At 33.4% G+C, this 61935-nt stretch overlaps 1 protein-coding gene across 1 annotated transcript; it reads left to right on the top strand.

Annotated features, from left to right (window-relative positions):
- The first annotated feature begins 8247 nt into the window (after window positions 1–8247).
- On the top strand, window positions 8248–21788 carry LOC115454406 (sex peptide receptor-like). Its single transcript, XM_030183145.2, has 3 exons — window positions 8248–9104; window positions 10622–10805; window positions 16813–21788. The coding sequence occupies exons 1-3, from the start codon at window positions 8319–8321 to the stop codon at window positions 16971–16973; spliced, it is 1131 nt and encodes a 376-aa protein (XP_030039005.1). The 5' UTR covers window positions 8248–8318; the 3' UTR covers window positions 16974–21788.
- The last annotated feature ends 40147 nt before the right edge of the window (window positions 21789–61935 follow it).

Raw genomic sequence — 61935 nt, 5'->3', positions numbered from 1 at the left:
TTATTGGATGGATGCGACGGTGCGATGGCCTTTTAGCTGACACTGGTGGTTACTGACCTCGAATTCTTTCACAGCGCCATGATTGATATCTCGAGTACCCTACGGGTGTGATGTGTTTCTTTAGCAAGCCAGTCATCTTGAAAGAAAGCGCTGAGATAATCGATAGTTTGTCTTCCACCGAGGTAAAGGTAACATAGAAATGCTGGGACGACGAGCAACCAGTGCTTTTAGCATTCATGGTTTGGAGAATTCCATTACAGTATCCTGTAGTCACTTTGTGAGACTGACAGAGCCAATAGGGATCACGGATGGGCAGCAGTGAATTATTGCGTCCTTCGTAGTTTATTGCACGTGTCTTTTTCCATCGCCTGACATTCAAGTGGACGGCAGTGTGATTAATTGTCTTACGTCCTAAAGACCAAAGGCATTATTGGTTGCGTGTGAGCTAATGAGATCATTTTATTCATCTTTTTTCATAGATAAAGTATTTCCCTAAACGGTGGTTTTCAGCACCGAGATAGATTGTTTTTCATTTAGGAGCTTTGGAGTTCTGAGTTATTTCTCATACGTCGAAGAGACCCACAAAGCGTTTTGCTATTGTATGCCGATGTCTTTAAGACCTTTGACGTAGTAGTCACTGAAACACAATTTTTCCTCTTCTTATAGTGTAATCTTATCCTAAGATCGTAAACTTGCGAGCCCGAAGTCATTGTCTCGTGGCTGTTCAGGGCGAGGCGATAGACATGATTAATTTTGACCGCAAAAATAATATTATGTTCCACCCGTGATCAGGATTTTTTGTTGTATATTTATTTGTATTTTCATTTATTTGATATTTTTGTATTACAGATTTTAAGGACTATAGAGTGCGTCCTCATTTCCCTGTTTACAATCGAAAGAGTAATAATTTTACTGATGGTAGATCTCTCAAATGTGAGAGTCCGCCTGGGTAGGTGCCACCGCAATGTCTTTTTTTGCCGCCAAGCAGCAGTGTGTAGTCACTGTTGTGTTCCGGTATGAAAACATTGTAGCCAGTGTAACTACTTGACATAATGAGACTTAACATCTCATGTCTCAGGATGACGAGCGCAGTGGAATACCAAACATTACTTTGCATTTCAAGGTGTTGGATGGTGTTTCTACTGTTAATGGATAGTCGTATCGCTTACCATTAGGTTAATGCAAGCTCGTTTCGTCATTCAAAGTAATAAAAAAAAAATAGTCAAAAAAATTGGGCAAGTGTGAGTTGCAACCCAAAGATTTCGTACAAACTTGTAGTTATGGTATATAAGTGTATATTAAGTTCAAACTTGACAAACTTGACTTTGCCGTTCGATTCCTAGACACAGTTATTTTATCAAACATACAGCTGAAAGAGACCGTAGACCTGAGTATCCGATATAAATTTCCACTTTATATTTCTACGCGTTCCTGTGGAAAAGTGTCTTGACAGATAGAGGAACAACAAACTGATCCTATAACTTATTTATTTATTTAAATATAAGACACACCAACGATTTATCACAGAAAAATACAAATGAATGATCCACAATATAAGGTACTTATTCTAGGTGACAAATCTTTACAGGTGTATACAACACTATTGGCTAAATATTTTTTGTATAACAGAAAATTGAAATCAAATATAAATTATCATTTATAAAATAAATGCAAACTTAAAATCTTTTAAAAATACAAAATTATAACTTAGTCTAATTAAATTAACATATTAAATTTAACACGGGTACAACATAAACTAGAATTACAATTGAAATAAATAATTATATCTTTAGAATGTAATATTAAAAAAAATAAGCTTTGGAATCTTAAATAATCATAGAAGAATTATAAAAGAATAAATTAATAGATATTATCACTATTACTGTTCAAGATTTCATAGCACCTCCTGCGAAATTAAATATAACGGTTCCTTTTGTGGTACAGAACCGTAAATATTACAACACATGTTTTATTTGTAACAAAATTACATCTGAAAATATACTCTTTCTTTAACGAGTACCAATCTACGTAGAGATTACGGAATAAGAATCCAATGTTTCCAAATGAGAGTGATACGAATTAATTAAACCTCAGCTTTTCCGTATTTTATTTAGGGTTTATCCGGTTACTACACTAATTACGTTAGGCGTGAGACATTAATTATTAAGATTGTTTTGTTTTTCTAATATCATTATTCTATTTATTTTATATGGACAATAGATTTTTAAAAATTCAATTGTGTTGTATATAGCTTCAATATTAAGTACTAGGTGCTACTCGGAACTTCGTCGGCTTGAAAGGATTTTCCCGCTACAAAAGGGCCTAAATCACTGTAGCGATACATTGTGAAACTATGAAAAATCGCGGAACATACATGGGGGTGATTCGGATACCCCAAGGGGTGCTCTAACTCTGGACCTCCACTTGACACTACTTTCTGGGACACCCTATATAAATACTATTTATTCGATTCGCTAGCCTCTAGGTGCCAAGCAAGCCGCCTGCCTGTGCGTTCGCGACCTTATATATATACAAAAATAATGCTTATAGCATGATTCAGTATTCACGCATGATGGCTTATTATTAGCGTATTTCATGTATAACTTTGGTGTTTCTATACCGATTTCTATGATTCTTTTTATGGAATATTTAATAATGTTAACTTTTTTAATTAGGGATGACTGAGAGTGTTATAAACGTAAGAGTAGACAAATATAATGAGAAAGCTTCGAACTGCTAAGCTATCGGGAGTTACACGTGTTATTGTGAGTCAACCATAAAAGATAGACATATGCTGTCGTGGGATATTTTTTACATAATTTTAAGGAGAACATTTCCGTCATACATGATTTCTGTGTAGCTTTAACCATTAAGGTTGCACACGCGACGGAAGCTTAAAAATGGAGTAACTTCTCCCGTTTTCCCAACATTTCCCTTCACTGCTCTGCTCCTATTAATTGTAGCGTGATGAAAAGTATACTATAACCAGCACAGGAGTATGACAAATAATTGTACCAAGTTTCGTTAAAATCCGTCGAGTAGTTTTTGTTTCTATAACGGTTATACAGACAGACAGACAGACAGACAGACAGACAAAAATTTTACTAATTGCGTTTTTGGGCATCAGTATCGATCCATAATCACCCCCTGATAGTTATTTTGGAAATATATTTCATGTACAGAATTGACCTCTCTACAGATTTATTATAAGTATAGAAGAAGAAGAAGATAAACATCCGTACAGCCAAATGTCCAAACATTTTCACAAACTGTCGCATTTATAATATTTTATTAGTAAGAGTAAGATTAGATTTGCTCGCGGCTCAGCTTGCGTAAAACTTATTATACGGACTAAACGTTTCTAAGGAAGCGTGCATTATAATTCTTCAGTATGATCCAAATATTATAAAGTTTTGTATTTTGATGATTTTCTATCGCGGGCTTATAAATATTTTTGTAGTGAAATGTAGCTTTGCTTATTCTTTATCAAGTAATCTAGTTGTCAGCATTGACGTATATTCTACCAAGTACATAATTATGAAGGCTGTCTGTTAAAGTCCTTCAAAATAAGAGTTCTACTATTTTAGAGATTGGTATGAACGAATAGGCAGAGATAATAATAAAAAAAAACCTTATTGTTCGTAGGTATCCTACATATAATTATATAAAATTAAGAAAAAAAAAATGATTTGAAATTAAAAACCGCCATTAAAGTTTTTTTTTAATATTCTTACATATTTTAATAAATAACGTTGATAGTAACCAATTTACAAAAATAATTTTGAGGTTTTTCATTAGGTATCTCATCAATTGTATGCATATTGTGTGCAAGTTCAAAATTTCAGATTACCTGTACAAACTTAGTAAATTTTTTTTTGTTTTCTTGTTGTGAAGTTAGGTATTATTATTTTATTTTTGTAAAGAAACATTTTTTCTTGGAAAAAACACATAAACAAGAAAAAACACACATGGTTAATAAAACACTTATAGGCTATTTGAAGTTTTCAATTTCTTTAGTTAATTATGTAGGTGACTAGGTGTGGGTATGTTACAAAAATATAATCCTTTTTACTTTTTTAAATGCGTGTTAGAATTTTTACAGTTTTCTATAATTACCTAATATAAACTATTCCCGGAAAATGTAATCGAGAATACAATTTGATCCCTCCGAAGAACGCACCGTCTATTATGCTTGAGACAATCTTTAAATGGTTTCGTTCTTTTATTTCGTACCATTCCGTCGTTGCCGGCTGAAAGCTTTTTACCCGGCATCATTCCTCCTAGAACTTTTCTGAGGAAATCATAATTTGTACGTGGACAAAAAGGCCTTTTTCCTCTTTACGATTTCAAGAAACAGTGAAAAATAAGGTTGTTTATTTTTACATTTTAAGGCGGATTTTTTTTAATATCAGACCTACCTAGGCAATCGAGTTTTTTTTTATTGAGACTCTTAATATAGATGACTGAGACCTTATACAATATAACGTACCTATTACTGTTGAAAAAATATTATTGAATATCCTATTGAAGGTGGGAAAAGTTTGCAAATGCATGAAACAATTTGAGAAATGACATTACTTAGTGTCAACTACGAGTAATTTACCATTATAATTTAGATATAGTTTCTTAAAATTATTGGGAATAACACGTGACACTATTTAACAATCCTCCCTCTATCCCTTGGTTATAAAACGGTCATAGACGGTGACCGAGACATCCTTAGAGACCTTTTGCTCAACTTCGATACGCTATTCAAAATTATTCAACCCGGGATTTAAACATTATTTTATAACAGATTACTCTTTTAATCGAAATAAACACACTTTCAAAATACCAATGCGTAATTTATACGTCGAAAGTGATTTCCAACATAACTATGCCAAATTGTTTGAGAGTAATTAATGGAAATAGTTTCGGAACACTTTGCCTACATAACGGCCTTCGAGCAAATTACATCTTTATAGACAACTGATACGATGATAACGATCTAGAGATTTTTTACTTTCTCTATTTTGTTACGATGTACCTATGATATGTTAAGTAAGGCTGGTAGGTTAGCTAGGCTAGGGCTCATGTTCGCACCGGTGAGGATCGCGACGCGTTTTTTTTTATTTTCCCCTACCTGTCATTCCAAGCCGGCTACTTTGTTTAATTTATGCCTTGTATTCCTTATGAATTTTATCCCTCATTAAAATTTCTGTTGTTATATAAGTGATCTTAAATGTTATAATAATATATAATAATAATATCAGCCCTGTATTATATACTTGCCCACTGCTGAGCACGGGCCTCCTCTACTATTATATATACTCTTAAATGTTATTTATTAATAATAAAAAAATCTTATAAATTGTTTTAACGTATTATTTGACGTTTAATTTTGTTCGCCTACGTGATAAATAAATTATTTTACTTTATTTTTTATTATAATAAAGTATTTTTATACTGCCTTTAATGCAGCGTATATTTTACTGCATAAGTTTCATGAAGAAATAGATAGATTTTTTGGTGTTTGTTACATTTATAATCGCGCGACATGATGCTGGATAATGGATTTTCTAATATGATATTTACTGATCCGTTATATAAATTTTGAATTTTCTACCTTGTACGCTTTACGCATATGATCTCATATCTCGTCGCTGATTGTACAAGTAAAAAGCGTCTTAGGGAATAATAACGTTTCACGGTAAAGTGTTTAACGAAAACCTTGATTATTCCACTGTATTTGAAATTCTTTTTGTTCTTAGTAGCGTTAAAACACTCGATAATTTTGAAAACTCATATCGTCCGCTGAATTCTACAAATTGTCTTGCGGTTGATGATATTATTATTACGTTCATTACGATATTTTTTACCTCACATTAAATTAACTATTGACGTAATTTGATCGAATAAGTCTTACTTAGTTTCCTCTTCAGGCATACCTACCTATATTGCTTTGCGGTCCGAAGTCTACATTGAAAGTTGTCATTACTTTAATAAAATATGAAATCATATATTTTTACTGTTGGAAATAACACTTGACCATAAGTTATGCTAACTAAAGAGGTAAAATAAACGACGGTGAGTTTCAGACAAAATAAATATTAATAATAAGTTATTTTAATTTCACATGCCCTAAAGCCTAAAAACTACACGAAGAGAATTTATCGGAGCGACAACATCAGGTTTAGGTTAACCAAGACGTGATCTAGAGATCGCAAACCACTCGTTCTGAGTGATACCACTACATGTAATGATATTGCAAGCTTTTGTTGTTGACTTGATCTAAAGAAAAACATACGTTCCTCCAAAGTAGTTAATTATACATATACTCCGCAGAATATTAGAAAGAGCTCGCCTAGCGGTTTTCGCAAAAGCGGCAGTTGAACTATAAAAGGTTGCGCAGAAGACAAACTATGTATCTAATCCTTCTAGTTAACTAATAATAATAATAATATGAGCCCTGTATTATATACTTGCCCACTGCTGAGCACGGGCCTCCTCTACTACTGAGAGGGAGAGTTAACTTAGTTACTTTTGATAATATAGTTGGGTGATTTCTTTGTCATCGTTTTGAAGGTTACTAGAGACTTGAGATTTACCTGTCGACACACCCACCACTATAACTCCTGTAAGCCAGGGTCAGCAGTGGCACGCACTTTATGACACCGAGCAGTGAAGCTCGGCGAGTCTCAGGGAAAACTAGTATGTCATTATCCCTACACGAAATTAATCAAATAGAAAGATAGGGAGGAGTTAGAAATATTAATTGTCCACTTTCCTCCATAGCAATGCGCGTGACGGAGCATTGCTGTGACAACAAGTCTATTTCTTAGTGCTGACGGCATGGCAGCCTTCGCAGTGCGTAGACATAGAGTCGTTGTGATTGGGTAATATTGAAATACAACTTGAATTTAGTTGGCTGTGAGATAAACAAAGTTGAACAAACAGCAAGCTGTCAGATAAACAATGCTGAGAAACAGATTTTCTTTCACGGCAATGCTCCGTTCAATGCAATGAATAAGGGGGTTAATTTTTATGTTTAGTCAACAAAATCGTCATTCTCAATAATATTTTATACTTACTGCACTTTGTAACCTGACTTAGAATATGATACATAATGTGTCCTATTTAGAATATTAAGTTAAAATAGATTATCACAAAATTTCAATAATTAATTTTGTGGCCTACTGGCATACCCACCCATGGTTTATTTCACCTACTATTTCTTACGTCACCCATAACACTGAATAGAAAATAACATTCGGGGCACTAAATTCACCAATGTACTACCTACAACAGTAAGGGTTCTATTTCGTAATAGGTATTTGTGTATTTTTATGGAATGATTGGAAAATCTAATTACTTTGAATGTCTCTAAGTCGTATATATAGTCTCGTACATATACTTTAAAAAACTGCCTTGTTTGCATAATGATTTTTTATGTTGAAATAAAACTTGTATTTGGATATTATCGCGGTTATATTTCTCCCGACGTTTCGAAAACTGCAGCCTCAATGCTGTCCTGTTGACTGAGAGCAGTGACATTTCGACGTAAAGGCATATTTAACTCGTTCGGGTGTGTCATGTTTTTTACATTTGCTACCCAATCTGCTGAGGATGTTCCAAATCATTATTATTATTACAACATAATATTATACGTATGATTCAGCGTTTTACAAATGGTGGCGTAGAGAACAAGCTAGACGTTTTAATGAAGTATTGTAATTTTTCCACCGACATGTATTTAATATGCAGGCTAAGATAATATTTTTTATATGCGAAACAATAGAAAAAAAACTATTGGGTATTTAAGCTTCTATTTTGTGGAATACAGGGCTATCGGAATACAAGACTACTTATATTGTTCGGTCTAAGGTCGTTTACTGTACTAAAGTAGATATTGGGCGAGTCAATTGCTTTTTACAAAGCTCGTCAGTCTTTATAGTTAAAATGAACATCTGTTTGGAAAAAATCTATGTCTAGAAACATAAATCGTCGTATAACATCGACGTATCGGAACTTCTTTTATTTATGAATATTCTATTTCTGGAATGTTATAGGTTAGGGGTTACATTTTTATAGACAAGACATGCACTTAAATATAGGCAAATGTGTGATCATGGTAAAACAAAAGTCACAAAAACATAAATTTATAATAAATATAAGTTTATATGCTGGTGATGAAGGACTTGATATTTTTAAGTACGCATTTTTTTCCTCAGAATAATAACGTCGTATTTTTCTTTTCAGAAACAAAACGATGTTCCTGTGCAATAAAATCAGCACTTCGCAATTGTGAGGGAGCGTGAATAAGTGGGATCAGCGAAAAGATGTCAAGTGGCGAGGGTGATGGGTATTGCTTGCAAGGCGGAAAGGCCTTTCAGCGGGTGTACGTTCAGGCACACGGTTACATCGCAGTCCTCCTTTGTCTGTTCGGGTCCGCCGCTAATTCCGTCAATATAGCTGTGCTCAGCCGCAAGGAGATGACCTCATCTACTAATTCTATTCTGACCGGCCTTGCCGTTGCCGATTTACTCGTCATGATTGATTATATACCGTTCGCTTTACATATGTACACGAAGATTGGCTCGGAGTTAAACAGGAACTCATACGGGTGGGCGGTGTTCATCTATTTCCACTCAATATTCAGCCAGACTTTCCACACAATATCGATATGGCTCACGATCATGCTTGCCGTGTGGAGATATATAGCAATCAAGTTTCCCCAGAGAAATCGGACATTGTGTAACAAGCAGAACACTAACGTAGCTATAATGCTAGCTTATGCCGTCTGTCCCATACTATGTCTCCCAATTTATTTTGCAATGAATATTCAAGAACGTCCGCCAGGTGTAGTGAATGATACTACAAATAATATGACAATGGAGCAGGGCAACACCACCAGTGCACCCGCGAACAGTGAACCGATGTATGTCATAGCGATGACTAATAACAATGATTTGTTAACGGCCATATTTTGGATTTACAGTGTATTTATCAAACTCATACCATGTGTAGTGCTATCTATTTTGAGTGTTTTATTAATTTTAAAAATGAAGTCAAGCGACCGACGGAGACAGAAATTGTTGAAGAAATCAACAATTACAACCAATGAAGTATGTATTTCTGTCTGTTGTAATTATTTCTAAACTTAATGTTTTCATTTCGCTTGTTCTTTCTATATGACCAATATACTTAATATAACAAAAGACAAATTCTGAAGTACCTATAGTTTAGGTAAATAAACAGCCATCAAACCATATAATGTTATGCTTAAATTAAATATTAAGTAAATTAACAATGTCATGGTGTGATAAATCACCTTGTCAGTTTTGACTTAGGGATTAACGAGCTGGCTTAACGAGGTGGTATCACTGTCTTAAACAATCTCTCTGTTGCATCGTGTTTAGTATGCGTTAATACTGAATGCTCAGATTTCCCTCTCCCCTAAACCTCCCTTTCGCATCAAAGGCAACTCACTAATGTTTCCTCTAATATATTATGTTTTCATGGCCTTTATTTAATTGAAATTTCAAGACAGGAAAAACAAATACCAATTTTCGCAGCATAAGCCGGAAAACAAGCAAGTGGGTCACTATGCTAAATAAAAGCAATGAAACAACCATGGGGATTAGGAAAAAGGAGGAGCGGGTGTATCGTATTTAGGCCACAGGAAATGTCACTCACGAAACGAAAAGTCAGCAACGTGTAACCTAACGACGCTTTTCTATGAGACTATGGTACTACTCCGGCTCCACACCCTGATATTGTGACAAATATGTCTTTAGCCTAGCTCTACTATGTTATAAATAAAATGGAATCCGACAAATTTTATTTTTGGTAATCTATTTTTATTTATTACTACCCGTAAACAAGTAGTAAGATGCTTGATGATAAATTATTACCACGCCCATTAACTCCAACGCTAGGGGAATTATCGATGAAAGAATATAAATGAAAAGATTGCGGTCTAGTTGCCGACTTTAATGATTTTTTTGTTTGTTATTTTGACAGGTCTTCATTTATAATTTTAATGCTTTTATTTAGCGGGATAGGCACTGTTTTATTTCTCAACTTGGCATTCGGGCAGTTACACTTTTAGCAGGCCTGTAATTTATGCAGTGGGCGTTATTATGGGATGTTAATAAAATGGTGAGCACTTATGAGTAATAACGATATTTATGTACTTCCGTCATAACATTTAACACGAATGTCTGAAAAATTCTCATGGGTAAAATGACAATGTCTTACTTATTTTAAACAGTTATAATTAATATGGTATATTTGAAAAATGTCATAAATAAACAGACCCAATAGTTAACTGAGCCACAAGACTGTGTCTGTCAGGTACTAAGAGAGTTTTCAAGTGCATGCTATGTTCCAAATCCCAATACAATTTGCGAATAAAACAGTGCTTTCCAATTCCAAGTATTATAAAATGATGATACAACTTATAATATGCATAAATACGGTCTGCAAATCGTTCTAATGATAATAAGATTTAACATAAATTACGAAAAGGAAACCGACAGGAATCGGGTTATATGGACTCTCCGCCACTGCTACAAGGCGAGCGGTTTGTTCAGCTCGGTATCTATTAACATAAAGAGTTAAAATAAGTTTTTGTTTGTAGGGTGAGAAGGCGCAGCTCAATGATGAAGGAGGGGGCAAGCGTGGCGGCGGTCGCACGGACCGCACTACCCGCATGTTGGTAGCGCTTCTTGGACTTTTCCTGGCTACTGAATTACCTCAGGCCTTGTTCGGCTTGCTCACAGCCATCGCTCCACATCTCTTTCAAATCTGCTATTATGCTTTTGGTGAGTGTTTTCTGCATTATATTTGTTCAACAATATATATTATTTTGAGCACTATATGCTTTATATTCTTTGCCCACTTTTGTCGTATTTTGGCCTGTATTATTTAATGCTATACTATAATAGGTGTTATAATTTTTTTAGGTTGTAATAGTCACCGTCGCTTTATCTCATCCCTCAATCAATAAATCACAGCTCTCGTTTAAAAAATTAGCTCGGAATAACACACATATATTGAAATGATTGAAACGTCGGGAGAAAATAATATAAAAAAAACCGCGATAAATCCGAAAAATTGTTTTATATCAGTGTCCAACATTCGCGTAAAAATAAAAAATCTTTGAAAACTTTTGTTTTTAAAGTGAGATTCTCATTAAATTAAACTTATTTTCAGATTTTATCGCGGTTTTAATGTTGTAGTTTTCTCCCGAGGTTTCGAAAACTTTGCAGCCTTCGTTGTCACGGGGGGACTTAGATGTTGGTCATCCGCAAAGACAAAGTTACAAGACATAGAAATCAATAAATTACTATTTGCTTATACTACTGTGATGAATTAAGTCCGAGGGCATTATCTTACGGCGAATCAAATAACAATTAATTCTCTGCAATCAAATTAATGCATGCATGCAAGATGAATATATATAGTGGAAACAATTTAGGATTAATAGAAGTGTTCAGAGCCAATCCTATTACGATTGTTAATTGTAATTTTCACTCTTTAATTGAATCATTAATGTTGGATTTGTTATGAGGTCAAAGAACTTGTTCCAGCGAGCGGTGGTAGACAAAAAGAGTTAATAGGTGAATTAATTGGATTTCTATGGTGTAGTCGAACCGTATTTAAATTGTGGTAAGAATGCCTAAAATCGTCATTGTGATTTAACCAACAAGACTCAAGACAAAAGTAATATTTTGTTTATCATTAGTAAAAACCGGATATATATGTATATATTTTATTTATTTACACATGTGGACTAGTTTGTGTTGGTGGCATAGTTGTATGTATTGCGTACGCGGTACGACTGTCCCGCTGAGATCTCTGATATTGTGTTTTTCTGATTTTAATAAACTTGGGTGCTAAGCTGACACAATGGTTATTTTATCTTAAAGGGGCTGTCGGACATCAAAATTAAAATATTTTTTGGATTTCATCACGGTTTTTTAAATTATAATTTTCTCCTGATGTTTCAAAGACTATTTATTAATAATGATTTCTTATGTTTACGCGAATGTGAGACATTGAAATTAAACTAATTTTCCGGATTCTATCGCGGTTTTTTGTTTTTTATTTTTCTCCCGACGTTTCGAAGACTTTGCAGCCTTCATGGTCACGGGGGAGACCGAGGTGTTGTTCATCCGCAAAGTCAAAGTTACAATATCTAACTACATTTTACAAATATACAACTTTTTTAAAATTTTAGCTGTTGGTGGTCCGATCTACGCAGAATGAGCTCACAGTGTCTTGAAGTCTGGCAGCCGGTCTTTTGGGTTCCGATTTAATCAAACTATTTATTCACTTTCATATCATGGGGCGGACTGAGACGTTAGTCGTCCGAAAAGTCAACGTTACAAGATCTACCAACATTTTTGAATTATATATAATTTTATTATTTTTTTAGCAGTTGACGGTCCGATCTACGCACAATGAGCTCACAGTGTCTTGAAGTTTGGCACGCGGTCTTTTGGGTTCTGATTTAATTAAATGTCTTATCTCAGGCTTGGGCAAGTTTCCAACCATCTTCTCTATTTAAATTGGCATAATTTTTAGTTTCCATATCCTCGCGAAACATTCTAGACAGAAATCGGTGTTCTTCAGCAAGGATTTGTGACTTGTTTAGTGGTAGATAATCATTGGAGCCTAAGATATTTTTCGCAACAGAACGACTAACATTATCCATATTATGATGATCATTTCATGTGTACACTGAACACAGAATAGGATAGTTAACAAGAAAGAAATTTTACGTTTTTTTGTTGTATTTAATGAGACAAACATGCGATATATTTTATTAGCTATGTTAGTATTACGGCTGTGATCTTTTCGGAGTGTTTTTTTACTTGCCGTAAAATCCTTTTTTATTTCTTTTTATATTATATTGATGTTACATAGCCTATAGCCTTCCTCAATAAATGGGCTATCCAACAAACTCTTCAGCACTATATAATAGTATAGATATATGGATACTTTCTCTAGTATTTATTCCATAGCAATAATTTTTATATTCTAATTTACTACGCCTAAGCCAGGTTTCAAAAAAATTGTTATCCCCAATGGGAAATACTTGAAGACACAATAAAAAATCTTACACAATTTTAAAAGTAAAGTAAAAGCAAAAGCACGTGTTGCTCGTCGTAGATTTATTGTTGGGTTTTAGTTTTCTATTATAATGTATTTCGTCAGGATTTTAGGTAGAGTTTTCGTATTCAGGTTTATAATTTTGTAAAATTTCTTGGAATCTCTTCGAATAGGCTTGCAGGCAAATTCTTGGTGGCCTACAAAATATCTAAAAAGTACCCAGTTTTTGTGAAGGAAAGTAAAATAAAAAATATATTGTAGGGATAAGCTATGTCAAGTAACTTGTAATCTAGAACGAAGGAGCTTTTTCACGTTTATTATTTTTTGTAAAGTACTAGTGAAGGATTTATTCTTCTATATCGATTACGTAACTTTGTACTAAACTGTTGTATACGGGAATTTTCGGGAATTACTATGCAAGTAAAAAATGTCGACAGTATCACCATACTTTTCACCGTTAGTTGTGTTTATACTTTCTTTTGTAGCCTGACATATATTTAGGTCATATGTCATCATTTAGTTTAACCAACATACTCAAAGTTCAGAGGACGGCATGGTGGCCTTGTTTTGAAAGAGGTTAATGGAAGATTAAATAACAAAAATTTACCTAGTTTGTATTACATTTCCTCGACGACACTTACAGCCTGCCTCACAATTTCTGAGTAAATGCTACTTTTCACGTAAACGTATAATCCGAACATGTGCACATTCACAAAAACTCACACTCTTATCTATGTTCTAATATAAATGGTAATAAAATGAATAAGTACTATCTACATTAGTTGTTTAATACGACAACTGTCAAATAAAATTAACTTCAAACTTGTGAAACAGACCCTAAGTAATTTTGTTATCTTGGGTATCTTCATAATTCCCAAATAGTTAGAAGTTATTAAGCATCGAACCACAAACTTAGACTTAATTATGATTTAAGACAGACTTGTAAATTATGTATTTACTACTATTCCTTACTATTATTTACACGAACTATTTAGAATTGGTGTTATGGAAAATAAAAACTGTTTAACAAAACATTATACCGCCTTCAAAAACCACTAAAGACCAAAAAATAATTTAACATTACCTATAGACTGCTTACCAATCTTGGAGTCAGTGTCTAATAAGAATTATACATTGTTTTCGTACATTTGTTCATGTATTTATCTAGCAATTTTAATGAATAATGTAAAATTTTTAGTAGGCATGTAAAATTATTTGTTGGTTTTAATGTTTTTTGAAGGCGGAATAACTTTTTGTTAAAAAGTTTTAATTTTTTGCTTATTTGTATTAGTAATAAACAGCATACGTTGATAACATCATTTTAAGAGTTTGATTATTAAATTTTTTGAGTCTGATATGTCTCCGAGGTTAAGGGCCCAACAACAATGAAATTAATATGGGATCATACGAGAAGCACCAGCTTTAAAATAAAAAAAAGAATCATCAAAATCGGTTCACCCAGTCAAAAGTTCAGAGGTAACAAACAGAAAAATAAAAAATACAGTCGCATTGAGAAACTCCTCTTTTTTTTTGAGTCTGTCAAAAATAGAACTGGAGACTTCCGGACAATTTTATTTCACATAATATGATTACCCTCATATACCTAACATATCATAGTTGTAACTGTAGCAATAAGTACTTAAGTAGCAATAATTATTATTTATAGTATAGTATTGAACTTATCTATTATACGAGAAATGAGGATTACTCGAATTTATTATATTCATAGGTTATATTAAATTTTGCTGAAGTTCAGTACTAAATTTTCGTAATGACCCTCAACTTATCAAAAGAATATGTTCTTGCGTTTGTTCTCTTGGTTAAATGATTCGTGCCAAATTACTTTTGTTCCTAATAAAAGATAGAAATGTTTAGTCTCACCATCCACTGTTTGCTTATCGTGTCTTGAGTGTACCCTGAGGTATTAAAAGTAAGTAGACAATACTACAACACAAAACGGTAATGGTTTAAATTGTGTGTGAAAATATTTAGATTTTCGCGTAATCACAACATGGCATTTTGCCTAGGTATCGTAGTTGTAATGCGGTCGCGGTCGTACCGCGTATGACTACATAGCTGACGTCCCAGGTTCCAATCTCGTGTCGGGCTAAAAAAAATTGTGACTAGGCTTCTCCATCTTAAAATTTATTCGGTTGTAATTGCGAGTCCGGGAATAGGCGGTGTGATAACCTCGTGCCTCGGCTAGCATGTTAAAGCGTTGGTCCTTCACCTGATCTTTCTTCGGTTACGTCACATTGCCGTCTCACGTGACTATGAGAGTGAAGGAACTCAGAGTGAACCTGTGTATTGCGTACACACTTGTGCACTACATATCTCTTGCGTACCTGGCTGACCTCCGTTGAGTTTTGCCGCCGTGGTTGAAATTCGGGTATTCACATGACAAAGATAGCATAGAACGCAGATTTTAGGTTCTTTTTTTATTTATTTTTTCTGAATTCAATTGTTTTTTCGTAGACAGATATACGTACAGCGACATGGTGTATTTTCACATTTCTAAACCCAGAGGTTCGTTAAATAACGTTATATACGTCCCTTTTCTCAAACAGTTGATAATTTATTTCTGGCGAAATTAGCACAGTAGGAGATTCACTAATAAAACAAACTTACTTTCTTTATTTGGCTAGTTCTACAAGCTTCTGGCCATTTGTACTCCACTTGAGCCTGGTATTGCACAACTAAGGAGACTAAAATCATTACGGACTATACTTATACCATAGTAACATGGTCAAAGGTCAGGGCTGTAAGATCAGTAGTCTTTGAATAAAATCACAGTATATGCTGACAGATAGTCTGTAGCTAATGTTTTACTACGGAAACATGTATATGATAAGAATTAAAATTGTTGAACCAAAGCAACATAACCTTAATTTGTACCATGCAAAAGTATAAAATCGTTAATTTTCCAATAAAATGCAATAGGTGTGTCGGCTAACAAAGAACTGTAACATTAAAGATAATAAAACACAATTTTCATCAAAATACATAGACGTATAAATACACAGGTTGCTAAATGTATCACAAAAGGTAATTATATCTTGTTGTCGCCTGAAATAACAATACAATAATGTCTTCATGTGCGAAACTGCTACCATTCGACGCAGACGTTAGACGTGGAGATAATTTGTCATCTAATAAGACCATCAACTGGGTGTCACTATGCTCCGGTCCCATTGGTCTCATGTCAATCACAACTAAGCAATATTTTTATGTTCCACCCATAACGGTAGAGAACAGCAAATTTTCTAATTGCAAATTTAGTAAGCATGAGTAGTAACAGGCTCTGATGTATAATTTCCAACTTTTTAAATTCTGATGTAGAATCTAAGTAGTTGGCAGTTTTATGTTGAAATTAGAAAAGATAGAATCGTAAAATCAATAATTACTATGCGGCTATGAATCTATAGCACAATTATTAGCCGTACTTGACGCTCGTCTCGTCAGTCAGTCCATTAAAAAGGTAGGTAAAAAAATATATGCACCAACGAATAGAACGAAACTCTCTCGGGCGGGAGGACTATAATTGTTGACCTGTTTTTTGAATTGGTCTTAAACATTTTACTTTTTATGGGGAAATGAAACTACATAGCACGGTAATGGGGACACAAAATATTGGCAGAGCGAGGTAGAGATAACTATTTTTCTCGATAGCGACTGTTACATAATTTGTATTTATGAATTAATCTTTTGTCGTAGGTGAGGTGATGGATTTGATGGCGCTGGTGGGGTCTGCGGTGAACTTCGTGCTGTACTGCAGTATGAGCAGACAGTTCAGGTCTACTTTCAACCGGCTGGCGCGCAAGGTCCTGCCTCTGCCGCAGCGGCAAGGAGAGCAGGTCCCAGCGCTTAAAGCATAGCTCAGAAATGTAACGTTGTCTACTTCTGTGGTTCATCTTTAAGTGACTTTGATGATCCATTGTTATATAAGTATAACTTCAGTGGAAATGATGACTTCTTTAGATGTGTGGATGTTTCGAAAAGAATATAAACCTTTGGATTATTTTTAAAAAAATAGCCATATAAGACAATCTTACTCCTATTTCGACATTAAAAATATAAAACGTGTAGCACTACTGTAAAAGATATATCTTTGTATACGTAGACAGGATATGTATAATAAATATAGACTAACTATTTAGAGTTATTTATAAAGATTGCATCAATTAAATACTGGAGTAATTATGTAACTAAAAATTTCCGAATGTGCGCTTTTTATAACTTAACTTTATTTACTTTGTTACCTCAGGATTCATGAAGGACACATTTGTTATTAGAGAATTTTATGATACTCGTCGTTTCATACAGTTGCTTGGCACCCAAATTCTTTTCTTTAACTTTGGGCTTGGCACATTAGGCTATGATGGATCGCGCTATTCATTCATAATTCATGATCGTTTTGTATCAATATTCAAAATAAGTAGGCGGGTAATGATATCAGTTTGGAATCGTGAATACATATTATAGTCAATAAAAAATAAACACAGACATACATATAAATACTGCTAAAACATGTACATAAAATGTAACATTATACAACCGTCAAATACCAATAAAGTTGTAAATATAAAATAAAACGAAGCCATTTTAATGGTGCTAATATTAAAGGAACAATTTAATAAATATTAATTAAGTTTAACTTCAAGAAATTGTATTTAAGTTATGAAATACTTAAGTACCTAATTTATCGTATATAAGTTTCACTTAATTAGTGATCGTAACCGAGAATAGTCTAAAAATACTTGTCGTATATTTGTGTGGGTAGATGTATTAAATTATTATGATATATTAATATGAAGGTCAAACTACAGAAAAAAATTAAATTATTGTTATAAAATTAATTTACTTACTTTAAAAGTAATACTCATTTAAAAGAAATCTTTGCCGACTTTTGAAAGGATCAGACATAGAGAGATAATTTTCTAATGTATAAATGTATGTGGGTTTTGTATTTTCCGTATGATAATCTTAAAATGTCTATGTGCTCCAAGAAATGTAAAAAAAAGGTGAAACATTTACGAAAATTTATTAGGCAATACAACAATTTGTGTATATTATTTAATACCTTTGTTTTTACTAGATATACACTCTTATACCCACATTCACCAATAATACTATACGGGCCTTAGCCAAGTATTCACAAACGTTACTTGGCTAAGTACGGATCAATGCTATGATAGTAACACCTGTATTTACAAACAATACTATGAGGACGCACAGTGCGTCCGAACGTATTATGTTGGCAAATCCAGAGTTTTCTTTGGCTTTGATCAGCTCTATTTATCTGATAGGCAACTGAAGTAAATTGTATCTCAATATTAGCCAATTATCGCAACCCTATGGTAATTCACTGCGGAAGCTGACATACGGTAAACACTGAGAAATAGACTTATTGTCACATCATTGCTTTATACTTACCTACGTAGCGTTTGTGAATACGGGCCTAAGTCTGGTTCTCAGTGATTACAGCATGGTAGCTTTCGGACTGTATGGCTGCTATGAGTGACAATATTGCGATACAACTTGATTTAAGTTGGTTGTCTGATAAACAAAGTTGAACGATGCCAAAGAAAACTTTGAAATTGCTAACACTATGCGTTAGGCGCGCTATGCTCCCTTACAGTACCGTTCGTTAATACATACGGTTCTGTAGAGTCTTTACTCATTCTACGTACGATTTAAAATCGGCACAACGTTTCGTTTATATCTAAATAGCGGCTCAGATCACCCCGGAGCCCGCAAATATTTTTATTGCGTTTTAATTACTTGATGCCATTAATTAATTTTACATTGCGCACGCCATTCTCTTTCAAATGACGTTTAAATTAATTTCGAAGTACAGTTAGCCACTAAAGTAACTGAACAAATACATAATTTCAAATCGCTTTTGAACTTGTGCGTCTTTATCAACAATCGTTTTTTCTTTAATAAAATAAACTTCAGTGGTTTATTTATTATATTTTAAATAAAGAAAAAATAATATTTCTATTGAAATCAACGTGTTTTGAAAAGCATTTTAAAGTTTTGAATTGGTTCAGCTAATTTTGGGACTTACTGTACATTTCATTAATAAATCACACTCATTGTGTACAGATGACAAAAGTGAAATAACAGTAGGGTGCAGCCAAAGGAATGTAGTATATTTTGGCCATTTTATTAATTTGTCGATAAAACATTGCACCGCATACCTTAATTTCTTTTCCTCTACATATCGTTTTAACTCTTAGATAAATCATTAAAATGTAGGTGAAGGTAAATTCGAAATTTACATATTAATTTTTGCTCCTTAAATCAAGTTCACTCTGTATGTTAACAGTCAAGAGTTGACATGATTTATGGGCTACATAAATTATGCTCTACGTGTCAATAAAATGCGTATGTTGCATAATAAAACTTCGCTATTTCATAATGATTTACCAAATCAGCTTTTAATATCCATTTCAAATTTTCCGTTAACCAAAACTGCTGATTCACATTTTAATATTTGTTACATTTTAGGCACATAATAGACGATAGTTTACACGTGAGCAATTTCTGTCTTTTGTTTTGGTATTCATAGTTTTATAACTGTTATTACGTATTATTCGCTAAAGTAGAAGATTTATACAACCCTTTTAGTTGTTTAATTTCCTTTATTACTTTTTGGATTAATATCGTCGTACATGTTAATGACACTATCGCCAAGACATTATTCAGGTATAAAAATAGAGTCAAGCATTCACTCATACAGATCAGATTTGTATATACTTAATAATTAGTGCAATAATGCGTTTTTTCTATTAAAATAGAATAAGTTTTTGAAAATTATTTGCAGAATTGTAATATATACCGGCACAGTTATTAAGTTACAATATAAGAAAGCAAAATAAATGTGAAGTCATGTAGAGGCGTGACTGTTAAAATTAACTATGTTGTTTATCGATTTTTAATGTCTGCATCTGAGAGTTCAATTATTCTCCGCTCAAGTCTCACAACTCCTAACAAGCATATTATTGTAACTGATACGTTTTCTTTAAATATTATAAACCTATTGTAGTCAATTAAATAAATAAACATTAATAATATAACTCGAAAAAGTATCTAAATAACTGTAATATATTATGCTCTTATATTTAAAAGGATTATTAATACATTACTTTGATAAATTTTATTACAAAAATATAAGTAATCGCTTTGTACAAAATTTTTTACACGTCGCCCTTGTAATTGCGTTTCATTAAGACCACATTAATTAGAATTCATATCGTAATTTTCAAACGAATTATGTCACACAAACTCAAATACATTATTATTCGTTTGTGTTAATCCAGTATACTATACTATTTGTACATACCTGCGAGAGACGTATTAGTGAAATTGTATTAGAATATAGATTATTAAATGTACTAATGTAGAGCTATACTCATTGTTTTAGTTAAATCAAACATTTTCTTTGTAAACTCTGCTAATGCTATGAAAAGATTAGTCATACAATTTTTACAACAAATTGAATTATTTCATATTTGCTAGTTCTGTATTATATATACTAACTAAATATAGAGTACGGATTCTATCACTGACGGGATTTAGGCCTTAGTCACGGCCTTAGATAATAGTACTGTCTTACTACTTTAATTGAGTTCGAATTAGAATTAGTTTCAAAATTCTTATTGAGAACTCTTAAGTGGACATGTAAGTTTCTTCACTAAGTTTTTCTTCACCTTTAAGTTTTTATATTGAAGTATATATATTAATATAACTGATAACTGAAAACTTTTAATTAGATAAATACTTATTAATAAGTTTTAATGTTGATCAAGTAAAATTCAAAGATAAAAACTTCTGTCACAGTTTGAGCGTGATGCGTAAATATTTGTCTGCTAATAACTCAATTTTGTCTATGATTGCTAGTTTTGGAGCTTAACTTGTGACTCTTTTGACATTAAAGTATTTTTTTTTAAAGATATATCTTAACATATTAAATAATTTCGCAGCTGTGTGTAACCAATTATGCGTTTTGTTATTAAACTTAACAATAAATAACATCAATTAATTAATGGAAATGGGAGCAGCCGTTTGGATTTCAAAGTGTTAGATGTATGTACCTGTACAGTAATCATAATTTAATCTACGCGTGCTACCTTCCTGTTCCATATTAATTTGATTCTAGTAACGTGTTTACGTACTGAATATGTAGTGTATTATAACGATTTCAAGCAGATGTCTAAAACTCTTAGCGAAACGTAGACAGCCGGCTCTAAGCCATAGCGCGCCATTACACATAAATTAGACTTTGTAGTTCAATTGAAAGTAACTTAATCTCGAGCGAATGTAATTAATGTCACCGAACAAATTAGAATGGAAGATAAATTTAAGCACTCAATAATTACAATTCTGTTTAAATTTGTTTACTGTTTCCCATTTACTCGGAATCATAGATAGATTCTCTTAAATAACTTCTTCGCGTGACATGACATAAGATTATTTTGTCCATTGAAAAATCAATCAAATCAATGAAAATTAATTCATTAGAATACCGTTTATTTTTTTTCTTCATAACGTTTCGCCTTTTGTTAGTTGCGATTTAGAATGTAATGAGTGTTCAGTACATACGACACCTACTAAAGTCACGTCTTCAGATTTATCTTATGTTATATTGTTTTCGAAATTAACTGTAATGTGTAATATATGTATAAATAGCGTTTAGATATGTTTTTATTTATGTACATTGTAAAAAAATATGCTTATAATAATTTAGTGAATATTTTAAATACTTAAGTACTTAATTTATAATGAATGTTAGTCCAATATTTTAAAGTATCATTTATAGTATTTTGCACGAAATTTTTCATGCACATAATTGTATCTAATTAGAATGACATGACTCGATTTATAAATGAAATTGCAATAGATGCATGTAAACTAATTAAGAAGTATGTTAATAACTTTCACGTTTATTTGATTTGTATCGAAATAAATTAAAAAATTAAGTAGACCAATATATTCGTAAAGTATTTGTATATATACCGTTTGTTATTTCAAGACCTTCGACACGTAATAAATAACAGCAGCCGTCTCGGTAACAATAACATATGGAGCCAAATTGATTTTACATAAAACCTAGGCTAATGTATGGATGTTTTTATTTTTAACGACCTTCCACACATTTATAAGGGCGGTATGTTGATCTGGCGTTGTTATAAAGGTACATAATTTAATTTAACTGGTGAAAGTTACCTGCGCTAACTTTCCATAATAAGTTGAAGCCTTGTAAGTATTGGTGCCGTAGTAGGTAACTGCCCCGGGGGCGTCGTTATACTGCGTAATACGACACCGCTTTGAAGTCCAGGATTTGATTCCCGGGTCGGGAAAAGTGATATTAGGGATTCTGCTGTGTTAGACCGAAGTCTGGAATATGTGCCTATAGCGACAGATTCGAGCCTATGTAAGAAATTATGGACACACAAGGCAAAAAGTGGTTGTATATGGAAACTTTTACCACCCACGCTTGTTCGATGTACAATTATATATATTCCACTATTTTAATCACAGTTCACAAAAATATCAAGTTTATTCTCTGATGATAACGGTAAAAGTGTGTTAGTTTAATATTTCTTTTTTCCTGGCCGTTCGTCGCGACTCATATGCTCTGTTTCAAAATGTGAATATATATCATAATCATCTTTCTATCTGCCAGCGTGCGGCCTTTGTTTTTTTGCGCTCTTTGTTATTACAGCGAATCGTAGCTTTGTATACAACATGTCGACTGTGTGTGATAGGTATTAGTTTTTTGTTAGTTACAATATTTTTGTTTGTTAATTGTACGGCACGGCTGTCTAACTTTAGTCTGAAATATTATAGTAGCTTTTACTTGCGGCTAAACTTTTGTTTACGTCCAGCCCTGGGGTGAAAAAAAGCTTCTACCTTCAATTTTAATACAAAGGTTTATCCTCTATTTAAACCCTCAGGTGACGGATTTCCAAAAATCCCCTCTTGTTGCTTGCTTACGACGTTTAAAAATTTGTTAAATTTCATCCTTCTACAGTATAGATCAAGATCCCCCCCCCCCCGATGTTCAACCGCCCCGTCCGACAGACATTTTGTACTTTTATATGATACTAGATTTTACCCACGGTTTCGCCCGCGTGAAGGAGTTTTTCGGGATAATTTTTTTTTCAACTTATTTGTTATGTACCGTTATATTATGACCAAATTCCACAAAATCATAGATTGTAGTCTGTGTTATTCTGAAGTATAACCAATATTACTATAAAGTTCCATCCAAATCCGTTGAGTAGTGTTTTTGGGAAAGAGGAACAAACACACATCCATCCTCACAAACTTTGGCATTTATAATATTAATAGGAAAGATATTTTATTACTGCTTGGTGATGTAGTTATATTGCGTGCGCGGTACGGCTATCGCTTTGAGGTCTTGGTTTCGAATCATGACGGACCGACCGTCATTTTGCATTTTCTACTCCTTATAAACTCGTAGTCTGGAATTATTGCCCATTATTATATATATTATACGGCGCAAAAAATATGCGCACTTGTTGCACCTTTATTCACCCCTTCAGTGATAGAAGCCGTGAGTGTGTGTAAACTAACATAAACACATTTTGAACAGTGTTTCTATGAATTTCAGAAAATATTGTTAAGATACAATACCTTCAGTCACAGGATTTTAATTATTTATTTTGTACGCATATTAATATTAAAAATTACGTAAAAGGCACCTACCTATTTAATTTCTTAAATTACAGGTGAGTTTGTTTACTTTTCAATTCATCGTCTTGATTGTTCAGTTCGATGAACACAGTAATTTTATTTGACATTTGAGTCCTTTAATATGCAGTTTTACAATCTTAGAAAATTAATAAACGTAGTTATATGTCTTTGCAACGACATATCTAAATAATATAATTTTTAATTACGTACATATTATACTTTGGCATCTACAAGTGGAATACTACCAAACAACACCATAGGTTATTATGGCTATGATTTCAGACAGCAATGCAAACATACTTTAATGTCGAGGAATGAATGCGGATCCCATGGAAGCCCACAGGCGTTGGTACATTGGAGGTCGAGAAGAGGCATGTCTTTTTCGGGACATTATACTACACAGCTATTATCATCAACAATTACAACAATATCTAACCACAGTCCCTACTGCCACTTCAATCTTATACAAAAATAAAAATCTTACTGTGAATACTTTGTAGGCTTACCAAACCATAATGTTAATTTCTTTCAAAACAGTAAATATCACAAAAATGTCTACTTTGTTTTTAGTAAATTCGGGCTAAAATCTAAACTTGAAATCGAAAATCTGAGTAGAAACTTGTTGAAACAAAATGTGCGATCTTACAAGTAAACCTCTAAGTACACGCTAGAAGTATCATATGATACATTTTAAACAAGAAATATATGTCTATATGCAATATATTTTTATGTAAATGATTTATTTACTTATCATTTACATAAAAAAATAGTTGCCTTCTAACCTCAGTCGCAATACACAACATCGCTAATAATTCTAAATTACTTTGTTAAAAGTCTAAACAATACCCCCATCATCAAAATCTACCATGTAAAAATCTCTTAAAAACATATCCACCATTGTGATCTAAAATTTCACAGATGTAATAACATAGTAGGTAGGCATTTTAAAAGGGTAATATCAAATTCTATCCATGTTCTTAAAATTTATTCCAGCTATTATTATATCGATTTGCTTCTCAGATGGCGGGTCACTGTGGCTATATGTAATCCTTTATGTACGAACCTTCCATGGCTTAACACACCCATGTGGCCGTTGCCAGTTATAGATAGGCGAGCTTCCCGCTGCTGCCTTCATATATCAAAATGAAATGTTGGCAAGTAAAGATTCGTGCTCTCATCTAATTTTATATATTTTACTTTGTGTTCATGTAATATTAGAGTATCTATATGTGACTAGTATGACTATATACCACTGTTCTATTACTTATTCGGTATACTCGTTAGTATAAGCCAGAGCGACGAATAGTTATGTATTTAAATAATACAAACTTGAAATCAGCGTGTTACAAGTTTGCTAATTTCGTATTTCGTAGCTCACTGTATATATCAAATGCCAAGGTACATCAGTTTCTATCAATTCGAATTACTTCAGATTGCTGCGTTTGATAACCTCGGAGACGACGACAGGTGAGGGTGGCGTGACTTATATGTTTTATCAGAATTTTGGTAATAACTCAAACACAAGGTGAGTTATTTTTTTGTTGAAATATATAAATACACACATATTACTAAAGTTTTTATTTCCATTATATTAACGAATGTTACTCTATTCACGGTCAAATTACGGTCGACTTATCTTTCTGAAAATATTGATTGTCGCGACATAAACCATAAATAGCGTTCCTATATATAAAAAGACGCTACTAATTTTAACATTTTCAGTAAGGATAATAAAGTATTAAAAATTACACTATTAAATTATGTCTGGAATATTTTCGAATAACGATTAACAGAAAATCTGATTCGTGTATTTATTATTTCTATTTCAGTAGGCGGAGCGGGCGCAAGAAAAATATTCTATTCGGTAGGTATTTTGTAATATAAATAAATACTTTGAGTTCATCACATAGTTATCTGATGGCGTGTATACGTGGGTACTTCAAACATACATTAAAATAAATAGCGTCAATCTGTTTATGTTGAATTTCTACTAGTGATACCAGTTTCAGTCAACACTATTGTAGAAGAATTTACTATATCAAATTAGATAATTCATTCTTTCCAAAAAAATGTTTTTCTTTTCAGTGTTTATACTTCAGACTTTATTAACTTGTTGCAAAAGATATGCCTCAAAACAGTATAAAATTCTTGAAAGTTAGAAGACGAGAACATACATTGGGGAATTGTAAAAGCACTAAAAGGTAGAGAGGAATAATTAGCGTTCTTTACCTAAATGACTAAGAAAAACCTACCTTAAGTAAAAGATAACAATATTATGTTTTGAAAACCTAGTGGGGGACGTAATTGGTGTTCGAAATAATGTGATTACACGACTTTACAATATTCTGGAAGCTGAGTGGTTTATGAACAGGAGATATAAATGTAGTGGAATACTTTAGTATGTTTATCATATTGTTTCGTAATTTATATTTTCGCAATGTTTGGTATTCGGCCAAAACAAGTTTTTATGAGCGAAACCTAAATCTACGAATTAGTCATCTATAAAATATCCTAATATTGATAATCAAACCATGCAACGTATGTACTTTGCCATGACTAATTAAACTTCATACTAGTAGCACCAACAGTACTTACTTGTAAGTTACACAATACACTATGACTCTATGGCCCTGTTTCACATCTTCTGAGTAAATGATACTCGGTTACATAAATGTATAAACCGAACGAATACAAAAGTCACAATTTAATCGATGCTCCCAAATAAATGGTAATAAAATCAGTACTATCTACATAGATGTCTGATACGATAGCTGTCGAATAGAATTTGATTAATTGCTTGAAACTAGTAAAACAGGTCCAAATATCCCATATCATGACAAGTTTAATAAAAGTAGTAACACACTCTACTATCATTATGTGCACATGGGTGCATAGCGTCCCGTCTTATATGGATAAGTAACTGAATAAGTTCATAATTTCAAATCGTTTATGCATTTGTGTGTTCTTACCAATATGCTTTAAATGCATGTTGGTAAGAACTTATCGAGTTTGGTGATTTTGAGTAATGAATTTGTTCAACTACTTTCGGGACTGACTGTGCCTACTGCTACGACACAACACAATTATTATCATTTTTAAATTTATTTAGGACTGGAGATATTTATTATTCCTAATCTCATTTCCAAAATAAATAACAAATAAAAGAGCCTACCATTGTCTACAGAAACAGTTTACCCGTAGGTTTTTCACGATTATAATTTTTTGAATAGTTAATTTATAATTGACATTACATTGATTATAAAATTAATAAAATAAAAAAAGCCTTTGTTAACCGAGTAATTTACAAAAATGTTTAATTACTTCATTACAATTACAATCTGATGACTCAAGTGTTAGAAATTAATCATCTTATCTATTCAAATATAGATAAATAAGAAATATATTTGTATATCATATGGTGTCATGTAGCCCATTTTGTCTCATGACAAGAGCCTCCTCCAACTTTCTCTAGTGACTCTCATCTTCAGTCACTCTTCGCAGTATGATCCCGTCGTTCTCTTAATTTCGGTGTCCCAACTAAAAGCTTGCTTATTACCCTATTTATTTTTAAGTTACTTGGGTATCACCTTGACTATAGTCGCAAGTAAATATAAAGTAATCACATTTATATTTTAAAACACTAAATAATAATAAAGAAATTGCGAAAAATATTGTGAATTGTTTTCATTATGTTCATATAAAATGCAATCATTTTTCTCTGTAAACTGACTTGGTTTTATGCTAGTAACATTTTATTATTTATTATATTTTTATTTCATAATATTCACCGGTTTCAAGATTTTTGCAAATGTAGCATAAATCGAAACGAAGCGTATTTATTTATCTTGGAATATCTTCCCACCCTGCCAGCGCTGTCTATCGAGACATGTCTTATAACTGAGAGGCTTCTCATTTGCTTATGAAAATAATACCCTTCCCAGCCTTGTAAGGCTTGTTACTTAAAGCAGCCTTTTAATTTATTCACGTGTAAAGTAAAAATGGTTCAATAAATTTCGGGTTTTAATTTTATTTTAAAACATATAACAAAATGAAAAGATTCACATGGTGAATGTTTGAAGTTTGGACATACGTTAATAAACAGTTTTTAAACATCACCACCGACATGGTTGATTGCAGTATTCATAAAAATAATAATTATCATCGAGGCACGTGAAAAAAATAAAGTAACAGTTAAACTGTTGCAATATTTACAGCCTAGGCGAAGTATGAGCAATATATATATTTCTCTAGTGAAGTGAGTGATCGTGGGCGGCATTAATAACTTAATCCATTTGCTTATGCCTCCGAGAAATCACGTATTATTTTCTACAGTTTCCTTTGTTACCTTTGAAACTCTGACGATGAAACTAAAAAGTACCTTTGAAATGCAAGAACTTTCACGGTAACTGAAGAAAGTTCAATATTGTTGAAAAGGCAAACTTTTCTGAAGATATATAAAGTTTGTATAGCAGGTTATAAAAAATAAACGATTTTTGGATTTAATCTGTTAAAATAAATTAAATCCTTTAATAAATAGAAAATCCTTTTGTAAGTGATGTTCGTTTCTTTTAAATACATAAATCATAAACATAATTATGATATTGTTGGGTTTGCCGATAGGGCAATATCTATATACTATTATATAAAGCTGAAAAGTTTGTTTGTTTGAACACGCTAAAATATAAAAAAATATTTTTGTGTCGGATAGCCCTTTGTTCGTGGAGTGCTATATGCTATATATCATCACGCTGTGACCAATAGGAGTGGAGCAGTAATGGTTAATCTCAGGAACTACCGGTTTGCACACAAAAAATCTTTTTGTGGTGAATAGCCCTTTGTTTGTGGAGTGCTATAGGCTATATATCATCACGCTATGACCAATAGGAGCGGACCAGTAATGAAACATTTTGCAAAGTCGGGGAAAATTTATTAGTTTTGAGAGCTTCCGTTGCGTGCGCTGCGTAAACGGTTAAAGTTATGCAACAATGATGTATGACGGGATTGTTCCTCTTAAAAAGTTCTACAAAAATATATTTAAAACAAAGTTGCATCTGTCTGCCTGAACGTGTTAAACTCAAAAACTACCCTAAGATGAAATTTGGTATGGAGACAGTTTGAGACCCTGGGAAGATCATAGGCTCCCGGGAAAATATATAGCGTGACTTTATAAAGGAAAACTTTAGACCGAAAAACTTTATAACGCGGGCGGAGCCGCGGGCAAAAGCTATTAATAATAAAGGATAAATAACAAAAGCTAAAATCTTTTTTTCTCACCATGTAAAGATGTTAAGGATTTGACAGCAGCATTTGTCATTCGGTCTTTGTGTTTCAATCAAAGCGACTCAAAGCACCGAAAAATGTTCAAAATCCTCACTTAACACTCCAATTTTCCCTTGACCTCAGACTTACTTCATCTGAGTTCGTTATAGATTGTATTCTGGTATGTTTATTTATATACTTATAAAGATTTTGTATGTTTTCATCAAGTATTGAAATTCACTTCATAGATGATAATATAATCCGGAGAAGAAATAAATAACAGAAAACATATAGGTGTTTGTAATATTTATTTGATGATTATTTGTTTGTACAGGTAGTCGAATCTTGATGACATCCTAATTTAGGCTTATTTTATGTAAACTATATGAAATTGAGATCGCTGGTACGTAAGAAGCTCTACGTAAAACTTTTAGATACGGAATGAATGGAGATATTTTTTAATGGTGTTATTTGTAAGTAGTTAGTTGATCTGAGTATATTTCAACATTCTATGTCCTTTTTTTTTTTTTTTTTTTTCATGGGGAAAATCCTCTTGGATCCCTACCTACTAATGGTAAGCAGGGTATGCCGGACTTTTACCGGCTAAAAACCCCATGTTAGTCTCCATCTGCACCTTGGTGAAGCTCTGGGACCTCAAAATGAACACGCCAGAACTCCACCAGTGCTTTGCTGAAAGCACTGTCTCGGTGGAGGAATAAGAGCTCTTGCTAATACCCTCCACTCTCAATACAATCTATCTGCAAGCTGTTAAGCAGATGTACCAGGGCGATGGATACGACCGCCTTGGCGTCTTCGTCTTCGAACGGGGTCGGCCCTCTCCCGATCCCGCTCTGCGGCCTCCTTCGCAATCATGACAGTTTCACAGAAGGAGGCCACTGCTTTCCAGTTGGATTCTCCCACCAGCATCGCCATCACGACTGCGGGCAGGGAGAGATTACTTCCAATCCGACCCGTTAGGGCTCGACGTTCCCCATCCCACGCAGGACACTGCGCGAGTGTGTGGTCCGCAGAGTTCCTGAGCAGTGCCACCGCAGTGGTGGCAGTTCGATGTTGCCTCACGTCCTATCTTATTCAGGTAATCGCCAAAGCACCCGTGCCCGGTGATCACCTGAGTCAGTCTATAGGTGAGTCTTCCATCTTTTTGGTCCATCCAGTCTTTAAAGACCGGGAGGATTGCTTCGACGATGCGTTTATGCACATAAGGCTCCTCGCAGAGCCTTGAGTGCCACGCCGCTAATGCATTTTGTTTTTCTTCCCGTCTAATGGCCACCGCAAACGCCGTTATTGGCTGGCCTCCGCTTGAACATTCTATGTCCTAGAGATATATTGATTTATAAAGAACTGTAATTTGATTAAATCTTCAATAACATTTAATTCAAATAGTACAACACTATTTTTGTTGTTTTAACAATGTTTCTACACTGTCGAGTCTTGACCTAAGGAACCCAGGTGTGCTCAACGCCCAACGAACGGTTTCCAAATCGCTCGCGTATTGCACATCGACGAAAAAGTCTGTCTAAAGTGGATAAGAAAAACAAAAGAAATTCTCACAATTGTTTAATAAGTTTATGTAGTTAGTTTTATACGTAGTTGGCTTCGAATGAAGGCCTTCCGTCACAAGGGATATAGAAAATAACAAACGGAAACTATATTAATTAAATCCACCTCCCTTGTGGGTGATGTAGCGCGCTTCATATACATACATTAGTTTGATGATTTTTCTGGTTTCAATAGTTGCAAGAGACTAATGTGCCACGCCAACGGCCATTCTAGATCCTGCCCCAGACTAATCTTGGGCTTAATAAAGAAAAATGAGAACACTATGGTGATGGTTTACTGTCAACTCAGCTGTTGAATACGGCAGATAGGGCAGCTGTTGATGGTAGCAAGATACGAATTGGTAGGTATCGCGTCGTTGTGACGAATTGGTGCGATGATACTAGTCTTTCTAGAAGGTTCTTAGCGTGTTATCGATTTAACAAATTTTATAGATGGATGGAATTATTAAGTACAACCGTACACCATAGATGCTCTATTCACCTGCCTAACGGAGTCATATTATATTATGATTCTATTATTATTGGATTGTTGGTTCGTTTACAAATAGATAAAATAAAAGTATACGACAGCTAAATTTATAAAATACTGCCTGTACTTACATACGTAGTATTATTCTATACTATAATATTGATAATAAAGCTAAGGTTTTACGAAATCTCAGTACACGCTATGCTTGTATCTATTGTTTGATTACAAATTGTTTATAAACCATTATGCATGATACATACATAATATAACATGCGTGTATTAAACGTTGATTGAACACTGATTTCAGTCAATTGTAACGCTATCTGCCAGTCTCCATGTTTATTGTTATCTTTGTATTAAACTCCTTCAAAGCTGACGTTGCCAATGTGAATAAGTAATTCATACGCTGTGTATAATATATCTGAGGTATATATATAGCTAATTTATGAATGGCAATAAAGAATTTCGAGAATATGTGACGCGAGATAAGCTTTTTAATGGGAGGCTATTATATTTCATTGCTTTGCTCATAATATTAATTTTCTCATTGTAATGTAATGATTAAAAAATTAATATAATTTACATGACACCTCCACAATCAATAATTTCTAAAACACCCGACGTATACTTAATGAATATTATTTTATGGTTGAACACGTGGGACGTAGATATAAATGAAATTAAATTTACATATTGGTTGTCGTATGCTCGTTATGATGCATGGTTAAAACTGTATTAGATCATGGAAAATAAGTGCAAAGACATTGCCATGGTAACGTAGTCGACATGCCGAACAAATGTACAACTAGATCAAGGTTTACTGGAGTCAGCTAATCAAATTGTGAACTCTTCAGCGTACGCAGTCGTGTCACGTTCGTACTATTATTATTGTGCATACATTTACTGACCTTCGTTTTATTGACGCCAACATATACAGTCTGCTGTAATTGATGTTACTTATCATAATGCGTACGTGTTCATTTTTTAACCAAAAAATTACAGAAAATTAAGGATTTGTTATTAAATATTTACATTACATTACATTTTTATATTGTTCATGGTAGCCACTTTTTTATTTGGTCTACATAATTAGATACAAAAAATATTATTTGCCTTAAATACTATTCACAAATCATTATTATTCTTTGTTTATAATCTTGCATGTAGGCACAGTATGCAGAATACCTACTAATTACGTTAAACTACAGTAAATCTTTTACCTTGAGGGTAAGAAAACGATTTCCCTGTCATCTACACTACAGATTTATAAGTAAAAGCTTTCGCCTGAGCTTTCGCATGGCGTGAGTGTGAGTATTCGTTGTGTTGTAGGAAATTTCCGACCGGTCGACTTTACGATGTTTCAGGTTCGTTGGACAATAGGGTTAAAACAACATCGATGTGCGGTTTGAATGGTATGGCCGTGCATCACGTGCGGACGGAAACGTGGACATTTTCCGATCACAATTATTATCTTCTGCGGTGTAATGAGGGATTTCGACGATGTATATTTGTCCCCATAACCTTTCAGAGAATACAATAGACATAGACAAATATGTATACATAGACAAATTCAGAATCATTTATCAAATTAAAGGAATATCGTTTTAATATGACGTCATTATAAATCTTTCTTTCTCTTATATTTTAAGTAATATTATATAATTGCGATGATTAGTGAAAAAGTTTGGATGTTTGTTAGAAGTAAATTCAGAAACAGCGGAATGGACTTGGTTGAAACGTGGCACCTACACAAAGATCATGTCCTGGATTAAAATATAAGCTACTTTTTTATACTGGAAACTTGCCCCCGTAGGAAATAATTCACTTCTTAATGATTTTTTAATTAGATGGCTCTGGCGTCATACATATGGTATTATGAACCGGTATAGTAATTTATGTACTTTTGTAGCTGGAAAGGCTCTTATCGCGAAACTGCGATCACCAGCTAGTAGTTGATAAATGTAGATTTATAATAAAATATACATAATTAAGACATCTTAAAAAACCGGGCCAAAAAGCTTTTGTATGCTTTCAAAATCTTTAATATGGTTCGCCCCACGTCCAGGGCGAGAAATGATTTTCATAAAGTACTTACTGACTAACAAAATAATTTTGTAGTCCGCCCAAATAATTTGTCTTGATAATGTCTTGACGGTTCACGGCGGGTGACTAATCTGTTCTCCACAGTCACAAATTCGCAAACATGCCATTAATACCTTTGTGTTACTTATTAAACACAAACATTCAACAGGAAATTAAATTTGTTGTTATAACAATATTGGAAAAAGGTGAAAACTCGCTAGCGTGTAAAAAATTATTCATATGGAAAGAATATATTCATATATAAATTGATACTTTTTAATCCAATTTACTCTTAATCTTCTTATCTCAGAGACAGTCTTTTAGTAGTGATGAGAATCCTACTTTAAGCAGTATACAGCGATCTAGTATCTTATTTAAAGGTCAATAAGATACAAACAATATTTGAGAGCGCATTATCCATGTCATTTGACACCTTATTGTATTCATAATGTACTTTCAGTTAGATGGTTCAAACGTACGCGCGTATTCTTTATTCGATATTGGTAGTGTGGTTTACAAAACTACAATTTTTTCTCATTTTTATTTCTTTCTCTTATATGCTTTATTTTGTATTATTTTTAATATTTATGGATTTAACAACGACCTCTTGGTTTCTTAAGTTCTTTTACTACTCAAAAACATCTATATTTTCATTAGTTTATAATGAACTACTTACAATAGCTAGGCTGAACAAAATGAAAGATGCGGTTTATATCATTTTCATTGGATATAACAATTCTGCTTTTGGTAATTGTAAACATTGGGAAATTCAATTACGCCCTGCCATGTTGTCTTTTGCTCCCGTACATTAATAATTAATGACCCATTTAGCGTACCAAAACGTGAAAAGTTAGACATCTGCCTGGTTTGCTAAATCATTATGTAAGTGGAGAGCTTTGGCATATGTTAAAAATATCGTTTATGCGTTTCTCACACAATTAAAAATACATCGTTGTTATATAAGCGAAATAACAATTTTTTTATTGTAAAAAGAGCTTGCCAGTCTTTATTTCTTTATATTGTCCAGTGTCTGTATAATTTTAACAACTCTATTTTGGGCGGTCGGTACTCAGGTATGCTTTGTATTTTTTCCACGTCTAAAGATTTCAGTATACTCATTAACTTATACTTTATTATCTTTATATTACTGAACTTGATTTCATTTCGCCTGTGCAACGATTTAATGTGCTCAAAATTTTTGAGCAATTTGAATACTTGGCGATGTTTCTCACAAAGATTGCATTCAGCAGTATTTGTTTCAGCGTCTTTCTTGTTTATAATTTGTAGAGAGCCGACTTCGCGATCTGAATATTGTACTCGATGAACACTTGTGTATTTATTCAATATTTTTTTATCTGATCTAGAGCACTGGACGGAGGACTGTCGATACATGCCCAATCCATTACCCACTTGTATGCCTTTTGACTGTGATTTAGGCAATACGCTAATGTCGCTTCGTGACATGCTTACATAACCTATATTGTAACTTGCATGTGTTTTTTGTATAGTTGTTTCCATCTCATTGCGTGATTTTATTTTAACATTGCTTTTATTACTGACATCTTGCGTATCGGCTTGTTTACGAAATAAATACCTTTGGATTGCATTTAATATAGAAGTTGTTGGATCATTTGCAATTTGTTCTACTCCTTTTATGAATTCAGACATAAGAAGATATTCAGCAAGTATTTGTTGACTGGAATTATTATTTAAATAATTATTTAGTAAAAAAACATTGGAAAATGTCGAGAATCTACATTAATATAATTATCTACATTAAATTAATTATAACAAAGAAAATTATAATGTATAATATATAAGGAAAGATATGAACATTTTAAAAGACAAGGTGTCATGATTTGACAATAATTACGGCAATTTTTTTAAAAAAATTATAGTAATATCTATGAGAATAAAATCTACTACAAGGTGTTACTAAAAAAGGAGTTTGTCACTTTCAGAGGAACGTTTACAAAATTTTGTGCATCATTTAGAAAATATCGAATAAAAAAAATTTACGAGGTTTTTTAGTTTAATAGTCGCATTACCTTATACCTTAACCTTTACTTACCTTAGTGCTTCATCTATAAACATTGAAGTTATGTTGCCCAACGCGTTGATATGTCAATAAAATTATTATCACCTGACGCCCACATATCTCAACGATGCTGGAGGATTTTTCTTATTGTAACATTTTAGATCAATCATATTACGGGTGCTAAAGCTTTGATGTTTTACAGAGCTGAACCAAAGGACGGGTATACTTAGACTGTCTATGTGGTACGTCTTTGTATGCGTACTTACTTACTGCCCTTCTGAGTAGAATTTGTCTAATTCTCCACCAATTTGTCTAATTCTGCTGCCAAGCTCTTAACTGTAATCAATATTGTGTTCCAAATGGACGGAATTGTAGCTTAATGGCTTTATAAGACTTGAAATAAATGTGTTCCAGTAGTTGTTATTGTTTAGATACAAGGCTTGCCGTTTACCATTAGGTATTAATTCATAATACATATAAGGACTAAATAATAGAAACTGACCATATAGTTTTTTAATTATCTAGCCTATACCTACAGTTTCACCCTCATGAAATCTCGATTTGATGAAAGGTTTTAATGGGGCGACTCAAGTTGGGGTCAACATTGCGTGGTCATAAACTCAAAAAGTTTATTCGGCACGAATGTTTAAATTTCCCGGGATAAAAAGTAATGATCCATTTATGCAAACATCCGTACTCTACAGAGACTGAAGTGGCTATAGTGGTAGGCTCATGTTATACCAAAACCCGCATACAGTATTGTTGTCTAAGCCCATTGTAATCTGCAAAGACATTTAAAAATACGCCGACGAAATAGTACTAAATAGTCTCAGTCTGCGGCTTGTTCAAACGGCGTGGAGTTTTAAACGGCGGGTGGCGTCGGTCAATCGTAAGCCAGAGCTTTCTTTTTTCTTTTTATGGCGGTTTGTTATTGTTATTAGCAGGAGGTATATTGCTTTACATCATAAAGTATTACAAAAAGGTCGGCATAATTGTCTGGCGAGGGGTAATCGTTTCTCGTCAGTCGACACTATGCATTCTTGACCCTTCATCAATGAACATCAGTCAATGTTGCTGCTGTAATTAAGTTTTCCTATTAAAATTGTTTTAAAATTTCTAGAAGGTTGTCGTATATCATGGCCACTATTATACTAGCAACCATGCTCCTCTGAGAAATGTCTTCTGACGATTCAACAGTGACTACAGGAACCAATATAAACACACAAGGTCTGTATAGTATCTACGCCTGTTACATCTCGGAATACTTGGCTTTCAAACTCAACAGGCTGTAACACACGGTAAGCCGAACCAAAATATCAAAGCGAACCAGAAGTCAGAACTGAAGCCGTTTGGCCATGTTATGAAAGGAACCTAGAAAAGCTTTGGTTTTACACTGAGATGTACATGCAACAATAATAATATTAAACACGTAACAAAACATTATAAAATTGTGTATTTCTGTGTATCCTGGAGTATTCAAAGCATATTAAAAAACATAACAATATAAGTAATACGTTAGGATATAATCTTATTCTACAGAAAATAAACATTCTTTTACATTTACTAAGGAAAACACTAATTGCTAAGTACATGATTGTATAGATGAAGCTACTGAGCCTTGAGACATTTTTATTATTATTAAAATCTAATTGCGTCTAATGGATATTAGATGTAAATAATTTATTGAGGAGTTTGTAAACTGGAGAGCTGCGGTGCTATCCCAAGGATTAAGGTTTTTATATAGGGCGCCGAAAGAACAAAGTTTGTAATTTAATAGGGATCACTCCCGTAAAGTTAGAACCTCATTATAGGCAAAAGACATCTAGGATTACATACCAGTTTTTGAAAACAACAGCGTAAGTATAGCTATATTTTTGTTTTAGATATTTTTTTTGTATTTTATGACGAGACGAGCTTGCCGTTCGCCTGATGGTAAGCGATACGACCGCCCATAAACAGTAGAAAAACTACTACTACACTGGCTACAATGTCCTTCAAACCAAACTTCAAATAATTAACAACTTGAGACATATCATGTGGAATGCTGTTTAGTTTAAGAGGCAATACCTACAAAACTTTTGACTCATGATTTTTTAATGTCTTCGCAGTATACGCATAGTTGCCGCAAAGGTAAGGAAGAAACTGTTTTTAACGGTGTGGGCGCAGCGTCTCTTATCTTACGACCCTAAAGCAAATAGCGCGAAGATAATACGGGAGTCATTACTTTGCTAAGAATGGTGAAAACAATAGATGTACAACGGGACTTTCTAAAGATCTTACCTACACGTTCTTTAATTAGTGGATTTTGTAGAGTATGTTTAATCACAATTATGTATTTTAACACACGTCCTCTTTGTATGTAAATGGATATACCTATGCATTTATATATAAATTTATATTTAATGCTTTGAAAGGAATGGAGACTTGAAAACGCGCATCTTAACAATTTAAAATTACTTATATTAGAAAAAATGCCGACGACATTTGCTTTCTTTATAATTTGTAAGTAGAACAGGAGCAAAAAAAATTTCCCATCAGCCACGGTTCAAGATGCTACTGATGGTTATGGCGTTTGATGATATTTTTCCCATAAATAAAATATTTTAACATGATCAAAATATTTTATCACTATGATTATATTATATTAAGAGTTATTATAAAACTTATCCCTTTTAGTTAATTGAACCATGAAGGCAGTTATAATATCAGATAATGTGAATTCTATACATTCGAAAATCATAAATGTTTATTTGTAAGAAAAAGTACCCCCTCTTTTTTACACCTCATTTGGTCTCTGCACATTTATCAATCTTTTTATACACACGAACTGATTTACAGCAGTTTTTTTTTATAAAATTTCCATTTATCCAGTTCTGTGAAATGTGGCATATTGATGCACGCATGAAGATCTCGTGAAGGTCGCGGGATGGCATTGGATTCAGCTGAAACAGGCGTTACGTACAACATGGTTCAACAACGTCGGATGAAAAAGAGTTTGAAATCGTTTATTTTTTATGATTACAGTAAGTAAAACGTTAGATCATTTCTCTCATTTAATTCTTGACAAAAAATAAATTTATCAGTAAGCATTATTAGACATGATGTATCCTAATTAATATATTAACGAAAGCATTTAATGGACACCCATACTAAACATTTGGTACCCAAGTTTCACTTATCAAGTAGGTGCAGCTAATCACAAATGTAGTTGAATAGATTCATAATGTGATATCGCCTTTAAACTTTCGGATCAACAATCATTTTTCTTCACTAAATAGTCCGGTCAATTTAGCCCAAAAATAGGGGTAACCTTGCATTAATTCCTAGAAAGCTGAAAATTTACATAGATGTTAGGGACAACATTATTATGAAATTGTGAAAAGTCCCCATCGATCCCAAGTCTGCAAAATTTTTTATTCAAGGTCAAAGGTTGCAAAAATGTGTTTTTCGAGTTTTTCAGCGAAACGGTTAGTTTTATGAAAAAATATGTCAGACAAAAATTGTAGATCATACAATTATCTACAAAATGTCCTTACACATTTTTTCATAACACTAACCATTTTTGAGAATAAAAAACAATTACAGAACTTTCTTACGCTGTATTCTCCATAATAAGCATGTCTAAGCTGCCTATGATATCATTGGGTTTGTAATATAAGTAAAACTATAAGTCTGCGTGACTAATACATTCATATTGACCGATAATTCTGAAAATATGATGTTAAGAAAACGGAGTCCCTAGTTTTAAGGGACTATGTCCTTGAACAACAACATCTGCCTGCCATTCCATTGTTCGCGTGGCCGTTCCGTCTACCTGTTTTAGTAAGGTCGCATCTAATTCACAGTTAGTCTTGGAAATTCCTTCGTAGTGAAAACACGTAGTTATTTAAAATATTCTCTGCTAACGTTTGAACAATTTTTGTCAAACCTTCATAATAAGTCTCGGTTATTGAAACCAATCCACACGCTTCTTCCGCCTGCACCAGAAAAACTCCTTAATTATATTTTTTGCAACCGCAAAAAGGGGTGTAACTCAAGATGCAAAAAAGTAGGCTTATTTTGTTCACTAGCGTGCACCACTTGTCACGGCCAATCGTGTTCAAATGTTGAATCTCCAACAGAAGAAGATTTTCACATAAACGACGAAACAACTGATATATCGCTGTTAGTACAATTTACGTCAACTCAAGAAGATGAGGAAAAAGAAGAAAACGGAGAGACAGAAGAAGATGGAGGGGAGGAAGAAGAAATAATTAATGACGATGATGATGAATAAAATATGTTTATAACCAAGTATAACGGAACTTGTCGTTCGAGCTGTACCTGATCGACAACGAGCACTCTGATAAGAGTACGACTGAAAGGAAGAAGAATAACCAAACATTCATAAAATTTTACTGTAATAGACTTACCGGGGAAACCACATTGAAAAAAACGCGCTAGGTATACTACCTCATACGTGGTGTGGAAACGTGTACATATTATAGACAATACAGCGTAAGAAAATGTTTTTTTCTCAAAAATGGTTAGTGTTGTGAAAAAATGTGTAAGGACAATTTTGTAGATAATTGCATGATCTACAATTTTTGTCTGACATATTTTATCATAAAACTAACCGTTTCCCTGAAAAATTCAAAAAACCCATTTTTGCAACCTTTGACCTTGAATAAAACATGGGATCGATGGGGACTTTTCACAATTTCATAACAATGATGTCCCTAATATCTATGCAAATTTTCAGCTTTCTGGGAATTTTTGCAAGGGTAAATATCTAAATTGACCGGACTATAAAATAAACTTCAAACCTTTTACTTTATTTAATATAAATAAAAAGTAATATTTCAATTGAAGTTAATAAGTAGAAGCGTTTTGAAGTTTTCAATTGGTTCAACTACTTTTGTGGCTTTTAATAATGTTATAAAATCGAATGCCTGACTACGCGACCCCAAAGTTTGAATAAAAACTATTTTAGGTTCAAATTGCGTGGAGGTTTAGTTGGAACTAATTGCTTAAGGTGGTAGCTCAAGGTCCATTTTCATACATTTTGTTTCGGCTTTAATCTGGGTAACTAAACAAGTATTGGCAAGTAAAGAATTTAAATTCACGTCTAGTTAGTGATTAGTTCTCGCAGTTGAAGAAAAATGTAAAAATAATTAATAATCATGGATATTTCTGCCTTTACAATCTCGTCATATTAAATTTTAAAGGCCGAAATATCCATGATTATTAATTATTTTTACATTTTTCTTCAACTGCGAGAACTAATCACTAACTAGACGTGAATTTAAATTCTTTACTTGCCAATACTTGTTTAGTTACCCAGATTAAAGCCGAAACAAAATGTATGAAAATGGACCTTGAGCTACCACCTTAAGTTAAGCATCGTAGGTGTCGCTTTTCAACGGTTAATAGATATAGTTTTCTTCGGTTGAAATTGTAACTGTATATTTGAGACTATGAGTTTCCTTGATTTTTATAGCAGTAGCTAATCACTGTTCCGGTAATAATCCTGTACACAGCACGAGAACGATTTAATGTCTATTCGTAGTCTATTGGGTACGCATTACAATGTAGAAAAGTAGCTTCGTATACCGGACTTCTCTTTATTGCTAATAAAATTTCGTTAAATGCGCGCAATAGAGTAATAAACGTTAACGTATTTTTCCTAATGTTTGCCAGATTTCTGTATTGCTGAATGCACAATTACGTACTTATATCATATTCATGATATTCTTAAAGAAAATGTATAGCCTTATTAGATTGCGTAGATCAGAGTTTGTATAATATGTTTGGTTCATAATCTGTCCCATTTATCACATGTTTTAAATCATACTATGATAAAAGTTTAAATATGTGTTACGTAATCAAATTCAATATACTGGTGACCATCGCTCATAAAGTAATATAAGTATATATGAATATGGATTATAATATTATGTTAACATAAGAGCAAACTGAAATACTCCCACATAAATAACTACTCGGAGAATTGAGTGTTATACAAGCGTTTTAGTCTAGGAATTCTAATTCATATCTAGATCAGTCGTAAATATTACACAGATAATAAAATGATCTTGATGCTGTTTAAAATTTGTGCGTGGGCTTCAACGAAATGCGGTGAGACATCGCGTGTTATGGCGATTCTCTACAATATTACTGATATCATTGTTGTAGAAGATGTTTGCTGTATATTTTTGTGTTGGTCATATTTATATTGATTTTTTTTTCTTTTACCATTTGTCTTTAGTCCACTGACCACTCCAATGTAGGGTGGGTGTAGATATAACTTATATTTTGAGGAAAGACTTTTTCAAATCGATCACTCGTATCAAAAAGCAACCGTTATTATTATATGTCTGACTATACTATGATTCGCCCATACCGTAATTGGGTGGAATGAAAATCAGTTATGTTAGATGTTGATTTATACTTCACAGACGTTACAATATTATACAGAGGTCATTATTTTTCTAGCTTGGATAGCTATGTCAAAAATCGATACATTGCAAAGCACAACCCGAATATATATTATTATATCAATTATCAAGTTTATACCCTTATGCATTATCTTATTTAGCAATAATACCCAATATATTTTTTATTATTGGTTAACTTTATAAATCCCCAGCTAAAACTAAATAGTAGATTTTTTAATATGTATTATATTTTTTTAATATCAGGCTACTATTGTGTACTGTGCACTGTTGTAACCGGGCCTTCTCTGTTAATGAGAGTTTGGTATTTCATCTCCACTAGACTGTCGCGACTTTTGTATAGAATAAAAAAAATTGCAAAATAATTAAACTTTTTTAAATACCACTAAGAAAATTAAATTTATACTAATTTTAAATACGTTGTAAGCTACGACCACATCGTAGTGGCAGTAATAGTAATTTTTCATTGCTCTGATAACTCATACTTTATAATCTGTCTACATTGTCGAACTACGTCGTTTCGATTTACAGCGTAGATACTCGACTACAGGGTAATATATTTAAAAACGCCTTCACATATGCGCATAATAAACAAAGGCTTATAAAATGTTCGTTAACGTTAGGTAATATTTTCATAGTCTGTATAGGTAAATATTGAAATAACCTCGATTGGGAATTTCATTGTTTTTAGAACGTTAAAAGGCACCTTATAGGTTTCCTAGTGATGCCTATTTGTAATACGTATTTTTAAATTTTAGCTATTTTCCTGTGGTTGTGGAAATATATAAAAGTGGGGCAAGGTTTCATAAAAAATTGATTTTTTTATTAGACATAATGCTGTGGAACTGAGTTTTAGAGACAAAAATACTTTTACATGATGGCGAAATTATCTAACTTGTCTACTTATACTACGAGAAATTCTAAAAATCTGGCAGTTTATATATAAGTGAGATCTTACGATGGCAAGGAGCACATCACATTTATAATTGGGTGTATTATTTAAGTATATGGAAGCATTAACTTTGTGACAGAGATTTATTAGAAACTAGCTTCCGCCCGCAGCTTCGCCCGCGTGGATTTCGGACTTTAAAAAATGGAGGAGGTGCTCAATTTGTCGGGATGTTTTTTTAATGTATGGTGGTATGCAGGTGGTCCGATTGTCCGGTCAGAGTCTGATGATGGGATCCTGGTGAAATCGAAGGAAGCATATAGCATGATTCAGTATTCACGCGTGATGGCTTATTATTAGCGTATTTCATGTATAACTTTGGTGTTTCTATACCGATTTCTATGATTCTTTTTTATGGAATATTTAATAATGTTAACTTTTTTAATTAGGGATGACTGAGAGCAGCCCCGGATCTTGAAATTTTGAAGGCGGGGCAAAATCTGGATAATGCCTCCCCTAACCACCTATATTTTTACTTTTGTCATCATCATCATCATTTCGCGCTCCGCGGGAAATAATTTATGTGTGTTATATACTTGTCTAGCTTTTGCCCGCGGCTCCGCCCGCGTTATAAAGTTTTTCAGGCTAAAGTTTTCCGTTATAAAAGTCACGCTATATATTTTCCCGGAAGCCTGTGTTCTTCCCAGGGTCTCAAACTGTCTCCATACCAAATTTTATCCTAATACGTTGGGTAGTTTTTGAGTTTAACACGTTCAGGCAGACTAATTCAGCGAGGGACTTTGTTTTATAATAAATTTTTGTATAACTTTTTAAGAGGAACAATCCCGTCATACATCATTGTTGCATAACTTTAACCGTTTACGCAGCGCACGCAACAGAAGCTCACAAAAATAATATATTTTCCCCGTTTTTGAAACATGTTGAAACTGTTACTGCTCTGCTCCTATTGGTCATAGCGTGATGATATATAGCCTATAGCACTCCAGGAACAAAGGGCTATCCAAAATAAAAATATTTTTTCAGTTCGAACCGATAGTTCCTGAGATTAGCCATTACTGAACCGCTCCTATTGGGTATAGCGTGATGATATATAGCACTCCACAAACAAAGGACTATCCAACACAAAAAGAATTTTTCAGTTCCTAACCGGTAGTTCCTGAAATTATCCTTTACTGCTCCGCTCCTATTGGGTATAGCGTGATGACATATAACCTATAGCACGCCACGAACAAAGGGCTATCCAATACAAAAATAATTTTTCAGTTTGAACCAGTAGTTCCTGAGATTAGAGCGTTCAAACAAACAAACAAACAAACTCTTCAGCTTTATATAATAGTATATAGAGTATAGATGTCGCAGTAGTCAAAGTTGCGTTAATGATGAGATGTGTATTCGTCTGCCAAGTTTGAATTTCCCGCCCTCTAAATTCGCCGCCCGGGGCACGGGCCCAGGCTTGCCCCCCCTTAGATCCGGGGCTGACTGAGATTGTTATAAACGTAAGAGTAGACAAATATAACGAGAAAGCTTCGAACTGCTATGCTATCGGGAGCTACACGTGTTATTGTGAGTCAACCATAAAAGATAGACATATGCTGTCGTTGGATATTTTTTACATAATTTTAAGGAGAACATTTCCGTCATACATGATTTCTGTGTAGCTTTAACCATTAAGGTTGCACACGCGACGGAAGCTTAAAAATGGAGTAACTTCTCCCGTTTTCCCAACATTTCCCTTCACTGCTCTGCTCCTATTAATTGTAGCGTGATGAAAAGTATACTATAACCAGCGCAGGAGTATGACAAATAATTGTACCAAGTTTCGTTAAAATCCGTCGAGTAGTTTTTGTTTCTATAACGGTTATACAGACAGACAGACAGACAGACAGACAGACTCGACAAAAATTTTACTAATTGCATTTTTGGCATCAGTATCGATCCCTAATCACCCCCTGATAGTTATTTTGGAAATATATTTCATGTACAGAATTGACCTCTCTACAGATTTATTATAAGTATAGATATAGAAGATAGATTGCATTTTTGGCATCAGTATCGATCCCTAATCACCCCCTGATAGTTATTTTGGAAATATATTTCATGTACAGAATTGACCTCTCTACAGATTTATTATAAGTATAGATAATTGTAACAGCCATTAATTTATGGCAAAATGAAATGCACTAGGTTATCCGTTGCATTTGTGCTGACTGTTTCCCGCAATTGTTTTCACTCTTCTGTCTAGGGCCTTGAGTATTCTGTAGAGGAGGAGGATACTCAATGTAATCACAATTTGTCCTATTGCGATATTTCTCGTCCACCGTAGCTCTTCCAAGATAAGACTTCTGAGTTGGTTGGCTTCATTCTGCTTAAGGCCACTGTCGAAGTTATAGACGACCTGGTCTTTGGAGCTTTGGTTGCCCATTGTTATTTCAGAGATGCTAGTTATAAATGATGGTACTTTAAAAATACAGTGAGTATTTATATGAACAGATAACTTGAGTCAGCGAATGCCGAACCGTACTACCAATCAAATCGATCTACTAATCAAATCGACGCAGCAAACTATTAGCACTATTGACTTTGGAACGAATTCTCAAGAATGCCTTTTGGTTTACGCAATGCAGCGAAACGTTCCAACGATTCATGGATTTCTTTGTATTCGTTTTCGTCAACGATTGTCTTATAGCGTCAGAAAGTGAATATTTGGATTATTAACATTTGGATACAGTTTTCAAACGCCTACAGACGAATGGAATAACTATTAATCTCGAAAAATGTGACTTTCTCAAAAGCGAAATAGATTTCTTAGTTTATCACACAACGAGCCAAGGAATTCGCCCAACGGACGAAAAGTACAAGACAATTACGGAATTTCGTAACAGAGGACATTTTTTTTTCAAAGGGGGAAGTATATGTAACGACAGCGTCGCACATAGTATCACATAGATGCTTGGATGAGTGTTAACTCACGTGCGTCACGTACCACATTAGTATATAAGCACCATTTGTACATAGAATAAATCAGACCAAATAACAGCTCGTGTCTCGTTTCATCTTGCCATAAATTAATGGCAAAAATATATTGTTACGCGCCGCTATCCTAGCCGATGACATCGGGCGTTTACGGAAGTATTCGGCTGCGCGGGCAGGCTGGCAGAAGAGAAGATTGTCACGCGGCGACTATTTTATTTTTTATTTTCTCTCTGGTTGGACGTTGTCAAAAGAATGTATAAAAATTGTATTCTGTAATTATTTTGCTAATATAATGTTTAATGTAAAAAGAGCGTTTAACATTCAGAAGTGGGATTACACAAATGCATAATTTAAAGTTAGATTGAATTCGAATGTGAAGAGAACTATCGGAATAAATCTGTGATGAATCATTGAATGCCAAAATTAAAATTACCAGTTTTTAGTTACCATGGCAAACGTCTACGTCTGTTGAAGTAAATATGTTGGGAATGCCTATGGAATTGATGTCTGTACATTACTACGATTCATAACAAAAACTTCGTTATGCCTGCTGCTTGGCTCACTGGAGAGGGTGTTTTCTTAGAAACTAAATCATTGGAGACAGGAATGACTGGGGTCATGTGAAGTCAAATCGGTGGCGCAACACTTCAGGCTGACAATGCGAACGTGCGTAACTGTTTATTTTATTTAATCTGATCTGTCTGTGGCCGTGAGCCTTTTGATCATATTCTGTCTGTAGCCATGACCATTCTGATCATATTCTCTCTGTAACCATGAGCATTCTGATCATATTCTGTCTGTAGTCATGAGCATTCTGATTATATTCTTTCTGTAGCCATGAGCATTCTGATCATATTCTGTCTGTGATCATGAGCCTTCCGATCATATTCCGTCTGTAGCCATGAGCATTCTGATTAGTGTTACTAGGTCCTATTTGTTTAAAATCGGGCAACGGGTAAAACAAATCGGGATACAGGTTGAAGGTCGAAACACAAAAAAAAAAATTACTGCAAGTCATGCTAATGTTGGTTTTAATTGCAATTTCTGTTTTAACATCGAATCATAGATCACAGTACAGTCGCGTCTCTAAACAACAGAACAAAATAAAACTATACCTGCAGAGCTAGTGATGTGATGCGTTGTTTATTGTTTTGATAATAATGTCTTTTAATAAATTTATTGATTTTCGGGACATTTAATGTCCCAATCAGTCGCAAATCGGAACGCGTCTCCAGAACTCTGATAACCGGGATATTCCGCGCACATCGGGACACCTGGTAACACTACATCAGAACATACTCTGTCTGATGTGACTGCTTTATTTTACTGATCTGCTTCATTCGTTATGTTTTACTTAATTTCTTTTCTGTTTTTCTATTTCTGTTTCTGGTTTTGTGTTTGTGTTTATATTTAGTTATAAACTATATATAATATGTGTGAATTCATTAATCTTACATGGAAAGCTTACAGTCTGACATAAAGAGATTAAGTGCTACAATATACGACAGGAGTACAATATTATGTGATTTGTGGTATACGAGTTTCTAAAATCCAGTCAACTGTATTGATGTATAAATGCAATTTAGGAAAACAGAGTAAAGAAAATAAAACAAAGCAAACGTTGTTGTTTAGAAATGTAATATAATAATATAATATAACATAAATATCTTTTTTTCCAGAGACGCTCACTGATCTGGTTTGGAGCATGATAAAAAAAAAACTATTCTGTCTGTACTACTTGGACTATGGATAAATTGAAAAGCACTGGCTTATTAATTGAAATGTTTGGTATTCTTATATAGCACTTACGCAATGGCTCTGAACAATTGATGCTCTCTAAGTATACTCAATAAGGTACAATATATGAGCAATATTTCTGCGAATGAAGAAGGGTGCAATATGGTGACTCTGAAATGGTATACTGAATAGTGTTGCCGTACTAGTTGTAACACTCAGCTTGGTAAACCTTCGCTCAATTTTTTTAATAAACAGTGGGAATGGTAATCTGAGATGGCAAAAACATTTGTATTTGTCTTTGAGTATTCTTGCAATTTTGAAGTGTACCATGGTGGTGGTGGTGGCTTATTTTTGGTAATAACATTATGAAAAAAAAAAGTAAAAATCAGATAAAACCTTACGACTGACATCTATTGTACTGCTTATGATAAGTTCTTTTCTGTTAACCTGTTGAATTGTAGAAATATTTTAACCGTGGTTTTGTCGAGCAGACATGTACAAGTAATTCATGTCATCATGATACTTCGAAGATCGATGTCTTCTGATTTTAGTGGGTCATCAGAAGCTGATGTTTTAATCAAATAGTTAAAAAAAAAAAAAGTATGTTTAGAGTTCAGCTATTGGCATTTTGTATATATGTAATTACTTATATGGCGAGAAATTACAAGTAGTGTTATAATAATTAAAAAAAGTTGAAACATATTCGGTAGAAGTAGCGACGGATGTGTGCTTCAGTATCGATACTATTTATGGAGCCCAATTTACGGAATGTAAAATTGACATTACCGAAAATTATGTACAAATCTTCTGGTTCGGATGAGTTGCCAACATTGTGTAATGCACATGAAAATTTCTGTAGTTGTTTTTATTCCATGTTCTCTCTGTGCTGGTAGTTTATATAAGCGGAACATATACGTGTAGCTAACGCTGTACTTGAGTAGTGTAATTGTAAATCACATGTCTCCACATCGGCTTCGATCGCCAGTGACAGTTTTTTTTTTTATAAACACTGGGGTTACAGTTAAGCTTGCTGGTTTTCTTAGTTGGATCTGGTCCAGTGTCTTGATTATGCCTGCGACATAGAATCACTTTAGCGAGGACTTTATAGATATTTGACATCGAGTTGTAGACCTATAGTTGTTTATTCAAACTGTTAAGATTTATAGTCTTCTTAGTGTTTCTTATATTTTAAATAATATTCCCATTGAGGAAGTGTCTTGACACGCGTGGCTTAACTGACTATTCGACTCATAGTTACTGGGTAGGCTGCGCTTTCAATTGGTTTTCTGTTATAACAAACGAAAGTTTGAAGATCCCGAGATCTCTGTCGTCTTTTTAGTTGTTTCGTCCGATCTGTTCTTGAATGTTGCTATGCTCTCTGGAGTCCGTCATTCATCGAACATATTCAGAGATTGGTGAGAGAGCCCGGAAGCAGTTTCTGTATCATTTTTCAACGTGAATAACCACTGCCACAGTCTACAAAGCTACGAATCTAGACTTGCTCAATTTAAAAATCAGTTTTCTTGAATAAAGACGCAAGATGGCAGATATCATTTTATTATTTTACAAAAAGGGGTTAACGGTAACATTGATAACTCTGTTTTGCTAATGAAACTTAATTTTGCTGATTCTCATTCTGGCAACCGTCTCTATAACAGAGTGACTTTCAACTTGCCAACTCGGCGAATCAATTATAGTCATCACTTGCCTTTGTGCCGAATGTATCAGTCCACAATAATATGCTTCAAGAAATTTGTATTTTAGCGGTAAAGTACCTCAGATTAAGAAACTTGGAATAATAAGTTCCGTCCCTAATTTGTGACTTCAACTAATTCGTTATTACTAATTCAAACACACTGTAACTTGCTTGCTAATTTACTTTTATTGCATGTAGAGTTCACTTCTCGAAAGTGTGCACCCAGTTCCGCTGCTAATGTATCCGTTCTTAATGTGGAGTCTGTACATCTTCTGTTATAGATTAGGTTAGAAGAGCTAATAATAAAAAAAAAATGTTGTTCTTTTCAATCTTCTTGTGTATTCGTATAATAGTAATTGTTGTCCACTGACTTGAAATTAATTCATTCTCTAAGACCTCAGTCTGTAACTATGTGAGTGTAGGTATTAATAACGTTCCTGTTCTCGATGAGAAGTTCATTGCTGATGTTCTCTGCACCTGGAGTTTTATTTGACTACTTTTATTTTTCAGAGATTGTCTCCGGTACCGGTTCTTTAATGGTCGGATCTGTTGTTTCTGTAGTATTTCTGCATGTGTATAATTCTTGGATGCATTTAGTAGCTTTGATAAAGACTCTTGTATTGTGGTTTCTATTATGCTGTTTTTATCCTTTATGCTGAGGATCTAATCTCTTTTCGCTGTCTGTATTTTTCCGTCTTTTTTATCTTAATGCCTCGGGTCGTTTGAATGCATTTTTGTGTTTATAATCTGGAAGCATGGCAATCTTCCGCATGTTAGTTTAAAATATTTTATTAATTTGTTATGACTTTTCTAACGCTTCTTGCCTTTGTTACTCGTAAACCATTTGATTAATTGATATGATTGAGTTGGTTTATGTTGCGTATGCTTGTTTAAATGTATGAATCTTGTGCTGATAAGTCCTTACTGTGTGTTATATTATCTTGTGTGTTAACTTCCTTTGCGACTTCTATGAAGTTCTTTAGTTGTGCTTTTCATTCCTTTTATTTGCTGCTGTTTTACTAATTGGAGGTTTTGCTTTGAAAGGTCTAATTGTTCTGGGTGTTTTATTAAACTTAAGTTTGGTTCTCAGCATTCTATGATTGCTATTAGTATTCAGCATTAACTGTATGTAAACTTTGGATAAATAAAATGAAGGTCTTTGGTTGCTGGGAACGAAATAAGGAAACGGGGTTAAGGTACTATCGAAAAATAAATTATATACAGATATAGCGTGAAAGTTAATTGCAAAATGGATAAGTTGTTGGATATTATGGATACGCAAGACTTGATTGGTTTATTAAAGGGTTAATCGATCAGAAATAGTTAGTGATTTACTGGTAAATATGGTTAAAATATAGGTACCCGATTCAGTTCTGCTTTCTCAAATTTATTTTTGTGAATACCTTTGGTATTCACTTTGCAGGATGGCCGATGTTACGCGCCGCTATCCTAGCCGATGACATCGGGCGTTTACGGAAGTATTCGGCTGCGCGGGCAGGCTGGCAGAAGAGAAGATTGTCACGCGGCGACTATTTTATTTTTTATTTTCTCTCTGGTTGGACGTTGTCAAAAGAATGTATAAAAATTGTATTCTGTAATTATTTTGCTAATATAATGTTTAATGTAAAAAGAGCGTTTAACAATATGTAATAGCAATTTTCAAAGTGGCAATAATACCTTTGCTACCAATTGCAGATGGAATTTCGTTTGTGGTCGCAAACGCATAAACCCACGTAATTTGAAATGGTTTGATAAGGTTTTACCAGAGTTTTTGAAAACTAGGCTATGTTAGGAACGGGACTATGCTCGGTCACACTGCGCTATTAGTGAGATGAGAAGTAAGAGGTACGATTTATTTTCTTTGGTTACCTAAAATTTTAAGCTAAATTCGATACCTTCAGACGTATTACAGAGCTTATACATTTTCAAGGTTTACGAAGCGATGACACAATCGCACTGGCACTTTGTTACTTCCTGATTAGCTTACTTAAACATTTATTTACAATTTTATGCCCGTGATGTAGGCACACGTTACATTGATCATTTGTTGGTTCTGTTACTTAATAAATCAATATTTGACAGGAACACATAAAAATTTCTCTCATGTTGTATTAGGATTGAATCCATCTAATAAATAATACGTAATGCGATAGGATCTCGTGGAATCTTCCTGTTGACTTAGGTTGACCTTAATATTAATGTTTTATTAGAATCTCCCAACCAATATTCAAACAAAAGCCACTGTCATTGCCTACTCTCATAAATTAAAATATAGAAAATTAGCATTAAGTATAATTTATCTTAACTTTATAAATATTGTATTACTATATTAACTAATATAACCTCTATTATAAATTTATCAATATGCTTTCGTATTATGCTTTTGTTTAGAAGGCATTATGTCTCAACAAGCATTATCTTCTAAATTTGTAATTTATAGATTTTAGATTTAGTTTTAATATGCTTTTTTTTACTTTTTACCGTAAAATATGAACATTGCGTGTAATTTGTAAGTATGCGCTCCTTTAATTGGTATAAACATTATAATGTGATTTCAGTACTTTATATTAGAAATAAGTAATGCGTGTACTATTGGAAAAAGTTATTTAAATAGATGAATATATAAAAATTTTAGATACTGTGTCGTGCTGTATGCATTGTCCAATACTCGAAAGCAATCTCATTGTTCGTTTGGCTTTGGTAGTTAGGCGGATTACATGCAAATGCCTAATCCATTGTTTTGTGTCTGACGCGGTTGGTAATTACTCGGTGCGTCGAACACTCGAATGCAACCAAATAGTGGCGACATTATGGCGCCAAAATTGTGTTCGTTGACATAGTGATTTGAATAACCAAAATTAGAAATTGTATGATAGGGAAGTAAAAAATCGTAAATTGCCGATTGTATAAAACTTAGATAGCCAGCGGTCAAAGGTTTATTTTAAAATATAGGTAATAACCGGGTGCTGTATTTAAACATTTGCTTTTGTCTGTAAGCAATAAATTACGTAGAAAAACAAAATGTTTGATTGCGCGTTGAATTTCAAATAGTAAAATTTATAACATTAACCTTTATATTTATTACGTTTCCATTGAAATAGTCGGCGTCCTAGAGACCAATTCGAAATTTATTTGAAAACTTTTTATAAATTGTACAAGACACACTCCATAAAATTATCTTTTGTTAATTTTCGGACAATAAGCGGTCTAAAAACACTTATAAAAAATGAATTTAAAGCATGCCACTACTATATGCATATAATAAAATAAATAAATACTAATGTTTAATTAGTCAGTAAACTTTTTTGTTATTATCAAAGGTTTCGCAGAAAGCCAAATTAAATTTATCAATGTTCAGAGCAGTGGTTAACATAAATCTGTTAAAGTTAGTTTTTAACTAGTTGAACAATAAGTTTAGCAGCTTATGTCAGTTAGTGGTGAAGGTTTAAAAGACTATATTTTTTCGCATGACTGGTTAAGACAAGTTTTAGGCTTGTTTAGGTAATGAACACTTTGTTATTGAGCTTAATTATGCCTTGTACCTTATGTCTGTATTGCACTTAGTCAAAGGTAGGTAGGGCATTTGATTGAGTTCTAACGATGCTTCTTGATTGAATTTGGTCAAAATATTTATGAGTTTTTTCCAACAATAAAACATGGTTTCCAATGACTCTATGGAATAAAATATCTTAAATAATAATGAAACAACGCAGACATATTTTAGTTTCTTGAATATTTTTTATTTAACTTCTCCTAAAACATTTTAAATAAAAACATTTAAATAATTCGAAGGATTCGAAGAATCGAGTGATATTTTATGAGTGGATTTATATTTCAGTAAAGTAACAAAATCATATTATTATTAAAAGGCATCGAAATATTAAAATGTTTTGAAGCCTTATAACGAACTATTGAACGATGTAACTAAATATACTTGAGATAGCTATTGAAGTTTTCCATAATTTAAAACTAAGGAAATTCAATTCCAAGCCTTTAGAGGGTAAGTGATATCTTAATAGCGATTCGCATAGATTTCTATTCAACTAGGCGCTAGAAAACTATTCAATTATTTTGGATATGCGTGGGATAATCGCATGCTTAATGGGATTCACTTATCCCTTACTTCAGAGTTTCTAATAAGGGTAAAACGGGAGTCGTTTGTGCTAAATAGAATATAATTGAGTTTGTTCGGTATTTGATTTTATTCAATTTTATTTTTATGTTGGAGGTTACGGCTGACATCGACGGTGTAGGTCCTTGGAAGATATATATTGGAACCCATGGTTTGTTAAGTTTCATCAAATGATTGTCCTTTGCCGTATTGGGCATATATTCCAATAGCGAGTTAATCTCGACAATTTTATTTAATTGTATTTTGATTGTGTAACTTTGACTTCGCATCCAAGACCTTACTGGATTGTATTAATTATGAATGATAATTATTAGGATTTTTAAAAATTTACTTTTAAGATCGTCAAGGAATTCATCATTTTTCTATTTTCTTTACTGAACCTCGACTCATGGGGAATAGTGATAGTTTTATTCAATGATTTTTTAATAAAAGGCTGTAGATAAGCCATAAACAGTCTTCTAACGTCACGCTAATATTGAGCTAATAAACATAATCGGCCTTAACATCGATTGAAGTTTTTCGTCAAACAAATGTTCCATAAAATGTGTGAGATAATGCGCCGTTTTTAAATTAGAGTGCAATACTGGTATATCAATATACATATCTACACATATTTACAAAAATATCATTGGTTTATTACTGATTCAAGAATTCCTAACGCATCGTAAATTTATACTATGGCATAATTTAGTACCTTACAATTGAGATAAATGGTTTATTCAAAGTTTTGTAGTCAAATTTGTCATCTAATGTACCCATAATTAAATACTTTATGTAGGTACTTTGAAGGGTAAAACGTACGCAAAATCTGCGTCGAACTTAATTATGTTTTTGATTGATTTTTGGTAACAGCAAAGTTTTCTTTACATAGTAAATACTTTCTTTATTGTACAGTAGAGACCGCTACGAATTTCACAACTGCCTTATAATATTTGGCAGAAAGAAAATTATGAGCGGTAATAAGACGTTAGAATTTCCGCAAAAAACATTTGTAAGACGTTTCTTGCAAGAAAATTTAAAAACTCCAATGGGTTTTACTTATCTTAAATGAGAATAATTTTATTTCGTTTTGTTTTTAGATACAACGCAAAATGAATTTATAAACTCGTCCATTGCTTTGTAAAACTGTGTTAAATAGGTAAAATATCTTTTGAGGTATTGTATGTATTGTGTGCAATAAATATTACATTCTTATGATTACAGGACTCAGATTTATACGCATACGGGGAATTTAATGGGTGATTTAAAGGTATAATAACCGTATGTTTTATAACGTTAAAGCTTTTTGTAACATATTTTATGGTTTGCGTGGAAGTGTCATTAGCTCGCCGTTTATTGCGTGGGGCCAGTTATACTAATTGCATCATCGCGTAACCAGTAAGCTCATATGCATACATACGTACGTTCTTGGTACGTATTTAGGAGCACAAAGTACTTGAACCCTTCACTGCCTCCACTCGTTATCTCCGTCAGTCGTGACGTCGAGATAGGCTAGCCCCATTCGAGACTGGGACACGGCAAAAATGTATTATCCTTTTTGTTTTCCGCGTACAATGAAACAAATAAAGCGACTTCTTTAATAAACCTGGAGCTTTCTATGAAACTACGTTGAGAATGTGCAATAAAGCATAACTCTTTTAAAAACCCAGTGAGGACCGTATTAGAGAATGACGATAAAGTATTATATTTGTTTGGGTAGGACAAAATCTTGTAAAGCAACACCGTAACATTCTCCACAGATCGCGAACGTTTACAAGAGTATAATTTCTTCGAAATGTTTACAACAGCTTTCCATAATGTGAATCGAACATCACGTCACTGTAAAGATTGTAGCCCCTTTATCTTTACTTAGATTACAATTGTAACAGGCCGATGTTTGTATATTAGATATTGAAGAGAATTGAGAGATTGAAGGTCTTTAATAGAGCAATAGAAACCACAACAACAGTTTTTAGAATTCTTGTCTGTCCGTATGTTTGTACACGCATCACGCAAATACTTCTGCATGGTAATGATTAATGCAGTTTTTGCCAATGTATTGCTACAGATTTAATTTAAAATATTTATCTATTTTATCCCGCCATTTTTTTTTATATTTTTAAAGCAGGACATTTATTCCTGCGGTCGAAGCAGAGAGTAAAAGCTAAAGTTAAATAAAATTGCGTTTGTCGCGGTAAGATAATCGTAGTAGTAACTATTTCATCAGATTATACCGAGAATCATTGTGTTTGGGGTAGATTCCATTGCAATGTGCCCGCCCTTAATTCGTAGGTTTGGTCCTAATCTGTACGAGTGAGTGACCAGGCAAGGTTGTTTTATCTTTTTGTAGATTGCAGCATGACACGTAAAATGGAGCAGTGCTGTGAAAATTGTAACCTAACCTAACGTTATAATTTAATTGAGTAGATAAATGCTTTGTAGACATTTTAAAGCGGTAGGACAGCACTGACGACGTATTTCTGTATGAGAGGACTGGGTCAAACAGGATAGGAAAATTATCTCAGAAAGTCGACGTGAAGTGCCAGCCTGTTATTGCATATTAGCTACATTAATTTCCTGTTCCTATTTTAAAGTCGGCAGGGCCTTCATGATTCCCTTGAATTACATACTAAGTGTTTTAGGGTGAGGACACTAATTAATATCAGTAAATACGTTTGGTTGTTCGTCGACTTAGTCTTTATAAAAACGCCATAGGTACACAATAAAATCCATATTGAATGTAGAGTATATCTTCTTGATTTTCAAATTTTAGGCACATAATAGATATTAATACTGAGGTAACTTTTCAGCTTGACCAACAATATTTAAACTAGGGTCACCTAAACATATATTATGGCTTAACTATGAGCAGCGAGGTAACTATACATAAATTTACATACCTCGACTTTGGAAAATAAGGCGGAAAATACATTTCCAGAGTTCTTTTGAAGTTAAGGAAAAGTTTCCGAATAAGGTCATTAGAGACGATGAAGGACAAAATACATAATGTTACTGGTGTTTTTCAACTAAATAACGAGCTCGGTTCCTGCCTAATAGTAAGCAACTATAAGATATAAAAAGTGGAAAAATCATTTAAAACCTCAAACTATAAAAGAATTGCATAACGTTCGTTAGCCTCGTAAATTAGATACTTTCTACTATTACTTTCAAACTTGTTGGCCGACCTTTAATAAGGAATTGTAGGAAGTCTAAGGAAACGACTTGACATCCCAAAACCGACTGTTTGGCGAAAAATGGTAAAGAAATACATCGGTGCTGTTTTGAAATTATGTTTGTCGCATTCATTTACAACAATGCTTTCACACAAAGGCTTAATCTGCGGCATGTACTCAAAAGTACTCTCGCATTATACATATCTACAATCACCCATTCAGATAATTCAACAATTATTCATTTGATAACACTTGTCATATCAATATTGGAATTTAGTAATACTCATTACACACACACTCGTTTATAGATGGGATTAACGGTTATTGTTATTTGGTTTATACGGCAGGACATTCTGTTCGTGTGCGAAGGGATATAATCTCATCCATCCATATGTGGTAACGTCACGTTTTTACCAGTTCTGTCAACAGCTTCGACTGGCTGGCTTGATAAAGTATTAACGTTCGATAAAAACTATTTGTAAACAGTTTTGTTGTCGTATTCGCGTAATCCTCAACGAAAATATATCAGGAACCATACCGAAGACGTTTTATCGCATTCACAATTTCCAAGGAATTGGATTTTGTTCTTGAGTGAGTGGTGGTATTACTATAACATCTGGTAATCGCTTTATTGATTTTAAAAACTCCAGAACCGCATCTCCACTCGTGTCACATATATCTGGTGAGTTATCAAAAGTAACCGCTTTAATAATAACAATAGTGAAAAATAATAGTCAAAGCCAAAAAAATGACCTCATCCTGCTGTAAAAGCTTTATCTAATTGACATTGTAATGGTGTACATTTGATATAGCATGTGAATCATCTGTTCAGTGTACATCAATATTTTTTTTTGAGACATAATTTCCCTAGAGGTAAATTTTATCGTAGTTACAAATGTGAAGGATAAGTATCGGTTGCATTATATCATATCATCCTCAGATGGCATTGACAAACTCGATTATATTCCTCACAAGTCTTTTGAAGAAATTGTTCATTTGACTATTTATCCTTGAGTATGCTTGTTATTTTAACTATAATATCGAATGCCATATGCAGTATTTTAATTGAAACTAAACCTTTTTGAATGTTAACAAAGTTGAAACAATATTAAAATTTATTTTTCAATTCCAGGGCAATATGCGAACAATCGACATCATTTATGCAGACTCGACTGTATTCTCGATTGTACAATACTTTTCGGTCCGGAAATTTTAATGTCGCCGCAGGGACGCGAGTAACGTATTATTAATGAAATCATGTGAACTTTCAAAAAGTATTGCCAATACCATATCAAAGTGCATATTTAAACTGCTGGTGTAGCATTTCAATAAAATCCGTGCGATTTTACCAACGTTTGCCCACTTTGCACGAGGAGCTACGTAATAGAGCAGAGTAAAATTATAATTTTATAAACGTTTACGGTATGTAGAAACACGTAGTTTATTAAATAATATATGATGGTACTAAACATGCCATGATGGCGTTGGTAGACGACTTATAAACTTACTTATCATATAAATTGACGTTTTCTACTTATAGAACTACTTAGTAAATGTTCTTTGATATTATAATTTCATAATCGTTGTGAAATCGACTTGCGTATCTAATTGTATTATCTTTGTATTTCAATTTTCCTATTCAAGTAACTTTGTTCAAACCGACTGGGTAAATTATATTGTATTGTTTTATTAGCTATTTATTAAAAGTGTTTTTCGATTCAGTGAACAAAATATATTTCATATGTCATGTGAGCTTACTGGGGATTGGTACTGATATTCGCAAGCATATTACTTTGATTCAAACACGCAGTCTATTGAAATAATTGGCATATTATAAAAATATAAGAGATGTTTTTTAATGTTATTATAGAGATCTCTAATTTTTTTTCTTCTATCTTTTTATAATGGAGTGATGATTTTGATGATGATGATTCATTTTGATGTTAGATTTCATCATACATCAATACAATTTATTATATAAGTATTCTAAGGAATTGAACGGTAAAATGTGCAAGTTGGTCGCTTGAAGTTAAGCAATAAGACTGTGTATAACGTACATTAATAGTATAACATCGCCGAATTTTATATTACAAAGCCTTGCATGTTATTCCATTATACTTCTCACCCTATTTTTTCGCGTGCAATAACGTGTTATCGCTACCATCACTTGGAGGGTGAGTGGAACAGTTATGTTGGTTTCACCGGTCTTATGGCTCAACGTCGACACTCGAAAGTATAGCATTATCCGAGCGAGCATTAGACCGAATCCGTAACCCCGTATACTCCACACCGGAATACCATCTACAACCTGCGGTGGCCTTCTTCGGCGCATACGAGACGGCCCCGGGGTAACTTCTCAGTCTGATATTGGACGTTAAGTCTTAGCCAGGTACAAGATAAAATCATCGTTTGCAATCTTTAAATTGCAAAACAATAATAACAAATGCATCTTTAAACAATAATAACAAAGATTATCCATTAAATTACCACGTTACCCATCATTAGACGTTAATAATTACGATAGGCAGTGTGTATAAGTTAATGATCTATTGTCACAAGTCCAGCATTTCACTCATAATTACGTAATTAATTCGTACGATTGACGTAAATTTAATCTTTGTTGTTTGTCATAATTTTACTCTTAAATCAGTTAGACGAAAATCTTACTCAGTTTTATTGAAATAAATTCATGACTCAATACGAGTGTTATAATTTACCGATATATTCATGAAGTCGTTGCATAATTATTCACATCACGTGTTGTCTTTACTTCCACATAATATATTCTGCAGTATTAGTGGAAATTAAGCATGAATGCCTGTAAAAAAGTAAGGTAAATGGAATACAATGATACAAATTCACGATAAACTAAAATATTTGTTGATTCTGAGTCTATTTTTATATGGATAGGTATATCATATGGTTTGAGATGGACACAAAAGTAAAAAGGGCGGAAATACGGTCAATTCCCAATTTCGAAAACATGTATCTATATAGGACGCCTTTCAATATATCTAAAAATAGTTAAATGAAACTCAATTCTAAGACCACCAACGCTTCTTTTTTGATGAAAGGTCACTTGATTTTATAATCTTTTCATCTTTTCAGAAGGGATGGATTATAAAAATACCGGGACGCTTTATATCAATTCATATAAAATACTATTGATATAGATGTTAAAAAGAAACTACCTACGACATTGGTGGGTCGGTCAGATATACTATGAGAAGAGCGAGACGTGATATGTCAAGCATTAAGTGTAAGCTATGTCACAGAACTATAACTAAAGCTATAATTGTTTTTTTATCAAGAAAACGTTGACTAAAGGGTCATTTTCACACTCTGTTACACGAATATTGATATAATTTATTTTACTGAATATCGTCATATTTTATCATACGCTACTACACAAAGTTTTAATGTGCATTAGGTACGTGAACTTTTGCACTATCATTTCCGTAAATTTTCGCACCGTTCATTATCAACTTTCAGCACTATTTATCACGTGAATTCTCGTACTATCCATTACGTGAACTCTCACCATATTCACAAAACTTATATAAGAATGATGGCAAAGCTAGCTGTACCCAAATGTATCGGATGCATCTTAACACACGAAAAGTTTCTTGTGGAAGTAAATATATTTAAGAGTAACCAAGAAAAAAGAGGCGGACTTACTGGTGGTAGGTCTTTCCTATATGATAGTTTGCCTGGGTAGGTGCCATCGCTATGTCTATTTCTGTCGCCAAACAGCAGTGTGTAGCCATTATTGTGTTCCGGTTTGAAGGACATTGTAGCCTGTGTAAATCTACTGCACATAATAAGACTTTACATCTCATGTCTCAGGATGGCGAGCGCAGTGGAATGCCAAACAATACTTTGTAAATCAAGGTGTTGGATGGTGTTTCTACCGTTTATGGGCGGTCGTATCACTTACGCGAACGGTAAGCACGTCTCGTAAATTGTAGTCGAGCGCAGCCAGGGCGAGCCACCAATATAGGTATTTTCTACGCACATGTCACGCGCCTTAGCACGTCAATTGCCTCTGCGGAACACGTCATAAAATTTTATGAAACAGTTTTTGCGTGTCGAGTTACCAAATAGGCGGATTGGTGACACCTTATTTAAATTTTACAACAATTCACATGCGTATAGGTATAATAAGGTAGATAAATCTAGCCTATTACTTTTTACATTTACAATTTAGATCTGACGCCTCTGAGAAAATTCAATTTCAAATCTCATTTTAGACTAGGTATTTCAATATAATTTATTAACAGTCGGTCGCCTTTGTGGTGGCTCTTTTACTTAAAAATAAAAATTAAAGGCCACACAATTCTTAAATATTAGTTACCACATTAAATAGTAATGTTAATTTTACAAAGTAACGATTACAAAAAAAATTATAGGAAATATTCTCTAATTCAATAACTAATACTTCATTGTAAAATGAGGCAGATAGGAGAGACGTAATCTCACAAAAGTGTTTTAAGGCGCCGAATTTACAATATGGCGAGGAGAGCGGTGAAGATAGAAGTTGGCAAAGTAGGAATTCGGAAAAAGCACGTCGTAATTATAAAAATCACATTTTTTTAAATTACCGGAAAACTTTCTAAATAATTTATGTTTTTAGCAGTAAATGACTGTACTGTAGTCACTAGTTAGGTACTTGAGTTGGATAAATTTACCTACTCGGTATATTGTGTACTTAAAGTCTCAAATTAAAATCGTTTTTCATGAACCTTTTTCGAATTAAATCATAATTTGAATGTAATCGTTTTGATATTTTTGTCATAAAATATTATAATTATTATTTATGATGTTTTCGTAGCTCGTCCGTAAGCGTGATAAAATTATAATTATTTATAGAGTCGAGTTGTAATGTTTGCGTTGTGTGTTTCAAGTTTAGTGTTAAAATAATAATATAAATACCAATAGGTTTCGTTGCCAAGATAATCTCTTGGCAATGTAACATATTGTTATTTTAACACTATCTCCTACTTAAGAATAGATGTTTACATACAATACAATAAAAATAAATGTTCATAAAATCTTATGTACATACATTTACATCATAGGAATAGCTTTAAAATGTCTGTTCATTAAAATGTTTTACAAACATATTCATCGAGATCGTGGGCAGCAAAACCGCTGACAAAGTTCTCGATAAACTTGTAATTGATTTTCTACCCTACTCTTGTTACTACGTGCCGTGTTGGGTAGTGAATTAATGCCCTTAAATCCATCTAAAGCTGCAATATTTGGAAATATTTTATACGGGACTCAGGTGTTATTGGTTTATCGTTTTCAACCGAGAATTGGCACTTTTCGTTGAGCCTAGCGGACTTGTTACGTAGTTGTCCGGTCAGTTGATTTATCTTGGGTTAGTTTTGTTAATTGGCCATAAATCAACCACCAGAGGGATATTGATTTATAAGTTTATAGCCGAGCGCACCATAAAATTTAACCTCTTTAGGAAGTGTATTTTCGAAAATTCCTTCATAGTGCTCGTATATGTTGTATAGTTAGTCAGTAGTAAGGATTTAATTATTACACTTGGTTTTGCTTGTATCTCTGTTCTTGGAAGAAAAAGTAGCCTATATTACTTAGAAATAATGACTGAATTAATGTATCTATTCCTAATCAAATA

Source organism: Manduca sexta, chromosome 17, assembly GCF_014839805.1.
Source record: "Manduca sexta isolate Smith_Timp_Sample1 chromosome 17, JHU_Msex_v1.0, whole genome shotgun sequence".
Classification (NCBI taxonomy): domain Eukaryota; kingdom Metazoa; phylum Arthropoda; class Insecta; order Lepidoptera; family Sphingidae; genus Manduca; species Manduca sexta.
Note: the sequence above shows the minus strand (reverse complement) of the source record. Positions and strands in the feature narration are given on the sequence as shown.

Excerpts from the sequence above, each read along its gene's own strand:
- LOC115454406 (XM_030183145.2), top strand. The coding sequence starts at position 8,319 with ATGTCAAGTGGCGAGGGTGATGGGTATTGCTTGCAAGGCGGAAAGGCC. Across the intron at positions 9,105-10,621 it reads CAACAATTACAACCAATGAA|GGTGAGAAGGCGCAGCTCAA; the intron begins GTATGTATTTCT and ends TTTTGTTTGTAG. Across the intron at positions 10,806-16,812 it reads AATCTGCTATTATGCTTTTG|GTGAGGTGATGGATTTGATG; the intron begins GTGAGTGTTTTC and ends CTTTTGTCGTAG.